This window comes from Mercurialis annua, linkage group LG3 (genome assembly GCF_937616625.2).
Source record: "Mercurialis annua linkage group LG3, ddMerAnnu1.2, whole genome shotgun sequence".
In the NCBI taxonomy this organism is placed as follows: domain Eukaryota; kingdom Viridiplantae; phylum Streptophyta; class Magnoliopsida; order Malpighiales; family Euphorbiaceae; genus Mercurialis; species Mercurialis annua.
In genome coordinates, this window is record NC_065572.1 from 59,484,565 (window position 1) to 59,556,653 (window position 72,089).

General features: G+C 32.5%; 7 protein-coding genes across 7 annotated transcripts; 6 read left to right on the forward strand and 1 right to left on the reverse strand.

Moving 5' to 3' along the window:
• Positions 1–12,244: 12,244 nt before the first annotated feature.
• On the forward strand, positions 12,245–20,528 carry LOC126674486 (beta-glucosidase 24-like). Its single transcript, XM_050368937.2, has 13 exons — positions 12,245–12,365; positions 13,328–13,391; positions 14,162–14,220; positions 14,313–14,391; positions 17,298–17,375; positions 17,692–17,779; positions 17,902–18,151; positions 18,258–18,370; positions 18,572–18,795; positions 18,886–18,920; positions 19,180–19,282; positions 19,779–19,881; positions 20,186–20,528. The coding sequence occupies exons 1-13, from the start codon at positions 12,255–12,257 to the stop codon at positions 20,394–20,396; spliced, it is 1,518 nt and encodes a 505-aa protein (XP_050224894.1). The 5' UTR covers positions 12,245–12,254; the 3' UTR covers positions 20,397–20,528.
• A 2,937-nt stretch (positions 20,529–23,465) lies between these two features.
• LOC126672763 (uncharacterized) lies at positions 23,466–23,948 on the forward strand. The gene has a single exon (XM_050366715.1). The coding sequence runs from the start codon at positions 23,466–23,468 to the stop codon at positions 23,946–23,948; it is 483 nt and encodes a 160-aa protein (XP_050222672.1).
• A 9,467-nt stretch (positions 23,949–33,415) lies between these two features.
• On the forward strand, positions 33,416–42,700 carry LOC130014673 (beta-glucosidase 24-like). Its single transcript, XM_056105061.1, has 14 exons — positions 33,416–33,536; positions 34,499–34,562; positions 35,333–35,391; positions 35,484–35,562; positions 38,466–38,543; positions 38,860–38,947; positions 39,070–39,319; positions 39,426–39,538; positions 39,740–39,963; positions 40,055–40,089; positions 40,349–40,451; positions 40,948–41,050; positions 41,349–41,549; positions 42,475–42,700. The coding sequence occupies exons 1-14, from the start codon at positions 33,426–33,428 to the stop codon at positions 42,698–42,700; spliced, it is 1,734 nt and encodes a 577-aa protein (XP_055961036.1). The 5' UTR covers positions 33,416–33,425.
• A 4,579-nt stretch (positions 42,701–47,279) lies between these two features.
• LOC130015276 (uncharacterized) lies at positions 47,280–47,762 on the forward strand. The gene has a single exon (XM_056105062.1). It carries the CDS (start codon positions 47,280–47,282, stop codon positions 47,760–47,762), a length of 483 nt encoding a protein of 160 aa, XP_055961037.1.
• Positions 47,763–50,408: 2,646 nt separating this feature from the next.
• LOC130015277 (uncharacterized) lies at positions 50,409–50,756 on the reverse strand. Its single transcript, XM_056105063.1, has one exon. It carries the CDS (start codon positions 50,754–50,756, stop codon positions 50,409–50,411), a length of 348 nt encoding a protein of 115 aa, XP_055961038.1.
• A 2,781-nt stretch (positions 50,757–53,537) lies between these two features.
• Positions 53,538–61,804, forward strand: LOC126674482 (beta-glucosidase 24-like). Its single transcript, XM_050368928.2, has 13 exons — positions 53,538–53,658; positions 54,611–54,674; positions 55,445–55,503; positions 55,596–55,674; positions 58,581–58,658; positions 58,975–59,062; positions 59,185–59,434; positions 59,541–59,653; positions 59,855–60,078; positions 60,170–60,204; positions 60,464–60,566; positions 61,064–61,166; positions 61,462–61,804. The coding sequence occupies exons 1-13, from the start codon at positions 53,548–53,550 to the stop codon at positions 61,688–61,690; spliced, it is 1,536 nt and encodes a 511-aa protein (XP_050224885.1). The 5' UTR covers positions 53,538–53,547; the 3' UTR covers positions 61,691–61,804.
• A 2,758-nt stretch (positions 61,805–64,562) lies between these two features.
• On the forward strand, positions 64,563–65,045 carry LOC126672764 (uncharacterized). Its single transcript, XM_050366716.1, has one exon. The coding sequence runs from the start codon at positions 64,563–64,565 to the stop codon at positions 65,043–65,045; it is 483 nt and encodes a 160-aa protein (XP_050222673.1).
• The last annotated feature ends 7,044 nt before the right edge of the window (positions 65,046–72,089 follow it).

Genomic DNA, 72,089 nt, shown 5'->3' on the forward strand with positions numbered 1-72,089 from the left:
CGGGGCTTTTTGACAGCAGTTTTCCGGATTTTGTTTCACTTCGTTCTAACTCGTTTCAAGTCCGTTTCGCATGAAAAAGTAGTCAAAACCGCATAAAATCGAACAAGGAATATAAAAATAGCAATTTAAGAGTATTTAAAGCTCATTTAAACAAAAATTTACTTCGGGGGCAGCAACTATTTTAAAGGGTTTTTCAAGGCAAAAAAGTCAAAATCACCTAAAACATGTATTCTAAGGGCTTTAAATCGATTAGTTTTCTGGATTTGAGTATAAATACAATTAATTTCAGCTAATTAATATGTCTATCATCGAATTTCATGGAAAATTTGGCAATCAAAATATTAAGTCTAGCATGACAATTTTTATGGCAAAAATTAACAAACAGGCTAAACATACATCCTAATCGAATCATGGCACATGAAAATCAAAGGAACAAATATAGAGGGTCCTTAAAATTACCGGTCTGAATCCTTGGCTCGTTTACAGGCGAAGTGGATGCGGAATCCAGCTTTGAATATGTGTAGGGCTTCCGTTCTTGGAGAATCAAAACATTCTTAGGTGTTTTTTTTTTTTTTTGATAAATGATTAGAAGATTAGCACACCCACAAAGACGTGGGAGGCAAAAGAGAGACAATTACAAAAAGGCGCTAAGAGCCATAACAGAAATAGGAAACACAACGAAAAACATCATTGCCAGAATATGAAAACCCATGATGCCGCGCTCTATAGAACTCTACTGCATTGCAAATGCTAGTAAAAACCAAAGAATGAATATCCATCTCAACGGCCTCAAAAACTCGTCTATTTCGTGCCTTCCATAGATGCCAAACTCCAAAATACCAGAAAAGTTTCCAAAGGTTGCGATGTATGCCGTTTGATAAAGAAACCCACTGAATAAAGAAATCCTCAAGAGAGAATGGAGTACTCCAACTGATTCCGCAATTACATAAAATAATCGTCCAAAAAGACCAAGCAAACCGGCAATGAAGGACAATATGAATGCTAGTTTCTTCCTCTGAACACAAAACACAAGACGAAAGATTATCGGTCAAAATACCTCTTTTTATCAAGGCCACGTTCGAAGAGATACGGTCCCGAACCAATAGCCAGACATAAAACTGAATACGAGGCGGTAAATATTCCTTCCAAATATGCGGCAATAAAAAAGAGATAGGAGGTCTTGAAATAAGCAAAGATTGGTTTAGTATCTCCCTCATTGAAGCAGCCGAGTACTGCTTAGATATTCTCCAAGCCGGCCTATCTGATGGCAAAATTCTAGAGTTTGAAAGATGCAGCTGCCGAAGTCTTGGAATAGAATCTTGAAGCTGCTGAAGTAAAACCAGAAAACGCTGCTGTTCTCCCAATCGAAGACGACGAGACCAATTAAATCTGCAAAATTCTTCCCGCTGCCTGTCATAAACTGAAGCCACCATTGCGTCTTTGTTCCTCGAAATATTGAATAAATCTGGAAATGAAAGAAATAAAGGGGAAGATAGCCAACAGTCCTTCCAAAACCTTATGTGAGATCCATCCCCTAAAATCATTGTAACTGAACTAACAAAACAGCTCCAAATATCCTTGTTATTCACACAAGAACTGAATATTCCTTTCCAAAGATGAGATAAATGCTGCACATTTGTAGATTCAAGATCAAACCAATAAGCAATGGATGAACTATCAGATATTACAGCAAACCAAAAGGAACTCCTATCCCCAATCATCAATTTCCAAATCCATTTCATTAAAAGACAATGATTTTTAGTACGCAAAGGCATAATGTTAAGACCTCCAGCCGAAAAAGGAACACAAACGTCAGCCCAAGAAACTTTACTAAAACCTCTTTTGCTAGAATCGCCACTCCAAAGAAATCGTTTCATAAATCGCTCAAGAGAGATAGCTACTGTTTGAGGAATACGAAAAGAACAAAGAAAATAGACCGGCAAACTACTTAAAACTGACTTTATAAGGACAAGTCTACCTGCAGGTGATAGCAAATTCCCTCTCCATGAAGCTAGCTGAGAAGAAAAATTCGAGATTACAGGATCCCACTGCTTAATACCAACCGCGCGATCAGAGAGCGGAAGGCCAAGATAGGTGATAGGAAGTTCCTCAATTTTACAGCGTAAAATAGCCGAAGCTCTAGCAAGAGCAAAGTCATCCACATTTAAACCAATAATAGAAGACTTTTGATAGTTAATCTTGAGTCCAGAAATCAATTCGAAGCATCTCAAAATACGAAGAAGGTTCTCAATCATAGACAAATCATTCGGAACAAATAAAAGAATATCGTCAGCAAACTGCAGGATAGAAATATCTTCCTCTAACCCATCCACATGAATACCGGAAAGTAAGCCCAGGCTGACAGATTTAGAAAAAATAGCTCGAAGACTCTCTACGGCCAAAACAAATAGCATAGGAGAAATAGGATCTCCCTGTCGAACTCCTTTACCCATGAAAAAATTGTCTGTTGGACATCCATTAAGAAGAACTGAAAGTTGAGCCGAGTCAAAAAAAGAAGAAATCCAACTCCTCCACTTGCTATCAAAATTAATCCTCTGAAGCATTTGCAAAATAAATTTCCAAGAAATACTGTCAAATGCTTTCATAAAATCAAGTTTTATCATAAAAACTTGCTCCTTTCGGCGTTTAACAAGATGAATAATTTCAGTTGCAATCATGTGACAATCATGAATGCTTCTTCCTTTGATGAAGCCAAATTGATTCTCTGCGATAATCGTCGGAAGAACAGGAGAGAGTCTATTGGCAAGGACTTTCGAGAGCAATTTAAACACTCCATTGATCAAACTAATTGGCCGGAAGTCTGTAATGTTAGAAGCTCCTTGAAATTTCGGGATTAATACTAAGAAAGCAGTATTAAGACCAATCGGAAAAGAAGCTGAATCAAAAAACTCATGAAAAAGCTTGATAAAGTCGATCCTGAAAATCTTCCAAGACTTTTTATAAAAGAAGTAATTGAATCCATCTGGACCCGGTGCCTTGTTATCCTCACAACTCATCAATGTGGTGAAAATTTCATCCTCCGTAAAAGGGACAGATAAGTCGGCAGCCTGCATCTCCGACAATGATTTAATGGGTAACGCCTCTAGAGAGAAATCAATGTGAGGAAGCTGCTGAAACAATGCTTTATAAAAAGCATGTGTTCTCTGCTTTATGTCCAGAGGAGATTTAAAGCAAATCCCATCAATAAGAAGGTCCGAAATGAAATTACCTTTTGCGTGCAAAGAAGCCACTGTATGGAAATATTTTGAGTTTCTATCACCATGAAGATTCCAATTAAGCCTTGATTTCTGATGCCAAAGAGATTCAATATGCTTTGAAGTCTCCTCAAAATCGCCATGAAGAGAAGTAAGCCGAGCACTGTCAACATCACTAAGGGACTGAAAATCCGAATTAGCCTCCAAAACAGCAATTTCAGCTTGGACAGCAGCAAGCTTGTTGTTTAAATTACCAAAAATATCACGGTTCCAAATTCTGATAACATTACGCAGCTCACGAAGCTTTAACACCAAATTAGCATTTGGAAGCCTCTTAGCTATCTCCGACCAAGAAAGCTCAATAAAAGAATAAAAATCCTTATGACTCCACCACGCGTTAATTGACTTGAAAGGTTTCGGACCCCAATCTGAAGCCACTTCTGAACAAAAAAGAATAGGAACATGGTCTGAATATGAACGAGGTAAAGCTTTCAACACATTATTCGGCCAAATAGAAAAAGCTGCAGTAGACAAGAAGCACCTATCAATCTTCGATTTCGCAATACTGTTTTCCCAAGTAAAGAACCTTCCATGAAGAGTAGATTCAACTAAAGATGATGCAGAAACAAAGGACGAAAACTCAAGCATAGAAGCTGAAAAACTGCTGCAATTAAGACGCTCTGAAGGGTCTAAAATCTCATTAAAGTCGCCCACCAAAATACATAGCATATCTGTATTAAGTTCTGGAAGGATCTCACACCAGAGAGAAGCACGCTCGCTAGAGCAATTACTAGCATAAACCAACACAAATCGAACATGGGTATCAGACCAAACAAAATCCAAACTAATCCATCTATGTCTTTTAACAATCCTAGAAGGCACAATAAGATTCGGATTCCAAATACAAAGAAGACCACCCGAAGCACCAACTGAGGGAACAAAACTATAATCAAAGTCCAAATTAGGCCATAACAAACGAATACTAAAATCATCAAACGACTCCTTTTTAGTTTCAATAAGACCCAAAAGAGAAATCTTGTTGGTAGAAATCAAAGAACGAATAAAACGACTCTTACGAGCAAAACAAAGACCCCCTCGACAATTCCAAGAAATGAAATTAAAGTTGTAAGTCATTGGAAAAAGGATAAACCTGGCGAGAAAGTCAGTATCAAACTGACTTCGAGAAATCCTGCGCAATTCTATTCGTGAGCAGTTCCAGAATTTTAACTTCATTATCTGCTGAAAAAAGACCAAGTTGTAGACCTATATTGCAAGTCTTCCGAGCTTCTGATTCTTTATCGGCAGTGGTAAAATTATTCTTACTCCGTTGCCGAATAAGAGCATTAGAAAAAGAAGAATTAGAGCTTCCTGGGCGCGTAGTAGCCGAGCAGACATTCCCATGCAAATCAATTGTGCCTTCTAGGGTTTCTAAGCTGGGGATCAAATTTTTGGTATATGGTTTTTATCTTTCTAGTCTGACCTCTAACTGACAGTAGTATTTATAGGGGAATGATATGACCTAGGGTTTTCTTGAATCCAGTCCTAAGTGCGATTTGTGTGTGGTGTGTGTTTCAAAAATTCGGCCTAGGGTTTCTAAGCTGGGGATCAAATTTTTGGTATATGGTTTTTATCTTTCTAGTCTGACCTCTAACTGACAGTAGTATTTATAGGGGAATGATATGACCTAGGGTTTTCTAGAATCTTCTAGAATATTCTAGAATGTTCTAGGGTGAAAGTGTGTGAAGTGATAGGTCTTAAGGAATTAGGATTAGCTAGAAACACTATTTTTTAATTAAATTCAGATTTGGACTTGTTAGCTAGGTAAAAAGAGTGTTAAAAATGCATTTTAGGGCCCGCAACCGCAAGTGTAAAAAAGGTTCCTTTGGCCCTATAGATTTGGTTTTGGTCAATTTCTGTCACGATCCATTTTCATATATCGCGACCGGCGCTAGAGTATGGGTAATTTAGTACCAAATCCCGTAGCTAGCCTTTCAGTTTACATACAAACACATAAACCTGCAGAAAACCAATGCTCGGGGGCAACCGAGACTTCAGCCTAAATCTAGCAGTTATAATATTCAACAATTAAAATGACATACTTTCCAATGATAGTATTAATTCGGCTTAACATAAATAATTCTGAATAATAATATAACATGCCAAAGCAATAATAATTCAGTCGGACCAATCCGACAACAATTAAAATAAAATAAAGACGTCTAGTCAACTACTGCGGTCTAAGAATGAAATAGTTGATAGTTCTACTAAAATAAATGGAACCTCCGAAGAAAAGTAAATGGGGAGATCACCAGACTCTCTCAGATCATAACCCTGGGAAAAATTGGGAAAACAACGGGGTCAGATATACTGAGATGAGTTTATACCACTATCTACATTTATTAAGTGGAAAACCTTTAAAGCCGTTTAAAACATTTAATAACGATATTACGAATAATAGTTGGAACCCTAAACGATAATTCTAAATATTTCCGTAATCCAATAGGTCTGCTCCCGAGAGCTAAGCTACACCGAGTTACCACTGACCACACTTATACCAGAGTCCCGAGAGCCGAGCTACACCGAGTTACTCTACCTGGTCCCGAGAGCTATGCTCACATCGAGTTACCACATTTCCATATATACCTTACTCAGATCAATACCGGTGCGCACGCAGTTCTAATGATGCCCATTAGGTAGCATGTTCCAACTAAGAGCCATAATATAAAAACAGTTCACAATATACGTACAATATATATATATATATATATATATATATATATATATATATATATATAATATTAAAATAACAATTTACTTAATAAAGCGGTAAATAGTAAGTACAAACTCACTGCTTACTAATCCACGTGATAACCGGCACGCAACTAATCCTGGTTCGCCTTTGAAGCACGAACAGTAGACGGGTCTAGACAAATAAAATAATTATTAAAAACAGACCCTAACTCTAGAGAGTACTAGACACCACATAGGACTAGCACATATAACACGTCGGAAATAAACAATCCAAAGCAACACATAAATACCCAATAGGTAATAAAGCCCAATTAACACAAGTCTATTGAGTTCTCGCTTTAAAATCCAATTTATAAATATTATTTAATAATCTTTAAATAATAAATAAATTTCCAAATAGTGGGTTAGCCGAGTTACCAATAACTACCAAGCTAACCTCACTTGTCGGGTGACCCAAGTCTAACCCGACTCAAAACGTTTATCAAATATAAACCCGAGTTTATATTTATAAAATAATTCGATAAAATAATAATCCATTTTAAAAGCAGAACTCAGTAACTTCAATTTCAAGTAACCCAAGTTACAACCCCAAAAATCCCACCATTTTAAGTTTATAAAAGTTTAGGGACTAAATTGTACTTTAACCAATTAGGGACTAAACTGTACTTTAGCCAATTAGATATCCGAAATCAATTTAATTATTCGATCTCAATTTACTAATTCAAAATTTAATCAAAAATCCAAAAGTTATCCAATAGATAAAATTTAACTTAAACAAGTCTTTTAGAAACTTTAGGGGCTAAACCGCAATTTAGCTAAATTGACAATACAATTAAAATTACATATAATTACCCGAGTATTTATATTAATTTAAGTTATAAAAATTTAACGTATACCAATTGTCTATTTAAAATCAAAGTTATTATCGAAACAAAATGGAAATAAGTTAAAGGACCTAATTAACTCAAACAAAACAATGTAATGATCAAGGTGACTAATAAGCCATCATCTTCCCCATTTCAAAAGAATTATCCCCGCCACCATTTCTATCAACCTAACTCCATATACCCTTAATGATTCAACACTAAAACTTAACCAAATGCTACCTAATGCCAATGACATCCATGAATCAATATCAAAAGCTTGAACACATAACAGTAACGAAATAAAGAGGAACGGCGCAAACCATTCATTGACGATGACGGAACCAAACAAAATTTCAAACAAGCCAATTAACTTACTTACGATTTCTAACATCCTTGGAGGTCTAAGATCATGAATAACAATGAATTTAACACCAATGAAAGGAAGTAAACATCGGCAGTAAACAGCAATATCAAAACAGATTAAGCAATTCCAAAAACGGAAACTGTACGGCGAATGGAACGAGATTGATAGCGTACCGTTCAACGAAAACGAGATGGGGAATCGAAGGTACACGAGTCTAGAACGTCTGGAAACAAACGGTTTCAATTTTGATCTAGAAACGAGAGAGAACGATCAAAAATACGGAACGCCGCTCATAAACCAAAACTAAGATTTGAGGAATAAGAAAGCTTACCGAAACAGCAACCTTTGGAGGACGATAACTGTTTCGTTTCTCAGCGAACAAGCAAGAGGATGACGGCTAGGGTTAAAGGGAAGTGTGGTGTAGATTTTCTGTTTAGAAAGCGTCTTTAAATATCGAATGGATTTAAGTTAAAATGGTGATGGAAGAGGCCCGGTCGCTAAGCTCATTAAGAGCTGATACATTCTCGAACGAGACTCAGCCATTTAAGGCTGAGTCCCGTTCGGGAATCCTGGTCTCGTACGAGACCAGGCTTGAAAAACATAGGTCTCGTACGAGACCTTGTAGTTCTGTACGAGACTCATGGTTAGTTTATTTTTTTTCCTTTTTGAATTAAAAAATTTAAATGGTTGAACCACAAAATCAACCCATCACGAACCAACATGAACCAGACCGTTAACTTTGTTTTTTCTTAAAAACGATCGGAAAATTTGTCGAAAAAACGCTGAAAATTTACGGGGTATTACAATTTCAGTCTGTCAAACTTGCATATTGTCCCATAAACTTCTAAGATATGGCAATTAGTCCAATTTCTAGACTTAGATTATAATTTCTTTGGATTTTTATGGGCTCTTTACGCCTAATCACGTTTTGATCCTCCAAGTTTGCAATTGCGCACAGACTACGCCTGTTTAGATTCCAGCAAGCAAATCAAAAGCTTGTCACTCGGATAGATTTCTCTGGAAATCATCATGGGACTCTTCAGTTCCTTATCACTTTTTACCTGTCCGAAAAATAGGTGTCTACATCGTCATTTTCATACACCAACTACCAATTTCTCAAATTCATACACCGTTTAAAAATCCGGCAAATATTGCTGACGTGTCACTGTCTGATTCGTTATGACATATCATTATCTGGTTGCCAATTCAGCAAGTTTCACCGGATGCTTTAACAGCGTATGAATTTGAGAAAAATTGGTAGTTTGTGTATGAAAATGACGATTTTTAAATGGCGTGATTAAAATGAGAAAACGTGTAAAGTTGGTGAATTTTTATGACATTAACCCTAAAATTTAATATTTTAATGAAAAAACTTAATTTTTTTTATTAATTGGTGAGGATCCACAACCTAACAGTTTGTTGTGCAGCACTTATACCGTTTGAGGTATAGCTTATTGATAATTATTTTCAAAATTTCCATATATTAATTTGTGATTTTATAGATTGAATTGATTGTTTTTTGTTTTTAATTGTTGAATAAATTAAAAGTTTTTAATAGTTATTTCATAACCCTTTTCAAATATCACACTAATAAAATATATAAAATAGCAGATAAACCTTAATAGAAACAAAATTATATAAGCCACTCGATTCGTTTAATAACAATTTCCGAAAAGCTAACTTCCTGAGAATTATAGTTCTTCGAAAGATAACTTCCCAAAAAGTTTGTAAATGTTACTTGTTTCGATTTTTACTTCTCAGAAAGTGCGAAATTGGTTTTAATATAATATACTATAATTTTAATTAAAAGATAAAAACGTCCTTTGACAATTTAAGAGAGCTTTTAAATATTAATATTAAAAAATTAAAATTTTATATTTTAATTTTAAATAATATACAAATTATCGATAATAATATTAAATAAAAATATTTAATTTTATTATAACTAATAATCATAACATAAAATAGGTATACTTTTTGAAGTAAATAAAAATATTTTTTATATGAGTTTTAGGAAAAAATAAAAAGAAATAGTTAAGGATAAATTAGAAAAATACCATAAAAATGTTAGGAAAGTTCTACTTACCTAGGTTTTGCTAGGAAAGTTACTTTTCTAGTTAAAGGGAAGTCAAACATTTAACTTCTCGAAACGTAACGTGTATAAATTGAACCAAGTAAAAAAAATTTCTACTTCTGAAGAAATAAAATTTTCCTAATCTATTTACCCCGAAACAAGTGTGGCCTCATCAGTCAATCAACTATAGTCTTATCATTATATCACAATATGTTTAAAACAAAATGATAAAGTTATCAGTCAATTAGCAATTGAGATTTGAATATTTGATCACAATTAATAAAAAAAATTGAATTTTAAAAATAAAATTTAAAATTTTGATCATAATTACATAAAACATTTTCATATTTAATATTATTATAAAATTTAAAGATTTGATTGTAATTAGTAGACCTAATTACTTAAAAAAAACCTCCACCTTGTAATATTTTTTTCGTTTATACCTGACCTAGGACAAACTTCATTTGTACCCTATTTTTAATTTTTTGTTTTCGTCTCTACCCCGAAAAAGGGTACAATTGACTATTTAAATAATATAAGGATAAAAACATTAAAAACAACTAAATAGAAGGGTTACACCATATTTTTTCTTATTTAAAAAAATACAAATAAGTCCCCCAATTTCAAAAATGTTCAAAAAAATCTTATAATCCATTGTTTTTAGATATTTTATTAAAACAACTAAATTAATTAAAAAAACATTTTCGACCTACCACCGTACTCCTCCGATTATTTGAACCCGCCAAATTAGTTTTTCTAAAAATATTTTTTTTTCGTTTGTTGCTTCTCCTTCCACGGAAGGAGGAGCTCTCCTTCTTATATGGAAGGAGGACATGGAAGGAGGAGCGATTCCTACTTCCGTGGAAGGAAGGAGTAAATCAGAAGAAGGAACTTTTGTACAATTAATAATATTAATGTCTAATTAAAATATTAGTTAAATATGACGGATTATTTTAGCCTTTTTGTACATGAAAAGAGATCAATTTAGTACTTCGGGGTAGAGACGAAAATGAAAAATCAAAAATAGGGTACAAATAAACTTTTTACTAGATCAAGATATAAATCAAAAAATGTTATAAGGTGATTTTTTTAAAGTAATTAGACCTAATTAATAAAATTCATAAAGATTTGCTATTTATAAAATAGTTAAGCCTAATATTAATCACAAGATCTTTTTAAAACAAAATTGTAAAGTCACCATTCAATTAACATAGTTTTATTTGCGTTTTAAAAATCGGACGGAATCGCCCAGTTCGACCGACAACCAGAGTCCGGTCCAGTATTGACCCCTAAAACCAAATTTGCGATTTAGCTCGGAAATGCCGGAAAAAACTGTAAAGAACAGGCAAATCGGAGAACCGGTTATTTTTCAAAACCGGCAAGTTTTCTCTAAATTAAATCTGTCTTCTATAGTCTTTCCGTAGTTATATCAATATTTTCTATATAGTAAATATGGTATTGTGTTGGTTTAGTTAAGAAAATGGAAGATGTGAGCTTACAAGGAAACTACAGGGAAAGAAGGTGGAAATTTGAAAGTAGAAATTTAAAACTAACAGCTGGTGAGAATAAGAGAGTAGAAGGAAAAGGAAATTAGGTTTAAAGAAAATTAATGGCTAGCATTACTAAGTAGTTCTGATCTAATGGCTGCAAGTTATCTCTAAATCTAAAAAAAATAAAAAGTTAATTTTTAAATTTACATAAAAGTCCATCTGACTTCAAATCTTTAACAAAAACTTACTTTTCGACATATCATTATTGTTTTGATGGGAGTTAAAAGCAATAACCCATTCACCTGTACTCTTTAACTTTTAATCATTCTATTTATCCGGTTGAACCAGTTGAACTGAAAACCAGTGGCCTCACCAGTTTGGCCACCGATTCGGTTTTTCAAACAAAGATTTTATCATTGAAAATCATAAGCTTCACTATCGGACAGTGGAGGATATAGTCAAGCAATCCAAGGGCTGAGAAAACATGAGTTAGTTGGTTCTATATTATATATCTTTTCATGATCTGAACCTTCTTTAAACTTTACTATTTTGTTAGCGTGTGTATGTTGCCTTTCATATCTAAAAGACAAAAGACTTGTATTTACTTTAATTTTTGTGATTATGTTGCCTTTCATATCTAAAATGACAAAAGACTTGTACATACTTTAAATTTTTATTTGTATGGTCTTTTTCTACTCAAAGCTTTTTTATTCAATTTTTTTTTTCGATAAATGAGCAATTTTATCAGCACATCTACAAGACTAGATGGCAAATAATTTAAAAAAAAATTGGAATTCTTCAAGTTCATTTTGAACTTAAAGGGGGTCATAATCATAATCTAAACCGTTCATTATAAGATAAACGGTGCAGGTCAATTTGCTACAATTTTAATCAAATTAATCTACACCTTATAATGAACCGTATAAATCGTGAATATTACCCCCTTAAATTCAAATTAACTTGAGAGAATTCCAATCCTTTACAGCGAATAAGAATAATTATGAAAAAATTTAAACTTCTAAAAATAATAAAAAAAACCCTAATTATAGGACTTATAATACTCCACCGCTCTGCAAATGCAATTATACACGAGGAACTTAACGTCTGTATTCAATAGACTCTTCTACTTATAAATTTCTATTTATCTAGTCTCTTTCTAAATTTGATGATGCGGTCTATTTTGCCAAAATATCATGTTAGTTGGACATTTCAATTCAGTTTCACGTGTATTCCACAGAGTAGTATACTGCACGCTATTCCATTTAAAAGAAACTTAAAAGAATCTAAAATAAATTAAATATAAGAATTAGATCAAAAATAAATTTTGAAAAAGAAAATTAAATAAATGAAATTTTGAAGAAACAGGGACGTAAATATGGTCTTGGCCCTATTTCATTGACGTGAACAAGTAGACCCTTGTCCTTGAGAAATTGCTATATAAATGGAGAATTGCCATGAGAAATGTACACCAAAGTTTAAAAGAAACAAAGCATTATGGAGACAGTCATTACTTCCCAAGATACTTCTCCTGAGGATCTTCCGATATTTGATTGTTCTTCTTTTCCAGATGGTTTTATTTGGGGAACGGCCTTGTCTGCTTATCAGGTATCAATTTGAGGATAAAAATGATAGATTGAAATTTTAAATTCAAATTCAAAATTTTATTCTCATAATTTGAGAGTACTAACTGGACCTCAATATATTGGGTAATAAATCATGTTGATATTTAAACTATTATTTCATTATATTTTGGTGACCAAACTTTAATTTGTTTAATTCTTTTATTAGACTTTAATTTCGTGCTAATATGAATTTTTCGCCCGGAAATTCTAACGCGGCGGCCGCATTTTATTTCATTTTTTATTTGTATTATTTTTTTTTTGAAAATTCGTCATTCATACATAATTTTAATTAAGCATTGAATTTTTAAACTAGTTATACATATATGTAGAAGTTTTGAGCAAAACAAAATAAAATTTGGCAGCCGTGTATTCAATTCATGTTGAAAATCTCCCGTCGAAACAAAATCAGAGTTTAATAACTAAATTTAATAACTAAAATTGGAACGAACCAAAATCTGGCCACTAAAAAGTTATACAGTAGTTTAAATTTTGTGAGGATCAATGCGGTCCAAGCTTATTGGTTTGTCTATATTAGTGGAGGAATGTTTATTCCACACAACGGATGTGCCACGTCATTTTTACAACAAGCTAATAATCATTTGCGATAGGGAATCTTTTGTTATTGCTTATTTTTTTTATCATTAAACATTTTCACATGGCTAACGCCTCATTGGTTTATTGCACGAATGACGTGGCGCAACCGTTGCGTTGTATGATTATTCTTAGTGGACACATCGAAAACATGAGAAATTTCTGCTTAAAAACTCCTAAGAGTAATTTTGTAGCAAATAATTTAGTAAAGAAAAGCTTAATACCGTAATATTTTATTGTTGTTATGATGAGAAAGGTTAAAAAAATTTAATTTCTATTAAAGTATGTACCTACATATTGAAATTTGAGTTTAACAAAATGATTAGTTATATAGCTTTTGTGAAATATTTTCAGACTGAAGGTGCAGCTGAGAAAAGAGGAGTTCACACATGGGATACATTTACTCATGTTTATCCAGGTTATTTTTTAGGTTAAATATGTTTATAGTTAGTGAAGTATATATTCTTTTTATAAAGTGGTTATCGAATTATGAAAAATTATGAAGCAGTTATAAAACTATTATATATTTATAAAACAGTAACCGAACTATAAAAAATTATATAAAATTTATCTGACTATAGTCTTTTTAATAATATAATTACCGAACTATGATTAGTTTACAAAATAATTGATGGATTGTTGCATGATTGTACAATCTTTTCTTATTCGCATTTATAGTTTGGTAACTGTTTTATAAAAAATTATAGTTCGGTAATTTTTTTTATAATTTTTTTGATAACTATTTTGTAAAATTTAATAGTCTGGTAACGGTTTTATAAATTTTTATAATTCAATAACTATTTTATAAAAAAACTATAATTCGATAAACACATAAATATTCACTACAAGAAATACTAGAATTAGCAGCAAACATTTTTGTTGCTAATAGTACTAAAATTGTTACTATTAACATATAGCAATAAAAAAAAATTTGTGGCATGTTGCTGCTAATAAAATGTTGCCTTAAATAATTGGTAACAAAATTTGCTGTAAAATGTTGCTATAACTTGATTAATGGCAGCAACTTTTTAAATTAATGCTGCAAAATGTTTTTTAGCAGCACAAAAAAATTAGCTGCAAAACATTTTGTTGCCATATACAGAATTTTTTATAGTGATTTAATTTTTTTTCTTTTTTCTCTGCTCCCTCTTAGTGGTATACAATTAAACATGTTTGTAATTGTTTCAGAAAGGATAACCGATGGCAGCAATGGAGATATTGCAACTGAATTTTATTATAATTTTCAAGTAAGAGATTTTTGATCAAATTTTTTATACTATGAATATACTATAATTTTTTATACTATGAATATGATCAATAGTGAATATTGTTCCTGCAGAAAGATATTGAAATAATGAATAAACGGATGGGTATGAATGCTTTTAGATTTTCCGTTGCATGGTCAAGAATAATACCTAGTAAGTACTATAATATTCGATAAATATATTATCTCTTTCTTCCGTTCCAATTTATATTAATTTTCTTTGACGATTAGGTATTATATATTTATATAGTTGCTCCATCCTTTTCCATAATTCTTACCAATATTTATATGGCTTAACCTAAGGCCATGTACTTTTAATTTTTTAATTTTTTTATCTCTTTTAAATTTGTTATTCGACATGTTTGTACTATTTGATTTTTATTTTATAGATCTTTTTAAGATTAATTGCAAATTCATACACGAACTTTACCCTAATTTGTAATTACAACATAAACTTTGAAACTTGGCAATGTTAGTAACCAACTTTACACTTTTGGCAAATCGATACACCAAATACGAAAAACACTAACGTAGACATTGTAATATACTGCCGTGTGTCATTACGTGATTGGTCGGTGTACCAATTTGTCAAAAATGAAAGTTGGTTACTGACATTCTCAAGTTTCGAAGTTTATATTGTAATTGCAAATTAGGGTAAAGTTCGTGTATGCATTTGCAATTACCCATCTTTTTATGGACGAAATTATTGCTCATTTTTTGTTAAGCAACTAACAATTTTTACATAAAAATGATAAAAAGGCCTAATATTTTTAATTTTTAGTTTATTTGATCCTCTTTTAAGTATTTTCATCTAACAAGTCTATATATTTAAAAAAAAATTATTTATCTTGATTCATCTTCCAAATTTGATGATGTGTCATATTTTATCTAAAACTCGAGTAGGCCAATATTTAAAATAGAATAAAAATTTGCTTCTGCCTAGGCAGCAGGTCATTCGTGCAACCTGTGTGCTGGCAGCCTCTCAGGCTGCCAGCACACAATGTTATAATTGTTTTCTGAACTGGTTAATGAGTCAGTTCAATATTGATTAGTTTACCATTTCAGTCCTCAAATTTTAACATACACCATTATTTGATCTAAAACTTTTTTTATAAATCATTTGAACAAAATTACGAAAGCTAAAACTGAATTTTGTTAAATTCACATAGTTAATGCAAGCGATTCCAAGTGGGTTCGTTCTTAATTAAATTTAATTAGCAGATGCATGTATGAAGATATTAATTATTGCTGCAAATGATGGTACCCAAAGTGTAATGATTAATTCATTTTTATTTAAGATTTGTTTGTTTTGATTTCAGATTTCAATAAGATTTGAGATAATAGGAAACTGGTTATTATATTTTGATCATAAGAGATATTAATTACTAATTATATATAAAATATTTGATTAAACAGAAAGTGATAATGAAAATACTAATTATATATGAAGTATTTACGAGTTTGTTCTGGCCATTAGCGCCAAAACCTTAAGTTCTGCAAATTTAATAGTACATACCTGGTTTTTGGACATTCAAGTTGGATTTGGTATAAATATGAGCTTTAACCATAATATGGTGGCCATTTGTAATGAAATTAATCAGAATTAATTTCACTCTCGTAATTCAGTTAAAATAATGGTTGCTTTAAAAATATAGGGACTATAGTGGTTAATTAATAGCTACCGGAATGATTAATTAACCATTTCATTAAAAATTTACTAACACGCCTTGAAGACTGCCAACACATAGGTTGAAGGAACTTCCTACTGCCTAGACAGCAGGAAAATTTTGTTCTTTGAAATTGGCCTCACACTTTTCACAGTGAGTGTAATGCACACTCCTCATCCAAAAGAGAACCTACAAATTTCAAATAAAATAAATATAAAAACTAGAAAAACTTAATATTTTAAAAAAATCACATAAATAAAATATGTAAAATAAATTTATTTTAAGATGGATTCCGCATATCAATATTTTTATAAGCCTACATGCAAACTTGTAAGATATCAACCTACTTCTACTGAACTACTACTATTATGATATAATATAATCTCACAAAAAAAATCAACCTTTTATCCTTCTCAATTGCACCCTTAAAATCGCCAATTATACCTAAATATACACGTTTGGATTTCAATTGTATCCAATTTTGTAAATTAGACTCTTTTTCATTCGAAAAAAATTAAAAAAAAAAATGATAAATGAATTATTTGAACTCTTTTTCATTTGAACAATTCAAAATGAATGACTTGTTGGAACCATTTTTAATGAGAAAGAGGTCAATTTAGTACTTATGGATACAATTGAAAGTGAAAAGTGTGAATTTTGATACAATTGTTGATTTTACAGCGTCAGGGTGATATTGAAACAGGGGATAAAAAGTCGAGATTTTTGGAGATATTATGCCTAAAGTATATAATATTTGTATTACTAAAAAAATAAATATATTTCCAAATTCAACAAAATCTCTAACTAATTTAATATTAATTATGCATAAAACACTATATTATAATTATAATATATTTAATCCAACTCATAAAATTATCTTTATCTAACAAAACTCTAACTAATTTATCATTTATTATAATGTTAAAATATATTAGTATAATTATAACAAATTTAATTAGTATAATTAATATAATAAATAATTTTAATCCGACTCACATATATTTTCTAATTCAACAAAAATTCTAACTAATTTAAGATTAAGTGTAAATAAAACACAATATCATTTAAAACAAACTTAATACAACTCACAATATATTTTCCAATCCAACAAACTCTAACTAATTTAATTTTGATAATATATAATACATTGATAATGGTATAATTATAATAAATGTAATAAATTATATATAAATATTATTGAAGTCAATTAATTTTAAAATTAATAAATTAAAATATTTTTTTCTAACGAAAACTCTAATTAATATAATATTGATTACAAATAAAATATATTTGCATAGTTATTAATGAGTTTGATTAGTATATAAATTTACGAGTCACATTACGATCCACCTACGTAACACGTAATATGAAGCTATTCTTTTATAAAATGCAGGTGGGAAAATAAGTGAAGGAATAAGCGAGGAAGGAATCGACTTTTACAATAAAGTTATCGATGAAACTATACACAATGGTACAACTTTTTAAATTTTCTATGAGTTCCATTTTAATTTTAGAATGTCTCATTTTAAAAGGTTTAATTTTATTATTGCTATTTTATAAATTCACTATAGTTTTGGAGATGTAAATTCATTTTCCCATTTTCAAATAATAAAATAATAATTAATATTCAGCATAATAATTGTATACAAATACTTTATCACAAACGATGTGGCGCCATTTTACTTACTATCGGTCCTTTTCAAAGGTGTATTATTTAAATTAAAAATAAAATCTATTGATTATATATATTTGTAATTAAATCCTCTATTGTGAAATGTGATATGCAGGAATGGTGCCTTTTGTAACCATATTTCATTGGGATGTTCCTCAAGGTATTGAAGATAGCTATGGTGGATTTAGAAGCCATAACATAGTGTAAGCATGAAATTCATCACTTTGCTTCTACCTTAAGTTTAGAGATCAAATTTCTATTCTTCTTTTATAGGTTGATGGCTTGATTTTATAATGTTTTTTCTAATTTTGTGAACTTATAATAGATCCGATTACAACGATTATGCGGAACTTTGCTTTAAAAGATTCGGGGATAGAGTGAAGAATTGGATCACTTTCAACGAACCCCATATTTTCATTTGGCAAGGCTATGATTTGGGTGTTTTGGCTCCAGGCCGAGGTTCAGCTTGGGTTAATCCAGCATGCGTTGCAGGAGACTCAGGAACTGAACCTTACATAGTGGCTCATAATTTACTCCTTGCTCATGCAGCAGCTGTTGCAACATATAAGAAACATGTACTTAAGTAAAAATGTTACGTAAAATGTTTATTACCATTACAAATATTTCAATTAATGCTAGATAAAAACATAATAAATTATCTTCTTGTTCTTACAATTGTAGGGTTTTGATGGCAAGATTGGTATAACACTTGATATAACATGGGCAAAACCTTACTCCGCCAGTGCAGACGATCTTCAATCTGTCTACCGATACCTTGATTTTGAGTTTGGTTGGTTAGTATTACTTGCCACATAAGCTATATACATTTTTTTCTTATAATTAGAAAGGGAAAAACGCTTGTGGGAGGAATTGAACTACGACCTTAACAGTTTGTTGTCCAGCGCTTATATCATTTGAGCTACAGCTCATTGGTATATCCATTTATTCGATTAACGATATGATCTGATGACATAAATTTTTTATTATGTTCGCAGGTTTATGAAACCCATAACGCACGGTGACTATCCAAGTATAATGCGAGAGTTAGTTGGAGATCGATTGCCAGTTTTTAATGAAACTGAATCCAACTCTTTAAAAGGATCTTATGATTTTATTGGTATAAACTACTATACTTCAACTTATGCCTCTGCCAATGTCATAGTTGATCCTGATCCGACTCATATTCGATATACAACCGATATGTCTGTTAGTTTGACGAGTAAGTAGTTTTATCAATATCGGTTAATTATATAATTTTTTTTTAATGAACGTTATAATTTATCTTCAAATATCCATCTTTTTGTTATAGAGTGTGATATAAATGGACAAAGCATTGGTTTCCAGGTTAGTGTTTACTTTTTTTCCTGTTTGCATTAGACATTGAATCTCTTATTAAAAAACTTTAATATTTGTGTATCAATTGTTATGATTGATGTGGTAATTTGATACATTTTCTTATTTATACAATATGTTTGTGGGAAGGGATCATAAATTAGCACATTAACATCAAACTAATCTAATCGAAAACAAATGATTGTATATAATTGATAGATAAAAGTATTTTTTAAAATAATTTAAAAAACTTATTTACATACATTTGCAGGCTTCTCCATCTTGGTTGTATGTTGCTCCTGAAGGATTTGAAACCGCTCTAATATATGTCAAAAATGAATATGGGAATCCAATCATTTATATAACTGAAAATGGTAAGTCCTTTTTGAAGAAAATAAAAATTATTAATTAATTTAACTCTATTAAAAATTTATGGTCTAAAATATTGATATGGCATATCATATATTTGAGTTCATGTATTTATTTTGGTTTTAGCATTAGATCTTCTATATTTTTATTTGTCAATATCGAGCTTTTATACTTTTAATTTTATAAATATTGGATGCCTCCATCATAGTATGTGTTACTATTTGTCAATACATATGAAAAAGAAATCTAAATTAGGTACTTAATATAAAACAAAACTGAAAGTGCAAGGACTAACTTTTAAATAGAGTTAAAATATAAAAAAATATAGAAAATTTATAACAGTTACACTAAAATCAGGTGAAGTGCACATACGTATTTTATTTCCGTAATGGAGGGACCTAATGTATATAAAATTTAAAGTGTAGGAATTCAATATTAATAAACAAAAATATAGAAATTCAAATATCTATTTTACATATTTGAAATTGTAAATATGTTCAGGAATTGGTGATCCGGTAGGTCTTTCTCCATCAGATGCTCTTAAAGATATATGGAGAATATCATATCATACTCTGCATTTGTGGAAACTGCTTAGAGCAATTTGGTGAGTTCAAGTATTATTTCAAATTTTAAATTTGTTGTAAATGGGTAAAATTTCTTATTATTATTATGATATAAAACATTTAACTAATTTTTATTGTTTTGACACATTAGTAACTGAAAATGACTTAAAAGCTCTTGTTTAATATCTCTTTGAAATGTTAAAAGTTAAGTAAAAATAAAAATTAGAAAATAAATAGTGGATCCATAAAAGTTCACATACCAATAGTATACTTTTTTCTATTATTATTATTATTATTATTATTATTATTATTATTATTATTATTATTATTAATTTTGTTTTGCAGTGATCACAAAGTCAGAGTAAAGGGGTATTTTGCTTGGTCATTCATAGATAATTTTGAATGGACAAATGGGTATACCGTAAGAATGGGGTTCTATGCTACAGATACGAAGCTGATAAGAACTCCAAAATGGTCTGTTAATTGGTTTGAGAGATTCTTGAAACACAATAATGCCATTGGTGGTACCAAATACAGTTTTCCACTGTATTTATAGGATAAACAAAAAAATTAAGATACATATATATTTATTCTTATTTAGGGGATAAACAAAAAACTTAAGATATATATGCTCTGTTTTGAAGGAATGTTTGTAATAATAGAAAGAACGGATAATCTTTCAAAATGTTATCTATCTTGTTTCCTTTCAAATAAATCCTTACAAAAATAGTCCAATTATAAAGATGGGGACATCTAAGGTGAGAGAATTTTTTAGGTAGGTGATCCATATATTTGGATTTCTACATTGTAAAACCTTTTTGCATTGAAACCTTTCATTTTTATTTATCAATTTTTAATTATTATATTTTTAATTCTGAAGATATTCGGTTAAGTTTTTTGTCATAGAAATAAAGTATGTGTACCACGCGTTGTTTGCGAGATTGAGATAAAAAAATTTACTTGTTTTTTAGTATTAATCTTTTTACAAAATAAATTTATCTACCCACGACCTTAGTATTTTTAGCAAATGTTTTCTGATAATGTTGAAAATTCCAATTGATGTGCCATATTTTCTATCTATTGTTGAGTGATGTTTAATTTGGCATTAGTTTTAATAATGGTTGGAATGTCTATTGTACAAAGTGTTGTTTGTCAGCATAAATCGATAAGATTAGGGTGAACCGACAATTAAGCAAGCCGTTCAAATTGATACATGTTGAAAGTTTGATGTGATTCATTGATTTTTTGTCCTAAATTTTAAAATTTGTTATTTGTCACATTTTGGCATGATTGACAATTTCTTGTATGGTTGGGAAAACATGGTAGTTCACTACAGATTTTGAGAGTTTTGAACTTAAAAATTATAATTTTTTGTGTTGTGTGAATTGATTACGCGCTTAATTTCTAGAATATGAATTGTATCCGTTTAAAATTAGATGAGTTTATAGCGTGAAAAAATAATGGCATATAGGATTACATCTTTTTGGGATATAAGCAAAGTTGATATTATTAAAGCTACTCAGGAGGCCTTCACTTCTGGTAAGATTCTGAGACAAACTAATGCTACTTCTATTATTGTTGTGCCTAAAAATGCTGATGCTGATAGTCTCATTGATTTTAGGCCTACAACTTGTTGTAATGTCATTTACAAAATTGTTACTAAGGTCAATTTTGCTGAACTAAGTCCTTTTTTTTAACCCTTAGTAGATTACAAGAGAAGCTACTAAGTAATAATTTGAATGGAAGCACTATCAAGGCAAAATCTCTGTTTTGCCGATTGAACCAGCCGATGAGCGTCCTTGTTAGCGTCTCGTTTTATCCATTTGAAGTGGCAATGATCAAAGGAGGTTGAAGTTAGCCATATATCTTGACAGATTCCCCATGCTATAGCTAATTGGCAATCCTTTCCATTAATCGAATTGGAGACCTGAATGGCATCTCCCTTGAAAATCACTTTTCGCCACCCCATATGCTTTGCCCATATCATTGCTTCCCGTAGCGCAAGAAACTCTAGTGTCCCTGGATCCCAGATACCTCGGAAGGACCTTGCAAAATTACCTATCACCTCTCCCCTCATGTTCTTTGCAATGCCAGCAACTGAGCCCGCTTTAAGCTCCTGCATGGTACCCCCATCATATTCAATCCTTATGGCGTCTTGTCGTTCGTCATCTAGAATTCTACTGATATTAGACGCCCTTCTTGAGGTGTCGTTTCCACAATTCCCAGCCCCTTCACCCCTATTTTTGTCAACTATTTGAGCATCCTCATATTCTTGTCTGTACTGAACTACATGAGCTTTAGATTCTTCCACAGTCCAATCCTTATTTGTGAATATTTTGGCATTTCTAGCCTTCCAAATGGCATTTCTGAACTAAGTCCTTCACTTATGCATCTTATCTCCCAAAATCAGTATGCTTTTGTCCTTAAAAGATCAATTGCTCATAATATTATGTTAGCTCATGAGTTGGTTAAAAACTACCACAAGAAAGGTCCTCCTAAGTGTTTTCTAAAAATTGATCTAAAAAAAGCTTATGATTCCATCTCTTGAAATTTTATTAAAGAAATGCTCATTGGCCTAAACTTTCCTAGAAAACTCATTTCCCTTATCATGTATTGCGTTAGGACTACTAGATTCTCTATCCAGTGGAATGGCACTGTTGGGAATAAATTTTTCTCTAGAAAAGGGTTTAGACAGTAGGGCCCTATGTCCCCCCTCTTGTTTGTTCTTTGTATGGATTATATGTCTATGAATATTTCTAAAACTGATTCTGAGTTTCAATTCCACTATGAGTGTAAAAACCTTAAAGTTAATCATTTGATTTTTACTGATGATGTCTTACTTTTCTGCTATAGGAATCTGAAGTCTGTCTCCTTCCTCATGGAAAAGCTTAATAGCTTTAAAAATATGTCTGGCCTCCAGGTCAACTTGAACAAAAGTCATATTTGTTGTTGTAACATTGATTTCCCTGAGACAACTGCCACTCTTAATATGTTGGGGTTCAATGAGGGTTCTCTTCCTCTTAGATACTTATGTATTCCCTTAATATCTTCTAGGTTGACTAAACAGGATTTCGAAGGCATTATAAATAAAATTACTAGCAGGATTCATAGTTGGGCCAGTAGATTTTTATCTTATGCTGGTAGAATTCAATTGATTAACTATGTGTTAATGAGTATGCATGTGTTTTGGGCATCTATTTTAATTCTTCCTAAGAGCATTATTAGAGAGATTCAAAGGATCTGCTCTAGATTCTTATGGACTGGTAAGGAAGAGGGTAGGTACACTGCAATGGTAGCTTAGAGTGAAATTCCTAAGCGTAAAAAAGAAAGGTGGCTTTGTGTGAAAGATATCCATTCGTGGAATAAAGCAGCCATCAAAAAGCATATATGGCACATCTACAACAATTCAGATTCTCTATGGGTTAAGTGGGTTAAAGCCAACAAGATGAAAAATAGCAGTTTCTGGGGTATCAACAGTAATGAGAAAGCTAGTTGGATTTGGAGGGGCATTCTTAACATTAGGAATGAAGCTAAAAAAGTCCTGGAGTTCAAGTTGGAAGATAGTAAAAATACAGATTTTTAAAAAGATCCTTGGTTACATGGGTCTTCTCTTCTTATGATTAAAATGAGAGACTCAGACATCCCTAAAAACACTACTATAGCCAGCTTATGGAGGAACGATAGTTGGGTTCTCCCTGATCCTAAAGATGAGGCTATTGAGGAAGCCTGGGATTATGTGAAGAACAATTTTACTGTTAGAAGGGAGTATGAGGATATGATGAAGTGGAAAGTTATTTATCAGAATAAATTCTCCATAGGCAGAACTCGGAAAATGATTAGGGAGCAAAATATGAATCAATCTTGGTTCAGAGTGGTGTGGGGATACAATTCCATACCCAGAAACAATTTTATTATGTGGTTAGCCATTAAAAGGAGATTGAAGACCAAGAATAAGCTTAAGAAATGGGGAGTGATCCCTGATGATATTTGTGTCATGTGCAACAAGGAGGTGGAAACTATAGACCATTGTCTTTATGAGTGTGACTTTGCAAAAGCAGTTTGGAACAGATTGAAGCCTATATGCAGAATTCATCAAATTAACTCATAGAGAAGAGTTGTCAGCTGGTTTTGTAGGAAAGTTAATGGGAAAAGAAAAATAGCCAACTTCAGAAGGGTTACTTTGGCTGCTATCACCTATTTTTTATGGAATGCGAGGAATAGGAAGATCTTCCTAAAATAAAATAAAAAGGCCTGAGAGTATAGTCAAGAAGGTCAAAGATATTTTACTTGATAAGTTTAAAATTTATAACACTAATAGCACTTTAGACATCATGATTAATGAGACTCGGCGGTTTGTTATTTAAGTTGGTTGTTGTTGGAATTGTGGAGGTTTCTCTGGTTTGGCTTGTCAAGGATGGGATTTGCTATGGCTTGAGGCTTTTGTAACAGGTCTTAGTGTCATGACCCAATCTCAGGGCCGAGACCGGCGCTAGGGAATGGGAGTGGTTGCTCCGAAACCCGTAGCAAGCCTCAAAACATAAAATAATTTTTTGCAATTCATAAACGTCATGCATGACAGACATAAACACGTGTCATGCTGGAAACATATGCCAGGCATACATATCCTCTGGCAGTCTCAGATATCAAACGCAGCAAGCATAAAACATTTAAAACTTTAAAACATTAAAGTTATATTTACAGAAAACCATATATCACAAACTGGCTTACAAAACACCTATCTAATGCAGCTCTAAGAGTAAGGTATTGTTTTTTTACATACTTTCAAAAATACAGACTTCTGGAAGTAGGATAGAAGTCCGTTATGTCAAAAGGAAATCTGTGAGGGGTGTATATGGGGATATACTGAGTGAGTTCATACATTTACTAATAAGTATTCAAATAAAACATAAAACTGTAATCAATCATATGCAGCCAAGTACAGGATCCGATTGAAACCCTAATCCTCGAACATGTTAATTGTATGTACTCAAAGGAAACTTATCCAATAGTTCGGCCCGGGAGTATTCACACTCTACCACGTCAGTCGCGAAAAATCTCTTAAGTCCAATGGTGGGTCCAACCCACTAGATACGGGGCTCAGGTTACACTGTAACCGAGTTCACTCTCGTATCACATTCGTACATCTGACTTCAAAATTCGTGTTCTTAATCTTATTACAGTTGTATCAAATCAAAACTGGTGATCACACAGTCCTATTGCCGCTCAATAGGTAGCACGTTTCATCGGATCAATACTGGTTTCAAATCAAGCGTATATGCAATTCATATAAAGATTTCGCACTATAAACATGCAAATCAAACGCAAAGCAATATAAAGTAATTGCTTAAATAAATACTTTAAAAGCAAATCGTATAAACTCACAGAAAACGCTTATCCAAAATACTTCAGTGCTCAGAAACGTCAAGCTTCTCGAGCTCCTGGTCCAGCTGGTTCTTGCCTCGCCTAATCTAAGACGATTTAAAAACAATTGACTTACATCAGAATCCTATTCTAGGATTGATTCTAGACTCAAGACACGACATAACTCGTTGAATTCTAATCACGTCTTACTCGATTCACTTTCATTTAACTTAGCAAATCTTCGACTTAGCTTCAATACAGCTTTAGGTTTATCATTAAACCTAACCTCTTAATCATTAATTGAACATTACAATCTCACGTTTGTTTCTTTGTTAAATCATCGTCCGAAAGCTTTAAATCAGTTCAAGAAACGTCTAATCCAAGTTCCAGGCATCGGGAGAGGTCGAAAACGACTGAAGGGACCCAAAAATGACCTTGGCACGACGTGCCAAGGGGTGTCGTGTCGCCACAGCACTTGTCGCGTCGCGACATCACCCGTCGCGTCGCGATAATGCCCGTCGCGTCGCGACAATGCCCGTCGCGTCGCGACAATGCCCGTCGCGTCGCGACAATGCCCGTCGCGTCGCGACAGCGAGGGCAACAACCCCTATTCCGCACCAAACAGCACCAAAACTCATCCTGACGTGCTTAACGACTTTCCCAACGTATCTAACACCAAAATAACATCTAAATCCATCCAAAAACACAATAAAAACGTTTAAATCGAATCGAATATGTAATCGCGATACAGTTTCGCCGTAACCTATCGTTTCGAATCGTTTTTCCATCAAATAAACTCAAACAAATGGAGAAACTACTTGCTTACCGTGATTGGCCTTCGAAATACGATCGATTCGAGTTAAGAAACGTCGAAAACGAACGAGAAACGGAGATCGTGCGACGGAACGTATTCGGTCATCGAAGGAAACGAAGAAATGATCTTATGAAGGATTTTAAGGTTCTGAACCTTTCCTTCATTTGAAGGAAATCATATATAAAATGGTCAGTTTGCAACTTGGTCCTTGAAACTTTTCAAAAGTTGCAATTTAATCCAAAACCTATTCGCGTCCAAATTTTAAACAGTCTCCGATTGACTCGAAACTTTTACCATAAATACTATAAATTATTTCGCGGACTTTGACGAAATAATTATCGTTACGGGATTTATAATTTATTTTATATTAATTTTCAAAGTTAAATCCTTAAATCCCGCTAAATCGCTTAATAAAATTATTCCAAATTCCCGATATAATTAAATTAAATTCTTCTTAATTTAATTTATCGAAAATCTCGACAGGTGGCACGACTTAATTATCTTAAAATATTTTGGGGCATTACATTCACCCCCCCTTAAAATAAATTCGTCCTCGAATTTAAAACTTTAGCCACGTACCTTGAGTAAATAAGTATGGATATTTCTGTCTCATATCCTCCTATATCTCCCACGTGCACTCTTCTATGAATTGACTCCTCCATAGAACTTTCACCATCGGAATTCTCTTCGTCCGCAGTTGTCGTATCTGCGTGTCGACAATCTGCACTGGCCGTTCTTCGTAAGTCAATTCTTTGCTCACATCCACCACTTGCGGTTGAATTACTCGAGAAGGGTCTGCTACATATTTCCGAAACATGGAAATATGAAAGACAGGATGAACTTGCGACATCTCCGATGGCAAGTCTAACTTATAGGCGACTGAGCCTATACGTTCTACAATCTGATATGGTCCGACATGTCTCGGAGCCAACTTGCCTTTCATTCCAAAACGAATAACTCCCTTCATCAGTGATACTTTGAGAAACACGTAATCTCCGATTTGAAATTCGATATCTTTTCTCTTGGGATCCGCGTAACTTTTCTGTCGACTGGAAGCAGTAGTTAACCGTTGCTTTATCAATGGTACTTTCTCTGACGTAATATGGACGATCTCTGCTCCCGTGAGCTTCCGTTCGCCAACTTCATCCTAAAAGATAGGGGATCGACATTTACGCCCGTATAATGCTTCGTATGGAGCCATCTTGATGCTCGAATGGTAGCTGTTGTTATAGGGAACTCGACCAAAGGTAGGTACGTATCCCAACTACCTCCGAAGTCTAATACGCATAGTCAAAGCATGTCTTATAACGTTTGAATCGTCCGTTTTGACTGGCCGTCCGTCTGAGGATGAAAAGCAGTGCTGAAATTCAATCGCGTCCCTAATGCTTCTTGCAAGCTTTTCCAAAAATGAGAGGTAAACACAGAACCTCTATCTGACACGATTGACACGGGGACTCCGTGTAGACTCACGATCTTATCGATGTAAATCTCCGCCAACTTCGCTGCAGAATAAGTCGTCTTGATCGGAATGAAGTGCGCTGATTTTGTCAAGCGATCCACAATTACCCAGATGGAGTCAAAACCTTTCTGCGTCTTGGGTAGTCCGACTGTTAGTGATATGCACTAGGTCAATCATGTTTGACCATGTTTTTGACTTTATCATTTTGTTATTTATAGATTGGCAGTTTTTATCATTTTATATTAATGATTAAAATACTTGAATGGTTAATTCTTTCTAAGGTCATCAAGTATGTGACTTGATAGTAGAACCCTTATGTTTATTAAAAGAATTATATACCATCTATCCCTAGTCTTAATAGAACATTGAGACTAGTATGATGTTGACTGATGATTATGTTTTACTAATCATGTATATGAGATATTAAGTCAAATCATAGGTGCTATTTGAGAAATAAGGCACTCGATGACCCACTGTGAGAATACTACATAGATCACTGTCATAAGTATTTCTCATTACAGTATTATTAGTATAATCCTTTGACCTTGAAATCATCATGGATTTCTACATAGCTATTTCATATTTTGATACTGTCTTACATTATCTTTAACACGATAATGGAATAGATTGTCATTGGATATGAAAGTAACTATGTGAGAAATATGAGTGACTGAGAAGGAATTTGTCCCTCATTTATTTGAGTAAGATATCTATGGGCCCCTTGAAGAAGATAGACCGAAGGAAATGCATGGCCATGCTAAATGAATTGATAAAGAGTTATCATTTTCAGTCTACTTAGAGTCAAGAAACAAATGATTGAATATTATAAGGATGACATGACTATGCCTTATATTCAATCTGGATATCGAGAGACAAAGGGATTAAAATATTATTGTAAATGGTTAAATCGGATTATCGATATTCGTACTTGATGACCTTAGAAAGAATAACAATGAATTTAACACCAATGAAAGGAAGTAAACATCGGCAGTAAACAGCAATATCAAAACAGATTAAGCAATTCCAAAAACGGAAACCGTACGGCGAATGGAACGAGATTGATAGCGTACCGTTCAACGAAAACGAGGTGGGGAATCGAAGGTACACGAGTCTAGAACGTCTGGAAACAAACGGTTTCAATTTTGATCTAGAAACGAGAGAGAACGATCAAAAATACGGAACGCCGCTCATAAACCAAAACTGAGATTTGAGGAATAAGAAAGCTTACCGGAACAGCAACCTTTGGAGGAAGATAACTGTTTCATTTCTCAGCGAACAAGCAAGAGGATGACGGCTAGGGTTAAAGGGAAGTGTGGTGTAGATTTTCTGTTTAGAAAGCGTCTTTAAATATCGAATGGATTTAAGTTAAAATGGTGATGGAAGAGGCCCGGTCGCTAAGCTCATTAAGAGCTGCTATATTCTCGAACGAGACTCAGCCATTTAAGGCTGAGTCCCGTTCGGGAATCCTGGTCTCGTACGAGACCAGGCTTGAAAAACATGGGTCTCGTACGAGACCTTGTAGTTCCGTACGAGACTCGTGGTTAGTTTATTTTTTTTCCTTTTTGAATTAAAAAATTTAAATGGTTGAACCACAAAATCAACCCATCACGAACCAACATGAACCAGACCGTTAACTTTGTTTTTTCTTAAAAACGATCGGAAAATTTGTCGAAAAAACGCTGAAAATTTACGGGGTGTTACAATTTCAGTCTGTCAAACTTGCATATTGGCCTATAAACTTCTAAGATATGGCAATTAGTCCAATTTCTAGACTTAGATTATAATTTCTTTGGATTTTATGGGCTCTTTACGCCTAATCACGTTTTGATCCTCCAAGTTTGCAATTGCGCACAGACTACGCCTGTTTAGATTCCAGCAAGCAAATCAAAAGCTCGTCACTCGGATAGATTTCTCTGGAAATCATCATGGGACTCTTCAGTTCCTTATCACTTTTTACCTGTCCGAAAAATAGGTGTCTACATCGTCATTTTCATACACCAACTACCAATTTCTCAAATTCATACACCGTTAAAAAATCCGGCAAATATTGCTGACGTGTCACTGTCTGATTCGTTATGACATATCATTATCTGGTTGCCAATTCAGCAAGTTTCACCGGATGCTTTAACAGCGTATGAATTTGAGAAAAATTGGTAGTTTGTGTATGAAAATGACGATTTTTAAATGGCGTGATTAAAATGAGAAAACGTGTAAAGTTGGTGAATTTTTATGACATTAACCCTAAAATTTAATATTTTAATGAAAAAACTTAATTTTTTTATATTAATTGGTGAGGATCCACAACCTAACAGTTTGTTGTGCAGCACTTATACCGTTTGAGGTATAGCTTATTGATAATTATTTTCAAAATTTCCATATATTAATTTGTGATTTTATAGATTGAATTGATTGTTTTTTTTAATTGTTGAATAAATTAAAAGTTTTTAATAGTTATTTCATAACCCTTTTCAAATATCACACTAATAAAATATATAAAATAGCAGATAAACCTTAATAGAAACAAAATTATATAAGCCACTCGATTCGTTTAATAACAATTTCCGAAAAGCTAACTTCCTGAGAATTATAGTTCTTCGAAAGATAACTTCCCAAAAAGTTTGTAAATGTTACTTGTTTCGATTTTTACTTCTCAGAAAGTGCGAAATTGGTTTTAATATAATATACTATAATTTTAATTAAAAGATAAAAACGTCCTTTGACAATTTAAGAGAGCTTTTAAATATTAATATTAAAAAATTAAAATTTTATATTTTAATTTTAAATAATATACAAATTATCGATAATAATATTAAATAAAAATATTTAATTTTATTATAACTAATAATCATAACATAAAATAGGTATACTTTTTGAAGTAAATAAAAATATTTTTTATATGAGTTTTAGGAAAAAATAAAAAGAAATAGTTAAGGATAAATTAGAAAAATACCATAAAAATGTTAGGAAAGTTCTACTTACCTAGGTTTTGCTAGGAAAGTTACTTTTCTAGTTAAAGGGAAGTCAAACATTTAACTTCTCGAAACGTAACGTGTATAAATTGAACCAAGTAAAAAAAATTTCTACTTCTGAAGAAATAAAATTTTCCTAATCTATTTACCCCGAAACAAGTGTGGCCTCATCAGTCAATCAACTATAGTCTTATCATTATATCACAATATGTTTAAAACAAAATGATAAAGTTATCAGTCAATTAGCAATTGAGATTTGAATATTTGATCACAATTAATAAAAAAAATTGAATTTTAAAAATAAAATTTAAAATTTTGATCATAATTACATAAAACATTTTCATATTTAATATTATTATAAAATTTAAAGATTTGATTGTAATTAGTAGACCTAATTACTTAAAAAAAACCTCCACCTTGTAATATTTTTTTCGTTTATACCTGACCTAGGACAAACTTCATTTGTACCCTATTTTTAATTTTTTGTTTTCGTCTCTACCCCGAAAAAGGGTACAATTGACTATTTAAATAATATAAGGATAAAAACATTAAAAACAACTAAATAGAAGGGTTACACCATATTTTTTCTTATTTAAAAAAATACAAATAAGTCCCCCAATTTCAAAAATGTTCAAAAAAATCTTATAATCCATTGTTTTTAGATATTTTATTAAAACAACTAAATTAATTAAAAAAACATTTTCGACCTACCACCGTACTCCTCCGATTATTTGAACCCGCCAAATTAGTTTTTCTAAAAATATTTTTTTTTCGTTTGTTGCTTCTCCTTCCACGGAAGGAGGAGCTCTCCTTCTTATATGGAAGGAGGACATGGAAGGAGGAGCGATTCCTACTTCCGTGGAAGGAAGGAGTAAATCAGAAGAAGGAACTTTTGTACAATTAATAATATTAATGTCTAATTAAAATATTAGTTAAATATGACGGATTATTTTAGCCTTTTTGTACATGAAAAGAGATCAATTTAGTACTTCGGGGTAGAGACGAAAATGAAAAATCAAAAATAGGGTACAAATAAACTTTTTACTAGATCAAGATATAAATCAAAAAATGTTATAAGGTGATTTTTTTAAAGTAATTAGACCTAATTAATAAAATTCATAAAGATTTGCTATTTATAAAATAGTTAAGCCTAATATTAATCACAAGATCTTTTTAAAACAAAATTGTAAAGTCACCATTCAATTAACATAGTTTTATTTGCGTTTTAAAAATCGGACGGAATCGCCCAGTTCGACCGACAACCAGAGTCCGGTCCAGTATTGACCCCTAAAACCAAATTTGCGATTTAGCTCGGAAATGCCGGAAAAAACTGTAAAGAACAGGCAAATCGGAGAACCGGTTATTTTTCAAAACCGGCAAGTTTTCTCTAAATTAAATCTGTCTTCTATAGTCTTTCCGTAGTTATATCAATATTTTCTATATAGTAAATATGGTATTGTGTTGGTTTAGTTAAGAAAATGGAAGATGTGAGCTTACAAGGAAACTACAGGGAAAGAAGGTGGAAATTTGAAAGTAGAAATTTAAAACTAACAGCTGGTGAGAATAAGAGAGTAGAAGGAAAAGGAAATTAGGTTTAAAGAAAATTAATGGCTAGCATTACTAAGTAGTTCTGATCTAATGGCTGCAAGTTATCTCTAAATCTAAAAAAAATAAAAAGTTAATTTTTAAATTTACATAAAAGTCCATCTGACTTCAAATCTTTAACAAAAACTTACTTTTCGACATATCATTATTGTTTTGATGGGAGTTAAAAGCAATAACCCATTCACCTGTACTCTTTAACTTTTAATCATTCTATTTATCCGGTTGAACCAGTTGAACTGAAAACCAGTGGCCTCACCAGTTTGGCCACCGATTCGGTTTTTCAAACAAAGATTTTATCATTGAAAATCATAAGCTTCACTATCGGACAGTGGAGGATATAGTCAAGCAATCCAAGGGCTGAGAAAACATGAGTTAGTTGGTTCTATATTATATATCTTTTCATGATCTGAACCTTCTTTAAACTTTACTATTTTGTTAGCGTGTGTATGTTGCCTTTCATATCTAAAAGACAAAAGACTTGTATTTACTTTAATTTTTGTGATTATGTTGCCTTTCATATCTAAAATGACAAAAGACTTGTACATACTTTAAATTTTTATTTGTATGGTCTTTTTCTACTCAAAGCTTTTTTATTCAATTTTTTTTTTCGATAAATGAGCAATTTTATCAGCACATCTACAAGACTAGATGGCAAATAATTTAAAAAAAAATTGGAATTCTTCAAGTTCATTTTGAACTTAAAGGGGGTCATAATCATAATCTAAACCGTTCATTATAAGATAAACGGTGCAGGTCAATTTGCTACAATTTTAATCAAATTAATCTACACCTTATAATGAACCGTATAAATCGTGAATATTACCCCCTTAAATTCAAATTAACTTGAGAGAATTCCAATCCTTTACAGCGAATAAGAATAATTATGAAAAAATTTAAACTTCTAAAAATAATAAAAAAAACCCTAATTATAGGACTTATAATACTCCACCGCTCTGCAAATGCAATTATACACGAGGAACTTAACGTCTGTATTCAATAGACTCTTCTACTTATAAATTTCTATTTATCTAGTCTCTTTCTAAATTTGATGATGCGGTCTATTTTGCCAAAATATCATGTTAGTTGGACATTTCAATTCAGTTTCACGTGTATTCCACAGAGTAGTATACTGCACGCTATTCCATTTAAAAGAAACTTAAAAGAATCTAAAATAAATTAAATATAAGAATTAGATCAAAAATAAATTTTGAAAAAGAAAATTAAATAAATGAAATTTTGAAGAAACAGGGACGTAAATATGGTCTTGGCCCTATTTCATTGACGTGAACAAGTAGACCCTTGTCCTTGAGAAATTGCTATATAAATGGAGAATTGCCATGAGAAATGTACACCAAAGTTTAAAAGAAACAAAGCATTATGGAGACAGTCATTACTTCCCAAGATACTTCTCCTGAGGATCTTCCGATATTTGATTGTTCTTCTTTTCCAGATGGTTTTATTTGGGGAACGGCCTTGTCTGCTTATCAGGTATCAATTTGAGGATAAAAATGATAGATTGAAATTTTAAATTCAAATTCAAAATTTTATTCTCATAATTTGAGAGTACTAACTGGACCTCAATATATTGGGTAATAAATCATGTTGATATTTAAACTATTATTTCATTATATTTTGGTGACCAAACTTTAATTTGTTTAATTCTTTTATTAGACTTTAATTTCGTGCTAATATGAATTTTTCGCCCGGAAATTCTAACGCGGCGGCCGCATTTTATTTCATTTTTTATTTGTATTATTTTTTTTTTGAAAATTCGTCATTCATACATAATTTTAATTAAGCATTGAATTTTTAAACTAGTTATACATATATGTAGAAGTTTTGAGCAAAACAAAATAAAATTTGGCAGCCGTGTATTCAATTCATGTTGAAAATCTCCCGTCGAAACAAAATCAGAGTTTAATAACTAAATTTAATAACTAAAATTGGAACGAACCAAAATCTGGCCACTAAAAAGTTATACAGTAGTTTAAATTTTGTGAGGATCAATGCGGTCCAAGCTTATTGGTTTGTCTATATTAGTGGAGGAATGTTTATTCCACACAACGGATGTGCCACGTCATTTTTACAACAAGCTAATAATCATTTGCGATAGGGAATCTTTTGTTATTGCTTATTTTTTTTATCATTAAACATTTTCACATGGCTAACGCCTCATTGGTTTATTGCACGAATGACGTGGCGCAACCGTTGCGTTGTATGATTATTCTTAGTGGACACATCGAAAACATGAGAAATTTCTGCTTAAAAACTCCTAAGAGTAATTTTGTAGCAAATAATTTAGTAAAGAAAAGCTTAATACCGTAATATTTTATTGTTGTTATGATGAGAAAGGTTAAAAAAATTTAATTTCTATTAAAGTATGTACCTACATATTGAAATTTGAGTTTAACAAAATGATTAGTTATATAGCTTTTGTGAAATATTTTCAGACTGAAGGTGCAGCTGAGAAAAGAGGAGTTCACACATGGGATACATTTACTCATGTTTATCCAGGTTATTTTTTAGGTTAAATATGTTTATAGTTAGTGAAGTATATATTCTTTTTATAAAGTGGTTATCGAATTATGAAAAATTATGAAGCAGTTATAAAACTATTATATATTTATAAAACAGTAACCGAACTATAAAAAATTATATAAAATTTATCTGACTATAGTCTTTTTAATAATATAATTACCGAACTATGATTAGTTTACAAAATAATTGATGGATTGTTGCATGATTGTACAATCTTTTCTTATTCGCATTTATAGTTTGGTAACTGTTTTATAAAAAATTATAGTTCGGTAATTTTTTTTATAATTTTTTTGATAACTATTTTGTAAAATTTAATAGTCTGGTAACGGTTTTATAAATTTTTATAATTCAATAACTATTTTATAAAAAAACTATAATTCGATAAACACATAAATATTCACTACAAGAAATACTAGAATTAGCAGCAAACATTTTTGTTGCTAATAGTACTAAAATTGTTACTATTAACATATAGCAATAAAAAAAAATTTGTGGCATGTTGCTGCTAATAAAATGTTGCCTTAAATAATTGGTAACAAAATTTGCTGTAAAATGTTGCTATAACTTGATTAATGGCAGCAACTTTTTAAATTAATGCTGCAAAATGTTTTTTAGCAGCACAAAAAAATTAGCTGCAAAACATTTTGTTGCCATATACAGAATTTTTTATAGTGATTTAATTTTTTTTCTTTTTTCTCTGCTCCCTCTTAGTGGTATACAATTAAACATGTTTGTAATTGTTTCAGAAAGGATAACCGATGGCAGCAATGGAGATATTGCAACTGAATTTTATTATAATTTTCAAGTAAGAGATTTTTGATCAAATTTTTTATACTATGAATATACTATAATTTTTTATACTATGAATATGATCAATAGTGAATATTGTTCCTGCAGAAAGATATTGAAATAATGAATAAACGGATGGGTATGAATGCTTTTAGATTTTCCGTTGCATGGTCAAGAATAATACCTAGTAAGTACTATAATATTCGATAAATATATTATCTCTTTCTTCCGTTCCAATTTATATTAATTTTCTTTGACGATTAGGTATTATATATTTATATAGTTGCTCCATCCTTTTCCATAATTCTTACCAATATTTATATGGCTTAACCTAAGGCCATGTACTTTTAATTTTTTAATTTTTTTATCTCTTTTAAATTTGTTATTCGACATGTTTGTACTATTTGATTTTTATTTTATAGATCTTTTTAAGATTAATTGCAAATTCATACACGAACTTTACCCTAATTTGTAATTACAACATAAACTTTGAAACTTGGCAATGTTAGTAACCAACTTTACACTTTTGGCAAATCGATACACCAAATACGAAAAACACTAACGTAGACATTGTAATATACTGCCGTGTGTCATTACGTGATTGGTCGGTGTACCAATTTGTCAAAAATGAAAGTTGGTTACTGACATTCTCAAGTTTCGAAGTTTATATTGTAATTGCAAATTAGGGTAAAGTTCGTGTATGCATTTGCAATTACCCATCTTTTTATGGACGAAATTATTGCTCATTTTTTGTTAAGCAACTAACAATTTTTACATAAAAATGATAAAAAGGCCTAATATTTTTAATTTTTAGTTTATTTGATCCTCTTTTAAGTATTTTCATCTAACAAGTCTATATATTTAAAAAAAAATTATTTATCTTGATTCATCTTCCAAATTTGATGATGTGTCATATTTTATCTAAAAATCGAGTAGGCCAATATTTAAAATAGAATAAAAATTTGCTTCTGCCTAGGCAGCAGGTCATTCGTGCAACCTGTGTGCTGGCAGCCTCTCAGGCTGCCAGCACACAATGTTATAATTGTTTTCTGAACTGGTTAATGAGTCAGTTCAATATTGATTAGTTTACCATTTCAGTCCTCAAATTTTAACATACACCATTATTTGATCTAAAACTTTTTTTATAAATCATTTGAACAAAATTACGAAAGCTAAAACTGAATTTTGTTAAATTCACATGGTTAATGCAAGCGATTCCAAGTGGGTTCGTTCTTAATTAAATTTAATTAGCAGATGCATGTATGAAGATATTAATTATTGCTGCAAATGATGGTACCCAAAGTGTAATGATTAATTCATTTTTATTTAAGATTTGTTTGTTTTGATTTCAGATTTCAATAAGATTTGAGATAATAGGAAACTGGTTATTATATTTTGATCATAAGAGATATTAATTACAAATTATATATAAAATATTTGATTAAACAGAAAGTGATAATGAAAATACTAATTGTATATGAAGTATTTACGAGTTTGTTCTGGCCATTAGCGCCAAAACCTTAAGTTCTGCAAATTTAATAGTACATACCTGGTTTTTGGACATTCAAGTTGGATTTGGTATAAATATGAGCTTTAACCATAATATGGTGGCCATTTGTAATGAAATTAATCAGAATTAATTTCACTCTCGTAATTCAGTTAAAATAATGGTTGCTTTAAAAATATAGGGACTAAAGTGGTTAATTAATAGCTACCGGAATGATTAATTAACCATTTCATTAAAAATTTACTAACACGCCTTGAAGACTGCCAACACATAGGTTGAAGGAACTTCCTACTGCCTAGACAGCAGGAAAATTTTGTTCTTTGAAATTGGCCTCACACTTTTCACAGTGAGTGTAATGCACACTCCTCATCCAAAAGAGAACCTACAAATTTCAAATAAAATAAATATAAAAACTAGAAAAACTTAATATTTTAAAAAAATCACATAAATAAAATATGTAAAATAAATTTATTTTAAGATGGATTCCGCATATCAATATTTTTATAAGCCTACATGCAAACTTGTAAGATATCAACCTACTTCTACTGAACTACTACTATTATGATATAATATAATCTCACAAAAAAAATCAACCTTTTATCCTTCTCAATTGCACCCTTAAAATCGCCAATTATACCTAAATATACACGTTTGGATTTCAATTGTATCCAATTTTGTAAATTAGACTCTTTTTCATTCGAAAAAAATTAAAAAAAATGATAAATGAATTATTTGAACTCTTTTTCATTTGAACAATTCAAAATGAATGACTTGTTGGAACCATTTTTAATGAGAAAGAGGTCAATTTAGTACTTATGGATACAATTGAAAGTGAAAAGTGTGAATTTTGATACAATTGTTGATTTTACAGCGTCAGGGTGATATTGAAACAGGGGATAAAAAGTCGAGATTTTTGGAGATATTATGCCTAAAGTATATAATATTTGTATTACTAAAAAAATAAATATATTTCCAAATTCAACAAAATCTCTAACTAATTTAATATTAATTATGCATAAAACACTATATTATAATTATAATATATTTAATCCAACTCATAAAATTATCTTTATCTAACAAAACTCTAACTAATTTAACATTTATTATAATGTTAAAATATATTAGTATAATTATAACAAATTTAATTAGTATAATTAATATAATAAATAATTTTAATCCGACTCACATATATTTTCTAATTCAACAAAAATTCTAACTAATTTAAGATTAAGTGTAAATAAAACACAATATCATTTAAAACAAACTTAATACAACTCACAATATATTTTCCAATCCAACAAACTCTAACTAATTTAATTTTGATAATATATAATACATTGATAATGGTATAATTATAATAAATGTAATAAATTATATATAAATATTATTGAAGTCAATTAATTTTAAAATTAATAAATTAAAATATTTTTTTCTAACGAAAACTCTAATTAATATAATATTGATTACAAATAAAATATATTTGCATAGTTATTAATGAGTTTGATTAGTATATAAATTTACGAGTCACATTACGATCCACCTACGTAACACGTAATATGAAGCTATTCTTTTATAAAATGCAGGTGGGAAAATAAGTGAAGGAATAAGCGAGGAAGGAATCGACTTTTACAATAAAGTTATCGATGAAACTATACACAATGGTACAACTTTTTAAATTTTCTATGAGTTCCATTTTAATTTTAGAATGTCTCATTTTAAAATGTTTAATTTTATTATTGCTATTTTATAAATTCACTATAGTTTTGGAGATGTAAATTCATTTTCCCATTTTCAAATAATAAAATAATAATTAATATTCAGCATAATAATTGTATACAAATACTTTATCACAAACGATGTGGCGCCATTTTACTTACTATCGGTCCTTTTCAAAGGTGTATTATTTAAATTAAAAATAAAATCTATTGATTATATATATTTGTAATTAAATCCTCTATTGTGAAATGTGATATGCAGGAATGGTGCCTTTTGTAACCATATTTCATTGGGATGTTCCTCAAGATATTGAAGATAGCTATGGTGGATTTAGAAGCCATAACATAGTGTAAGCATGAAATTCATCACTTTGCTTCTACCTTAAGTTTAGAGATCAAATTTCTATTCTTCTTTTATAGGTTGATGGCTTGATTTTATAATGTTTTTTCTAATTTTGTGAACTTATAATAGATCCGATTACAACGATTATGCGGAACTTTGCTTTAAAAGATTCGGGGATAGAGTGAAGAATTGGATCACTTTCAACGAACCCCATATTTTCATTTGGCAAGGCTATGATTTGGGTGTTTTGGCTCCAGGCCGAGGTTCAGCTTGGGTTAATCCAGCATGCGTTGCAGGAGACTCAGGAACTGAACCTTACATAGTGGCTCATAATTTACTCCTTGCTCATGCAGCAGCTGTTGCAACATATAAGAAACATGTACTTAAGTAAAAATGTTACGTAAAATGTTTATTACCATTACAAATATTTCAATTAATGCTAGATAAAAACATAATAAATTATCTTCTTGTTCTTACAATTGTAGGGTTTTGATGGCAAGATTGGTATAACACTTGATATAACATGGGCAAAACCTTACTCCGCCAGTGCAGACGATCTTCAATCTGTCTACCGATACCTTGATTTTGAGTTTGGTTGGTTAGTATTACTTGCCACATAAGCTATATACATTTTTTTCTTATAATTAGAAAGGGAAAAACGCTTGTGGGAGGAATTGAACTACGACCTTAACAGTTTGTTGTCCAGCGCTTATATCATTTGAGCTACAGCTCATTGGTATATCCATTTATTCGATTAACGATATGATCTGATGACATAAATTTTTTATTATGTTCGCAGGTTTATGAAACCCATAACGCACGGTGACTATCCAAGTATAATGCGAGAGTTAGTTGGAGATCGATTGCCAGTTTTTAATGAAACTGAATCCAACTCTTTAAAAGGATCTTATGATTTTATTGGTATAAACTACTATACTTCAACTTATGCCTCTGCCAATGTCATAGTTGATCCTGATCCGACTCATATTCGATATACAACCGATATGTCTGTTAGTTTGACGAGTAAGTAGTTTTATCAATATCGGTTAATTATATAATTTTTTTTTTAATGAACGTTATAATTTATCTTCAAATATCCATCTTTTTGTTATAGAGTGTGATATAAATGGACAAAGCATTGGTTTCCAGGTTAGTGTTTACTTTTTTTCCTGTTTGCATTAGACATTGAATCTCTTATTAAAAAACTTTAATATTTGTGTATCAATTGTTATGATTGATGTGGTAATTTGATACATTTTCTTATTTATACAATATGTTTGTGGGAAGGGATCATAAATTAGCACATTAACATCAAACTAATCTAATCGAAAACAAATGATTGTATATAATTGATAGATAAAAGTATTTTTTAAAATAATTTAAAAAACTTATTTACGTACATTTGCAGGCTTCTCCATCTTGGTTGTATGTTGCTCCTGAAGGATTTGAAACCGCTCTAATATATGTCAAAAATGAATATGGGAATCCAATCATTTATATAACTGAAAATGGTAAGTCCTTTTTGAAGAAAATAAAAATTATTAATTAATTTAACTCTATTAAAAATTTATGGTCTAAAATATTGATATGGCATATCATATATTTGAGTTCATGTATTTATTTTGGTTTTAGCATTAGATCTTCTATATTTTTATTTGTCAATATTGAGCTTTTATACTTTTAATTTTATAAATATTGGATGCCTCCATCATAGTATGTGTTACTATTTGTCAATACATATGAAAAAGAAATCTAAATTAGGTACTTAATATAAAACAAAACTGAAAGTGCAAGGACTAACTTTTAAATAGAGTTAAAATATAAAAAAATATAGAAAATTTATAACAGTTACACTAAAATCAGGTGAAGTGCACATACGTATTTTATTTCCGTAATGGAGGGACCTAATGTATATAAAATTTAAAGTGTAGGAATTCAATATTAATAAACAAAAATATAGAAATTCAAATATCTATTTTACATATTTGAAATTGTAAATATGTTCAGGAATTGGTGATCCGGTAGGTCTTTCTCCATCAGATGCTCTTAAAGATATATGGAGAATATCATATCATACTCTGCATTTGTGGAAACTGCTTAGAGCAATTTGGTGAGTTCAAGTATTATTTCAAATTTTAAATTTGTTGTAAATGGGTAAAATTTCTTATTATTATTATGATATAAAACATTTAACTAATTTTTATTGTTTTGACACATTAGTAACTGAAAATGACTTAAAAGCTCTTGTTTAATATCTCTTTGAAATGTTAAAAGTTAAGTAAAAATAAAAATTAGAAAATAAATAGTGGATCTATAAAAGTTCACATACCAATAGTATACTTTTTTCTATTATTATTATTATTATTATTATTATTAATATTATTATTATTATTAATTTTGTTTTGCAGTGATCACAAAGTCAGAGTAAAGGGGTATTTTGCTTGGTCATTCATAGATAATTTTGAATGGACAAATGGGTATACCGTAAGAATGGGGTTCTATGCTACAGATACGAAGCTGATAAGAACTCCAAAATGGTCTGTTAATTGGTTTGAGAGATTCTTGAAACACAATAATGCCATTGGTGGTACCAAATACAGTTTTCCACTGTATTTAAATGATAAACAAAAAAATTAAGATACATATATATTTATTCTTATTTAGGGGATAAACAAAAAACTTAAGATATATATGCTCTGTTTTGAAGGAATGTTTGTAATAATAGAAAGAACGGATAATCTTTCAAAATGTTATCTATCTTGTTTCCTTTCAAATAAATCCTTACAAAAATAGTCCAATTATAAAGATGGGGACATCTAAGGTGAGAGAATTTTTTAGGTAGGTGATCCATATATTTGGATTTCTGCATTGTAAAACCTTTTTGCATTGAAACCTTTCATTTTTATTTATCAATTTTTAATTATTATATTTTTAATTTTGAAGATATTCGGTTAAGTTTTTTGTCATAGAAATAAAGTATGTGTACCACGCGTTGTTTGCGAGATTGAGATAAAAAAATTTACTTGTTTTTTAGTATTAATCTTTTTACAAAATAAATTTATCTACCCACGACCTTAGTATTTTTAGCAAATGTTTTCTGATAATGTTGAAAATTCCAATTGATGTGCCATATTTTCTATCTATTGTTGAGTGATGTTTAATTTGGCATTAGTTTTAATAATGGTTGGAATGTCTATTGTACAAAGTGTTGTTTGTCAGCATAAATCGATAAGATTAGGGTGAACCGACAATTAAGCAAGCCGTTCAAATTGATACATGTTGAAAGTTTGATGTGATTCATTGATTTTTTGTCCTAAATTTTAAAATTTGTTATTTGTCACATTTTGGCATGATTGACAATTTCTTGTATGGTTGGGAAAACATGGTAGTTCACTACAGATTTTGAGAGTTTTGAACTTAAAAATTATAATTTTTTGTGTTGTGTGAATTGATTACGCGCTTAATTTCTAGAATATGAATTGTATCCGTTTAAAATTAGATGAGTTTATAGCGTGAAAAAATAATGGCATATAGGATTACATCTTTTTGGGATATAATCAAAGTTGATATTATTAAAGCTACTCAGGAGGCCTTCACTTCTGGTAAGATTCTGAGACAAACTAATGCTACTTCTATTATTGTTGTGCCTAAAAATGCTGATGCTGATAGTCTCATTGATTTTAGGCCTACAACTTGTTGTAATGTCATTTACAAAATTGTTACTAAGGTCAATTTTGCTGAACTAAGTCCTTTTTTTTAACCCTTAGTAGATTACAAGAGAAGCTACTAAGTAATAATTTGAATGGAAGCACTATCAAGGCAAAATCTCTGTTTTGCCGATTGAACCAGCCGATGAGCGTCCTTGTTAGCGTCTCGTTTTATCCATTTGAAGTGGCAATGATCAAAGGAGGTTGAAGTTAGCCATATATCTTGACAGATTCCCCATGCTATAGCTAATTGGCAATCCTTTCCATTAATCGAATTGGAGACCTGAATGGCATCTCCCTTGAAAATCACTTTTCGCCACCCCATATGCTTTGCCCATATCATTGCTTCCCGTAGCGCAAGAAACTCTAGTGTCCCTGGATCCCAGATACCTCGGAAGGACCTTGCAAAATTACCTATCACCTCTCCCCTCATGTTCTTTGCAATGCCAGCAACTGAGCCCGCTTTAAGCTCCTGCATGGTACCCCCATCATATTCAATCCTTATGGCGTCTTGTCGTTCGTCATCTAGAATTCTACTGATATTAGACGCCCTTCTTGAGGTGTCGTTTCCACAATTCCCAGCCCCTTCACCCCTATTTTTGTCAACTATTTGAGCATCCTCATATTCTTGTCTGTACTGAACTACATGAGCTTTAGATTCTTCCACAGTCCAATCCTTATTTGTGAATATTTTGGCATTTCTAGCCTTCCAAATGGCATTTCTGAACTAAGTCCTTCACTTATGCATCTTATCTCCCAAAATCAGTATGCTTTTGTCCTTAAAAGATCAATTGCTCATAATATTATGTTAGCTCATGAGTTGGTTAAAAACTACCACAAGAAAGGTCCTCCTAAGTGTTTTCTAAAAATTGATCTAAAAAAAGCTTATGATTCCATCTCTTGAAATTTTATTAAAGAAATGCTCATTGGCCTAAACTTTCCTAGAAAACTCATTTCCCTTATCATGTATTGCGTTAGGACTACTAGATTCTCTATCCAGTGGAATGGCACTGTTGGGAATAAATTTTTCTCTAGAAAAGGGTTTAGACAGTAGGGCCCTATGTCCCCCCTCTTGTTTGTTCTTTGTATGGATTATATGTCTATGAATATTTCTAAAACTGATTCTGAGTTTCAATTCCACTATGAGTGTAAAAACCTTAAAGTTAATCATTTGATTTTTACTGATGATGTCTTACTTTTCTGCTATAGGAATCTGAAGTCTGTCTCCTTCCTCATGGAAAAGCTTAATAGCTTTAAAAATATGTCTGGCCTCCAGGTCAACTTGAACAAAAGTCATATTTGTTGTTGTAACATTGATTTCCCTGAGACAACTGCCACTCTTAATATGTTGGGGTTCAATGAGGGTTCTCTTCCTCTTAGATACTTATGTATTCCCTTAATATCTTCTAGGTTGACTAAACAGGATTTCGAAGGCATTATAAATAAAATTACTAGCAGGATTCATAGTTGGGCCAGTAGATTTTTATCTTATGCTGGTAGAATTCAATTGATTAATGTAATATCCCGTATTTTTCTTTGGCTTTTTCCGTCGATCTTTTGATAATATTTAAGTCGTTTCTTGTTTCGGTCGTGGTTCGATTCGTGTGCGGGTTATGTTGGGTCTGTTGACCCATGACTTATGTAATTTCGTCGGTTGGGCTCATGTGGCCCAAGATTTATTTTTTCTCTCTTGCATGTGCCTTGTTGGCGTGGCCATGTATATACAATTAGAACAGTGTCTCAATTGACACACTATTATTGTATCATCTGATAAATAATAATAATAATAATAATAATAATAATAGTAGTAATAATAATATTAATGGTAACAAAACAATGGGTATAATTGGAATTTCAAATTTTTCTATTGAAAACCCTAAACCTAATAATGTATATTTATAGGAGACTTAACTTTTTTTTTTAGGAAAACCAAGACAGTTAAAGTGATGCGGCTCATATGCTGCACATAATAATTTTATTATAATCAATATTTGATAATACTTGAAGGGAAATAATTTCATTTTGGGAGAAACCTAATTACTTGGGTAAACATTAATCTCAGCCGTCTTTTCGAAGTTGATTATCAAAAGGTATTTCACTTGTTCTATAGGGTTATTATTATGAACTCAGAATTATTATTTGATAATATTACCTTTCATTCTATGCATAATTGTTTTTGTTTTGCCATATCTTGGCACAGTTTTCAATAATCATATTGTTTAATTACATTTATTTGGGACGATAATATAATAATTTAATTGGCCTTTCTTATCCTCTATTTTTTTTTATCAAATGTATAACCTGTACTTGTCATTGCATAGGAGACAAAGTTTTGTTCTAATTTTATTGATTTTGGTATAATTTATTTTTAGTCTTTAAAAAAAAGTGATAAGTACCCCAAACAAATTTAACGGTTTTGAAATCTTAAGTTAATTAAATAGTATATATTCGTATCTTCATTTTTCTCTTTGGTTTCATTTAAGTTCATTATGTTATTTTTTTAAAATAATTCTAAATATATTAGTTTAGACTTTTAATAAACATAATTATTACTTAGTAATAGAAAATTTTAATAAAACTTGTTATTTTAGTATTTTATTTTTCTTATTTATTAGACATAAAATAATTTATGGATTTTATGTCCCATAAATATTTAAGAGACACAAATAGAGTAGATTGTCGGTAGCGTCATCCAATAATTAGATTGTTGAACGATTGAGATAAATATAATTAATTATATTTATGTATCTTTATTGATTGCTAGATGTGAATTATTTTATTATGTGATTGTCATTTAGTTCCGTTTTATATGTGAATTTCATTTTATCAAAATTAGTATTTTTGATATTATAATCTGTGGTGTATATTTTTGATATAAATGGTTGGGTCGGGTTAGACATTAGTCACCCGACATGTGAGAAGAAACAGAGCGACGTGATTGACTCAGTTGACTCACTACGTTGGAATTATTAAATTGAATATAATATTTTTATTTGGGTTACCCTTCCGGGTTATATTTTAAAGCGGGAACTCAATAGACTTGTATTAATTGGGCTTTATTACCTATTGGGTATTTTTGTGTTAATTTGGTTTGTTTTATTCCGACGTGTTATCTGTGCTAGTCCTATGTGGTGTCTAGTACTCTCTAGAGTTAGGGTCTGTTTTTAATAATTATTTTATTTGTCTAGACCCGTCTACTGTTCGTGCTCCAGAGGCGAACCAGGATTAGTTGCTTGCCGGTATTCACGTGGATTAGCAAGCAGTGAGTTTGTACTTACTATTTACCGCTTTATTAAGTAAATTGTTTTTATATAAAATATTTACTGTACGTATATTTTTCGAAATGTTTTTATATTATGGCTACTAGTTGGAACATGCTATCTAATGGGCATCATTAGGACTGCGTGCGCACCGGTAATGATCTGGGAAAGGTAATTATGGTAATGTGGTAACTCGGTGTGAGCATAGCTCTCGGGACCAAGTAGAGTAACTCGGTGTAGCCCAGCTCTCGGGACTCTGGTATAAGTGTGGTCAGTGGTAACTCGGTGTAGCTCAGCTCTCGGGACCAGACCTATTGGATTATGATTATTATTTAGAATTGTGGATTAGGGTTCCAACTATTATCTGTAATATCGTTATTAAATGTTTTAAACGTTTTAAAGGTTTTCCACTTAATAAATGTAAATAGTGGTATGAACTCATCTCAGTATATCTGACCCCGTTGTTTTCCCAATTTTCCCAGGGTTATGATCTGAGAGAGTCTGGTGATCTCCGCATTTACTTTTCCTCGGAGGTTCCATTTATTTTGATAAACTGTCAAACTATTTTATTCTTAGACCGCAGTAGTTGACTAGACGTCTTTATTATTGTTATTACAGTTGTTTGTCGGATTTGTCTGACTGGTTATATTGCTCTGGCATGTTATGTATTTATTTCGGATTATTTATGTTATGCCTTTTAGACCCAAAATTGAATAAGCATGTTATATTAACTGTTGATTATTATAATTGCTAGTTTAGGCTGAAGTCTCGGTTGCCCCCGAGCATTGGTTTTCTGCAGGTTTATGTGTTTATGAATTAAATGAAAGGCTAGCTACGGGTTTCGGTACTATATTACCCATACCCTAGCGCCGGTCGCGATTCATGAAAATGGGTCGTGACAATTAACTATGTGTTAATGAGTATGCATGTGTTTTGGGCATCTATTTTAATTCTTCCTAAGAGCATTATTAGAGAGATTCAAAGGATCTGCTCTAGATTCTTATGGACTGGTAAGGAAGAGGGTAGGTACACTGCAATGGTAGCTTAGAGTGAAATTCCTAAGCGTAAAAAAGAAAGGTGGCTTTGTGTGAAAGATATCCATTCGTGGAATAAAGCAGCCATCAAAAAGCATATATGGCACATCTACAACAATTCAGATTCTCTATGGGTTAAGTGGGTTAAAGCCAACAAGATGAAAAATAGCAGTTTCTGGGGTATCAACAGTAATGAGAAAGCTAGTTGGATTTGGAGGGGCATTCTTAACATTAGGAATGAAGCTAAAAAAGTCCTGGAGTTCAAGTTGGAAGATAGTAAAAACACAGATTTTTAAAAAGATCCTTGGTTACATGGGTCTTCTCTTCTTATGATTAAAATGAGAGACTCAGACATCCCTAAAAACACTACTATAGCCAGCTTATGGAGGAACGATAGTTGGGTTCTCCCTGATCCTAAAGATGAGGCTATTGAGGAAGCCTGGGATTATGTGAAGAACAATTTTACTGTTAGAAGGGAGTATGAGGATATGATGAAGTGGAAAGTTATTTATCAGAATAAATTCTCCATAGGCAGAACTCGGAAAATGATTAGGGAGCAAAATATGAATCAATCTTGGTTCAGAGTGGTGTGGGGATACAATTCCATACCCAGAAACAATTTTATTATGTGGTTAGCCATTAAAAGGAGATTGAAGACCAAGAATAAGCTTAAGAAATGGGGAGTGATCCCTGATGATATTTGTGTCATGTGCAACAAGGAGGTGGAAACTATAGACCATTATCTTTATGAGTGTGACTTTGCAAAAGCAGTTTGGAACAGATTGAAGCCTATATGCAGAATTCATCAAATTAACTCATAGAGAAGAGTTGTCAGCTGGTTTTGTAGGAAAGTTAATGGGAAAAGAAAAATAGCCAACTTCAGAAGGGTTACTTTGGCTGCTATCACCTATTTTTTATGGAATGTGAGGAATAGGAAGATCTTCCTAAAATAAAATAAAAAGGCCTGAGAGTATAGTCAAGAAGGTCAAAGATATTTTACTTGATAAGTTTAAAATTTATAACACTAATAGCACTTTAGACATCATGATTAATGAGACTCGGCGGTTTGTTATTTAAGTTGGTTGTTGTTGGAATTGTGGAGGTTTCTCTGGTTTGGCTTGTCAAGGATGGGATTTGCTATGGCTTGAGGCTTTTGTAACAGGTCTTAGTGTCACGACCCAATCTCAGGGCCGAGACCGGCGCTAGGGAATGGGAGTGGTTGCTCCGAAACCCGTAGCAAGCCTCAAAACATAAAATAATTTTTTGCAATTCATAAACGTCATGCATGACAGACATAAACACGTGTCATGCTGGAAACATATGCCAGGCATACATATCCTCTGGCAGTCTCAGATATCAAACGCAGCAAGCATAAAACATTTAAAACTTTAAAACATTAAAGTTATATTTACAGAAAACCATATATCACAAACTGGCTTACAAAACACCTATCTAATGCAGCTCTAAGAGTAAGGTATTGTTTTTTTACATACTTTCAAAAATACAGACTTCTGGAAGTAGGATAGAAGTCCGTTATGTCAAAAGGAAATCTGTGAGGGGTGTATATGGGGATATATTGAGTGAGTTCATACATTTACTAATAAGTATTCAAATAAAACATAAAACTGTAATCAATCATATGCAGCCAAGTACAGGATCCGATTGAAACCCTAATCCTCGAACATGCTAATTGTATGTACTCAAAGGAAACTTATCCAATAGTTCGGCCCGGGAGTATTCACACTCTACCACGTCAGTCGCGAAAAATCTCTTAAGTCCAATGGTGGGTCCAACCCACTAGATACGGGGCTCAGGTTACACTGTAACCGAGTTCACTCTCGTATCACATTCGTACATCTGACTTCAAAATTCGTGTTCTTAATCTTATTACAGTTGTATCAAATCAAAACTGGTGATCACACAGTCCTATTGCCGCTCAATAGGTAGCACGTTTCATCGGATCAATACTGGTTTCAAATCAAGCGTATATGCAATTCATATAAAGATTTCGCACTATAAACATGCAAATCAAACGCAAAGCAATATAAAGTAATTGCTTAAATAAATACTTTAAAAGCAAATCGTATAAACTCACAGAAAACGCTTATCGAAAATACTTCAGTGCTCAGAAACGTCAAGCTTCTCGAGCTCCTGGTCCAGCTGGTTCTTGCCTCGCCTAATCTAAGACGATTTAAAAACAATTGACTTACATCAGAATCCTATTCTAGGATTGATTCTAGACTCAAGACACGACATAACTCGTTGAATTCTAATCACGTCTTACTCGATTCACTTTCATTTAACTTAGCAAATCTTCGACTTAGCTTCAATACAGCTTTAGGTTTATCATTAAACCTAACCTCTTAATCATTAATTGAACATTACAATCTCACGTTTGTTTCTTTGTTAAATCATCGTCCGAAAGCTTTAAATCAGTTCAAGAAACGTCTAATCCAAGTTCCAGGCATCGGGAGAGGTCGAAAACGACTGAAGGGACCCAAAAATGACCTTGGCACGACGTGCCAAGGGGTGTCGCGTCGCCACAACACTTGTCGCGTCGCGACATCACCCGTCGCGTCGCGACAATGCCCGTCGCGTCGCGACAATGCCCGTCGCGTCGCGACAGCGAAGGCAACAGCCCCTATTCCGCACCAAACAGCACCAAAACTCATCCTGACGTGCTTAACGACTTTCCCAACGTATCTAACACCAAAATAACATCTAAATCCATCCAAAAACACAATAAAAACGTTTAAATCGAATCGAATATGTAATCGCGATACAGTTTCGCCGTAACCTATCGTTTCGAATCGTTTTTCCATCAAATAAACTCAAACAAATGGAGAAACTACTTGCTTACCGTGATTGGCCTTCGAAATACGATCGATTCGAGTTAAGAAACGTCGAAAACGAACGAGAAACGGAGATCGTGCGACGGAACGTATTCGATCATCGAAGGAAACGAAGAAATGATCTGATGAAGGATTTTAAGGTTCTGAACCTTTCCTTCATTTGAAGGAAATCATATATAAAATGGTCAGTTTGCAACTTGGTCCTTGAAACTTTTCAAAAGTTGCAATTTAATCCAAAACCTATTCGCGTCCAAATTTTAAACAGTCTCCGATTGACTCGAAACTTTTACCATAAATACTATAAATTATTTCGCGGACTTTGACGAAATAATTATCGTTACGGGATTTATAATTTATTTTATATTAATTTTCAAAGTTAAATCCTTAAATCCCGCTAAATCGCTTAATAAAATTATTCCAAATTCCCGATATAATTAAATTAAATTCTTCTTAATTTAATTTATCGAAAATCTCGACAGGTGGCACGACTTAATTATCTTAAAATATTTTGGGGCATTACATTCACCCCCCCTTAAAATAAATTCGTCCTCGAATTTAAAACTTTAGCCACGTACCTTGAGTAAATAAGTATGGATATTTCTGTCTCATATCCTCCTATATCTCCCACGTGCACTCTTCTATGAATTGACTCCTCCATAGAACTTTCACCATCGGAATTCTCTTCGTCCGCAGTTGTCGTATCTGCGTGTCGACAATCTGCACTGGCCGTTCTTCGTAAGTCAATTCTTTGCTCACATCCACCACTTGCGGTTGAATTACTCGAGAAGGGTCTGCTACATATTTCCGAAACATGGAAATATGAAAGACAGGATGAACTTGCGACATCTCCGATGGCAAGTCTAACTTATAGGCGACTGAGCCTATACGTTCTACAATCTGATATGGTCCGACATGTCTCGGAGCCAACTTGCCTTTCATTCCAAAACGAATAACTCCCTTCATCAGTGATACTTTGAGAAACACGTAATCTCCGATTTGAAATTCGATATCTTTTCTCTTGGGATCCGCGTAACTGAGATTTGAATATTTGATCACAATTAATAAAAAAAATTGAATTTTAAAAATAAAATTTAAAATTTTGATCATAATTACATAAAACATTTTCATATTTAATATTATTATAAAATTTAAAGATTTGATTGTAATTAGTAGACCTAATTACTTAAAAAAAACCTCCACCTTGTAATATTTTTTTCGTTTATACCTGACCTAGGACAAACTTCATTTGTACCCTATTTTTAATTTTTTGTTTTCGTCTCTACCCCGAAAAAGGGTACAATTGACTATTTAAATAATATAAGGATAAAAACATTAAAAACAACTAAATAGAAGGGTTACACCATATTTTTTCTTATTTAAAAAAATACAAATAAGTCCCCCAATTTCAAAAATGTTCAAAAAAATCTTATAATCCATTGTTTTTAGATATTTTATTAAAACAACTAAATTAATTAAAAAAACATTTTCGACCTACCACCGTACTCCTCCGATTATTTGAACCCGCCAAATTAGTTTTTCTAAAAATATTTTTTTTTTCGTTTGTTGCTTCTCCTTCCACGGAAGGAGGAGCTCTCCTTCTTATATGGAAGGAGGACATGGAAGGAGGAGCGATTCCTACTTCCGTGGAAGGAAGGAGTAAATCAGAAGAAGGAACTTTTGTACAATTAATAATATTAATGTCTAATTAAAATATTAGTTAAATATGACGGATTATTTTAGCCTTTTTGTACATGAAAAGAGATCAATTTAGTACTTCGGGGTAGAGACGAAAATGAAAAATCAAAAATAGGGTACAAATAAACTTTTTACTAGATCAAGATATAAATCAAAAAATGTTATAAGGTGATTTTTTTAAAGTAATTAGACCTAATTAATAAAATTCATAAAGATTTGCTATTTATAAAATAGTTAAGCCTAATATTAATCACAAGATCTTTTTGAAACAAAATTGTAAAGTCATCATTCAATTAACATAGTTTTATTTGCGTTTTAAAAATCGGACGGAACCGCCCAGTTCGACCGACAACCAGAGTCCGGTCCAGTATTGACCCCTAAAACCAAATTTGCGATTTAGCTCGGAAATGCCGGAAAAAACTGTAAAGAACAGGCAAATCGGAGAACCGGTTATTTTTCAAAACCGGCAAGTTTTCTCTAAATTAAATCTGTCTTCTATAGTCTTTCCGTAGTTATATCAATATTTTCTATATAGTAAATATGGTATTGTGTTGGTTTAGTTAAGAAAATGGAAGATGTGAGCTTACAAGGAAACTACAGGGAAAGAAGGTGGAAATTTGAAAGTAGAAATTTAAAACTAACAGCTGGTGAGAATAAGAGAGTAGAAGGAAAAGGAAATTAGGTTTAAAGAAAATTAATGGCTAGCATTACTAAGTAGTTCTGATCTAATGGCTGCAAGTTATCTCTAAATCTAAAAAAAATAAAAAGTTAATTTTTAAATTTACATAAAAGTCCATCTGGCTTCAAATCTTTAACAAAAACTTACTTTTCGACATATCATTATTGTTTTGATGGGAGTTAAAAGCAATAACCCATTCACCTGTACTCTTTAACTTTTAATCATTCTATTTATCCGGTTGAACCAGTTGAACTGAAAACCAGTGGCCTCACCAGTTTGGCCACCGATTCGGTTTTTCAAACAAAGATTTTATCATTGAAAATCATAAGCTTCACTATCGGACAGTGGAGGATATAGTCAAGCAATCCAAGGGCTGAGAAAACATGAGTTAGTTGGTTCTATATTATATATCTTTTCATGATCTGAACCTTCTTTAAACTTTACTATTTTGTTAGCGTGTGTATGTTGCCTTTCATATCTAAAAGACAAAAGACTTGTATTTACTTTAATTTTTGTGATTATGTTGCCTTTCATATCTAAAATGACAAAAGACTTAAATTTTTATTTGTATGGTCTTTTTCTACTCAAAGCTTTTTTATTCAATTTTTTTTTCGATAAATGAGCAATTTTATCAGCACATCTACAAGACTAGATGGCAAATAATTTAAAAAAAAATTGGAATTCTTCAAGTTCATTTTGAACTTAAAGGGGGTCATAATCATAATCTAAACCGTTCATTATAAGATAAACGGTGCAGGTCAATTTGCTACAATTTTAATCAAATTAATCTACACCTTATAATGAACCGTATAAATCGTGAATATTACCCCCTTAAATTCAAATTAACTTGAGAGAATTCCAATCCTTTACAGCGAATAAGAATAATTATGAAAAAATTTAAACTTCTAAAAATAATAAAAAAACCCTAATTATAGGACTTATAATACTCCACCGCTCTGCAAATGCAATTATACACGAGGAACTTAACGTCTGTATTCAATAGACTCTTCTACTTATAAATTTCTATTTATCTAGTCTCTTTCTAAATTTGATGATGCGGTCTATTTTGCCAAAATATCATGTTAGTTGGACATTTCAATTCAGTTTCACGTGTATTCCACAGAGTAGTATACTGCACGCTATTCCATTTAAAAGAAACTTAAAAGAATCTAAAATAAATTAAATATAAGAATTAGATCAAAAATAAATTTTGAAAAAGAAAATTAAATAAATGAAATTTTGAAGAAACAGGGACGTAAATATGGTCTTGGCCCTATTTCATTGACGTGAACAAGTAGACCCTTGTCCTTGAGAAATTGCTATATAAATGGAGAATTGCCATGAGAAATGTACACCAAAGTTTAAAAGAAACAAAGCATTATGGAGACAGTCATTACTTCCCAAGATACTTCTCCTGAGGATCTTCCGATATTTGATTGTTCTTCTTTTCCAGATGGTTTTATTTGGGGAACGGCCTTGTCTGCTTATCAGGTATCAATTTGAGGATAAAAATGATAGATTGAAATTTTAAATTCAAATTCAAAATTTTATTCTCATAATTTGAGAGTACTAACTGGACCTCAATATATTGGGTAATAAATCATGTTGATATTTAAACTATTATTTCATTATATTTTGGTGACCAAACTTTAATTTGTTTAATTCTTTTATTAGACTTTAATTTCGTGCTAATATGAATTTTTCGCCCGGAAATTCTAACGCGGCGGCCGCATTTTATTTCATTTTTTATTTGTATTATTTTTTTTTTTGAAAATTCGTCATTCATACATAATTTTAATTAAGCATTGAATTTTTAAACTAGTTATACATATATGTAGAAGTTTTGAGCAAAACAAAATAAAATTTGGCAGCCGTGTATTCAATTCATGTTGAAAATCTCCCGTCGAAACAAAATCAGAGTTTAATAACTAAATTTAATAACTAAAATTGGAACGAACCAAAATCTGGCCACTAAAAAGTTATACAGTAGTTTAAATTTTGTGAGGATCAATGCGGTCCAAGCTTATTGGTTTGTCTATATTAGTGGAGGAATATTTATTCCACACAACGGATGTGCCACGTCATTTTTACAACAAGCTAATAATCATTTGCGATAGGGAATCTTTTGTTATTGCTTATTTTTTTTATCATTAAACATTAACGCCTCATTGGTTTATTGCACGAATGACGTGGCGCAACCGTTGCGTTGTATGATTATTCTTAGTGGACACATCGAAAACATGAGAAATTTCTGCTTAAAAACTCCTAAGAGTAATTTTGTAGCAAATAATTTAGTAAAGAAAAGCTTAATACCGTAATATTTTATTGTTGTTATGATGAGAAAGGTTAAAAAAATTTAATTTCTATTAAAGTATGTACCTACATATTGAAATTTGAGTTTAACAAAATGATTAGTTATATAGCTTTTGTGAAATATTTTCAGACTGAAGGTGCAGCTGAGAAAAGAGGAGTTCACACATGGGATACATTTACTCATGATTATCCAGGTTATTTTTTAGGTTAAATATGTTTATAGTTAGTGAAGTATATATTCTTTTTATAAAGTGGTTATCGAATTATGAAAAATTATGAAGCAGTTATAAAACTATTATATATTTATAAAACAGTAACCGAACTATAAAAAATTATATAAAATTTATCTGACTATAGTCTTTTTAATAATATAATTACCGAACTATGATTAGTTTACAAAATAATTGATGGATTGTTGCATGATTGTACAATCTTTTCTTATTCGCATTTATAGTTTGGTAACTGTTTTATAAAAAATTATAGTTCGGTAATTTTTTTTATAATTTTTTTGATAACTATTTTGTAAAATTTAATAGTCTGGTAACGGTTTTATAAATTTTTATAATTCAATAACTATTTTATAAAAAAACTATAATTCGATAAACACATAAATATTCACTACAAGAAATACTAGAATTAGCAGCAAACATTTTTGCTGCTAATAGTACTAAAATTGTTACTATTAACATATAGCAATAAAAAAAAAATTGTGGCATGTTGCTGCTAATAAAACGTTGCCTTAAATAATTGGTAACAAAATTTGCTGTATAATGTTGCTATAACTTGATTAATGGCAGCAACTTTTTAAATTAATGCTGCAAAATGTTTTTTAGCAGCAAAAAAAAATTAGCTGCAAAACATTTTGTTGCCATATACAGAATTTTTTATAGTGATTTAATTTTTTTTCTTTTTTCTCTGCTCCCTCTTAGTGGTATACAATTAAACATGTTTGTAATTGTTTCAGAAAGGATAACCGATGGCAGCAATGGAGATATTGCAACTGAATTTTATTATAATTTTCAAGTAAGAGATTTTTGATCAAATTTTTTATACTATGAATATACTATAATTTTTTATACTATGAATATGATCAATAGTGAATATTGTTCCTGCAGAAAGATATTGAAATAATGAATAAACGGATGGGTATGAATGCTTTTAGATTTTCCGTTGCATGGTCAAGAATAATACCTAGTAAGTACTATAATATTCGATAAATATATTATCTCTTTCTTCCGTTCCAATTTATATTAATTTTCTTTGACGATTAGGTATTATATATTTATATAGTTGCTCCATCCTTTTCCATAATTCTTACCAATATTTATATGGCTTAACCTAAGGCCATGTACTTTTAATTTTTTAATTATTTTATCTCTTTTAAATTTGTTATTCGACATGTTTGTACTATTTGATTTTTATTTTATAGATCTTTTTAAGATTAATTGCAAATTCATACACGAACTTTACCCTAATTTGTAATTACAACATAAACTTTGAAACTTGGCAATGTTAGTAACCAACTTTACACTTTTGGCAAATCGATACACCAAATACGAAAAACACTAACGTAGACATTGTAATATACTGCCGTGTGTCATTACGTGATTGGTCGGTATACCAATTTGTCAAAAATGAAAGTTGGTTACTGACATTCCCAAGTTTCGAAGTTTATATTGTAATTGCAAATTAGGGTAAAGTTCGTGTATGCATTTGCAATTACCCATCTTTTTATGGACGAAATTATTGCTCATTTTTTGTTAAGCAACTAACAATTTTTACATAAAAATGATAAAAAGGCCTAATATTTTTAATTTTTAGTTTATTTGATCCTCTTTTAAGTATTTTCATCTAACAAGTCTATATATTTAAAAAAAAAAATTATTTATCTTGATTCATCTTCCAAATTTGATGATGTGTCATATTTTATCTAAAAATCGAGTAGGCCAATATTTAAAATAGAATAAAAATTTGCTTCTGCCTAGGCAGCAGGTCATTCGTGCAACCTGTGTGCTGGCAGCCTCTCAGGCTGCCAGCACACAATGTTATAATTGTTTTCTGAACTGGTTAATGAGTCAGTTCAATATTGATTAGTTTATCATTTCAGTCCTCAAATTTTAACATACACCATTATTTGATCTAAAACTTTTTTTATAAATCATTTGAACAAAATTACGAAAGCTAAAACTGAATTTTGTTAAATTCACATAGTTAATGCAAGCGATTCCAAGTGGGTCCGTTCTTAATTAAATTTAATTAGCAGATGCATGTATGAAGATATTAATTATTGCTGCAAATGATGGTACCCAAAGTGTAATGATTAATTCATTTTTATTTAAGATTTGTTTGTTTTGATTTCAGATTTCAATAAGATTTGAGATAATAGGAAACTGGTTATTATATTTTGATCATAAGAGATATTAATTACTAATTATATATAAAATATTTGATTAAACAGAAAGTGATAATGAAAATACTAATTATATATGAAGTATTTACGAGTTTGTTCTGGCCATTAGCGCCAAAACCTTAAGTTCTGCAAATTTAATAGTACATACCTGGTTTTTGGACATTCAAGTTGGATTTGGTATAAATATGAGCTTTAACCATAATATGGTGGCCATTTGTAATGAAATTAATCAGAATTAATTTCACTCTCGTAATTCAGTTAAAATAATGGTTGCTTTAAAAATATAGGGACTAAAGTGGTTAATTAATAGCTACCGGAATGATTAATTAACCATTTCATTAAAAATTTACTAACACGCCTTGAAGACTGCCAACACATAGGTTGAAGGAACTTCCTACTGCCTAGACAGCAGGAAAATTTTGTTCTTTGAAATTGGCCTCACACTTTTCACAGTGAGTGTAATGCACACTCCTCATCCAAAAGAGAACCTACAAATTTCAAATAAAATAAATATAAAAACTAGAAAAACTTAATATTTTAAAAAAATCACATAAATAAAATATGTAAAATAAATTTATTTTAAGATGGATTCCGCATATCAATATTTTTATAAGCCTACATGCAAACTTGTAAGATATCAACCTACTTCTACTGAACTACTACTATTATGATATAATATAATCTCACAAAAAAAATCAACCTTTTATCCTTCTCAATTGCACCCTTAAAATCGCCAATTATACCTAAATATACACGTTTGGATTTCAATTGTATCCAATTTTGTAAATTAGACTCTTTTTCATTCGAAAAAAATTAAAAAAAAATGATAAATGAATTATTTGAACTCTTTTTCATTTGAACAATTCAAAATGAATGACTTGTTGGAACCATTTTTAATGAGAAAGAGGTCAATTTAGTACTTATGGATACAATTGAAAGTGAAAAGTGTGAATTTTGATACAATTGTTGATTTTACAGCGTCAGGGTGATATTGAAACAGGGGATAAAAAGTCGAGATTTTTGGAGATATTATGCCTAAAGTATATAATATTTGTATTACTAAAAAAATAAATATATTTCCAAATTCAACAAAATCTCTAACTAATTTAATATTAATTATGCATAAAACACTATATTATAATTATAATATATTTAATCCAACTCATAAAATTATCTTTATCTAACAAAACTCTAACTAATTTAACATTTATTATAATGTTAAAATATATTAGTATAATTATAACAAATTTAATTAGTATAATTAATATAATAAATAATTTTAATCCGACTCACATATATTTTCTAATTCAACAAAAATTCTAACTAATTTAAGATTAAGTGTAAATAAAACACAATATCATTTAAAACAAACTTAATACAACTCACAATATATTTTCCAATCCAACAAACTCTAACTAATTTAATTTTGATAATATATAATACATTGATAATGGTATAATTATAATAAATGTAATAAATTATATATAAATATTATTGAAGTCAATTAATTTTAAAATTAATAAATTAAAATATTTTTTTCTAACGAAAACTCTAATTAATATAATATTGATTACAAATAAAATATATTTGCATAGTTATTAATGAGTTTGATTAGTATATAAATTTACGAGTCACATTACGATCCACCTACGTAACACGTAATATGAAGCTATTCTTTTATAAAATGCAGGTGGGAAAATAAGTGAAGGAATAAGCGAGGAAGGAATCGACTTTTACAATAAAGTTATCGATGAAACTATACACAATGGTACAACTTTTTAAATTTTCTATGAGTTCCATTTTAATTTTAGAATGTCTCATTTTAAAATGTTTAATTTTATTATTGCTATTTTATAAATTCACTATAGTTTTGGAGATGTAAATTCATTTTCCCATTTTCAAATAATAAAATAATAATTAATATTCAGCATAATAATTGTATACAAATACTTTATCACAAACGATGTGGCGCCATTTTACTTACTATCGGTCCTTTTCAAAGGTGTATTATTTAAATTAAAAATAAAATCTATTGATTATATATATTTGTAATTAAATCCTCTATTGTGAAATGTGATATGCAGGAATGGTGCCTTTTGTAACCATATTTCATTGGGATGTTCCTCAAGATATTGAAGATAGCTATGGTGGATTTAGAAGCCATAACATAGTGTAAGCATGAAATTCATCACTTTGCTTCTACCTTAAGTTTAGAGATCAAATTTCTATTCTTCTTTTATAGGTTGATGGCTTGATTTTATAATGTTTTTTCTAATTTTGTGAACTTATAATAGATCCGATTACAACGATTATGCGGAACTTTGCTTTAAAAGATTCGGGGATAGAGTGAAGAATTGGATCACTTTCAACGAACCCCATATTTTCATTTGGCAAGGCTATGATTTGGGTGTTTTGGCTCCAGGCCGAGGTTCAGCTTGGGTTAATCCAGCATGCGTTGCAGGAGACTCAGGAACTGAACCTTACATAGTGGCTCATAATTTACTCCTTGCTCATGCAGCAGCTGTTGCAACATATAAGAAACATGTACTTAAGTAAAAATGTTACGTAAAATGTTTATTACCATTACAAATATTTCAATTAATGCTAGATAAAAACATAATAAATTATCTTCTTGTTCTTACAATTGTAGGGTTTTGATGGCAAGATTGGTATAACACTTGATATAACATGGGCAAAACCTTACTCCGCCAGTGCAGACGATCTTCAATCTGTCTACCGATACCTTGATTTTGAGTTTGGTTGGTTAGTATTACTTGCCACATAAGCTATATACATTTTTTTCTTATAATTAGAAAGGGAAAAACGCTTGTGGGAGGAATTGAACTACGACCTTAACAGTTTGTTGTCCAGCGCTTATATCATTTGAGCTACAGCTCATTGGTATATCCATTTATTCGATTAACGATATGATCTGATGACATAAATTTTTTATTATGTTCGCAGGTTTATGAAACCCATAACGCACGGTGACTATCCAAGTATAATGCGAGAGTTAGTTGGAGATCGATTGCCAGTTTTTAATGAAACTGAATCCAACTCTTTAAAAGGATCTTATGATTTTATTGGTATAAACTACTATACTTCAACTTATGCCTCTGCCAATGTCATAGTTGATCCTGATCCGACTCATATTCGATATACAACCGATATGTCTGTTAGTTTGACGAGTAAGTAGTTTTATCAATATCGGTTAATTATATAATTTTTTTTTTAATGAACGTTATAATTTATCTTCAAATATCCATCTTTTTGTTATAGAGTGTGATATAAATGGACAAAGCATTGGTTTCCAGGTTAGTGTTTACTTTTTTTCCTGTTTGCATTAGACATTGAATCTCTTATTAAAAAACTTTAATATTTGTGTATCAATTGTTATGATTGATGTGGTAATTTGATACATTTTCTTATTTATACAATATGTTTGTGGGAAGGGATCATAAATTAGCACATTAACATCAAACTAATCTAATCGAAAACAAATGATTGTATATAATTGATAGATAAAAGTATTTTTTAAAATAATTTAAAAAACTTATTTACGTACATTTGCAGGCTTCTCCATCTTGGTTGTATGTTGCTCCTGAAGGATTTGAAACCGCTCTAATATATGTCAAAAATGAATATGGGAATCCAATCATTTATATAACTGAAAATGGTAAAGTCCTTTTTGAAGAAAATAAAAATTATTAATTAATTTAACTCTATTAAAAATTTATGGTCTAAAATATTGATATGGCATATCATATATTTGAGTTCATGTATTTATTTTGGTTTTAGCATTAGATCTTCTATATTTTTATTTGTCAATATTGAGCTTTTATACTTTTAATTTTATAAATATTGGATGCCTCCATCATAGTATGTGTTACTATTTGTCAATACATATGAAAAAGAAATCTAAATTAGGTACTTAATATAAAACAAAACTGAAAGTGCAAGGACTAACTTTTAAATAGAGTTAAAATATAAAAAAATATAGAAAATTTATAACAGTTACACTAAAATCAGGTGAAGTGCACATACGTATTTTATTTCCGTAATGGAGGGACCTAATGTATATAAAATTTAAAGTGTAGGAATTCAATATTAATAAACAAAAATATAGAAATTCAAATATCTATTTTACATATTTGAAATTGTAAATATGTTCAGGAATTGGTGATCCGGTAGGTCTTTCTCCATCAGATGCTCTTAAAGATATATGGAGAATATCATATCATACTCTGCATTTGTGGAAACTGCTTAGAGCAATTTGGTGAGTTCAAGTATTATTTCAAATTTTAAATTTGTTGTAAATGGGTAAAATTTCTTATTATTATTATGATATAAAACATTTAACTAATTTTTATTGTTTTGACACATTAGTAACTGAAAATGACTTAAAAGCTCTTGTTTAATATCTCTTTGAAATGTTAAAAGTTAAGTAAAAATAAAAATTAGAAAATAAATAGTGGATCCATAAAAGTTCACATACCAATAGTATACTTTTTTCTATTATTATTATTATTATTATTAATATTATTATTATTATTATTAATTTTGTTTTGCAGTGATCACAAAGTCAGAGTAAAGGGGTATTTTGCTTGGTCATTCATAGATAATTTTGAATGGACAAATGGGTATACCGTAAGAATGGGGTTCTATGCTACAGATACGAAGCTGATAAGAACTCCAAAATGGTCTGTTAATTGGTTTGAGAGATTCTTGAAACACAATAATGCCATTGGTGGTACCAAATACAGTTTTCCACTGTATTTAAAGGATAAACAAAAAAATTAAGATACATATATATTTATTCTTATTTAGGGGATAAACAAAAAACTTAAGATATATATGCTCTGTTTTGAAGGAATGTTTGTAATAATAGAAAGAACGGATAATCTTTCAAAATGTTATCTATCTTGTTTCCTTTCAAATAAATCCTTACAAAAATAGTCCAATTATAAAGATGGGGACATCTAAGGTGAGAGAATTTTTTAGGTAGGTGATCCATATATTTGGATTTCTGCATTGTAAAACCTTTTTGCATTGAAACCTTTCATTTTTATTTATCAATTTTTAATTATTATATTTTTAATTTTGAAGATATTCGGTTAAGTTTTTTGTCATAGAAATAAAGTATGTGTACCACGCGTTGTTTGCGAGATTGAGATAAAAAAATTTACTTGTTTTTTAGTATTAATCTTTTTACAAAATAAATTTATCTACCCACGACCTTAGTATTTTTAGCAAATGTTTTCTGATAATGTTGAAAATTCCAATTGATGTGCCATATTTTCTATCTATTGTTGAGTGATGTTTAATTTGGCATTAGTTTTAATAATGGTTGGAATGTCTATTGTACAAAGTGTTGTTTGTCAGCATAAATCGATAAGATTAGGGTGAACCGACAATTAAGCAAGCCGTTCAAATTGATACATGTTGAAAGTTTGATGTGATTCATTGATTTTTTGTCCTAAATTTTAAAATTTGTTATTTGTCACATTTTGGCATGATTGACAATTTCTTGTATGGTTGGGAAAACATGGTAGTTCACTACAGATTTTGAGAGTTTTGAACTTAAAAATTATAATTTTTTGTGTTGTGTGAATTGATTACGCGCTTAATTTCTAGAATATGAATTGTATCCGTTTAAAATTAGATGAGTTTATAGCGTGAAAAAATAATGGCATATAGGATTACATCTTTTTGGGATATAATCAAAGTTGATATTATTAAAGCTACTCAGGAGGCCTTCACTTCTGGTAAGATTCTGAGACAAACTAATGCTACTTCTATTATTGTTGTGCCTAAAAATGCTGATGCTGATAGTCTCATTGATTTTAGGCCTACAACTTGTTGTAATGTCATTTACAAAATTGTTACTAAGGTCAATTTTGCTGAACTAAGTCCTTCTTCTTTTTTTAACCCTTAGTAGATTACAAGAGAAGCTACTAAGTAATAATTTGAATGGAAGCACTATCAAGGCGAAATCTCTGTTTTGCCGATTGAACCACCCGATGAGCGTCCTTGTTAGCGTCTCGTTTTATCTATTTGAAGTGGCAATGATCAAAGAAGGTTGAAGTTAGCCATATATCTTGACAGATTCCCCATGCTATAGCTAATTGGCATTCCTTTCCATTAATCGAATTGGAGACCTGAATGGCATCTCCCTTGAAAATCACTTTTCGCCACCCCATATGCTTTGCCCATATCATTGCTTCCCGTAGCGCAAGAAACTCTAGTGTCCCTGGATCCCAGATACCTCGGAAGGACCTTGCAAAATTACCTATCACCTCTCCCCTCCTGTTCTTTGCAATGGCAGCAACTGAGCCCGCTTTAAGCTCCTGCATGGTACCCCCATCATATTCAATCCTTATGGCGTCTTGTCGTTCGTCATCTAGAATCCTACTGACATTAGACGCCCTTCTTGAGGTGTCGTTTCCACAATTCCCAGCCCCTTCACCCCTATTTTTGTCAACTATTTGAGCATCCTCATATTCCTGTCTGTACTGAACTGCATGAGCTTTAGTTTCTTCCACAGTCCAATCCTTATTTGTGAATATTTTGGCATTTCTGAACTAAGTCCTTCACTTATGCATCTTATCTCCCAAAAAATCAGTATGCTTTTGTCCTTAAAAGATCAATTGCTCATAATATTATGTTAGCTCATGAGTTGGTTAAAAACTACCACAAGAAAGGTCCTCCTAAGTGTCTTCTAAAAATTGATCTTAAAAAAACTTATGATTCCATCTCTTGAAATTTTATTAAAGAAATGCTCATTGGCCTAAACTTTCCTAGAAAACTCATTTCCCTTATCATGTATTGCGTTAGGACTACTAGATTCTCTATCCAGTGGAATGGCACTGTTGGGAATAAATTTTTCTCTAGAAAAGGGTTTAGACAGTAGGGCCCTATGTCCCCCCCTCTTGTTTGTTCTTTGTATGGATTATATGTCTATGAATATTTCTAAAACTGATTCTGAGTTTCAATTCCACTATGAGTGTAAAAACCTTAAAGTTAATCATTTGATTTTTACTGATGATGTCTTACTTTTCTGCTATAGGAATCTGAAGTCTGTCTCCTTCCTCATGGAAAACTTTAAAGCTAAACAGGATTCGAAGGCATTATAAATAAAATTACTAGCAGGATCCATAGTTGGGCCAGTAGATTTTTATCTTATGCTGGTAGAATTCAATTGATTAACTATGTGTTAATGAGTATGCATGTGTTTTGGGCATCTATTTTAATTCTTCCTAAGAGCATCATTAGAGAGATTCAAAGGATCTGCTCTAGATTCTTATGGACTGGTAAGGAAGAGGGTAGGTACACTGCAATGGTAGCTTAGAGTGAAATTCCTAAGCGTAAAAAAGAAAGGTGGCTTTGTGTGAAAGATATCCATTCGTGGAATAAAGCAGCCATCAAAAAGCATATATGGCACATCTACAACAATTCAGATTCTCTATGGGTTAAGTGGGTTAAAGCCAACAAGATGAAAAATAGCAGTTTCTGGGGTATCAACAGTAATGAGAAAGCTAGTTGGATTTTGAGGGGCATTCTTAACATTAGGAATGAAGCTAAAAAAGTCCTGGAGTTCAAGTTGGAAGATGGTAAAAACACATATTTTTAGAAAGATCCTTGGTTACATGGGTCTTCTCTTCTTATGATTAAAATGAGAGACTCAGACATCCCTAAAAACACTACTATAGCCAGCTTATGGAGGAACGATAGTTGGGTTCTCCCTGATCCTAAAGATGAGGCTATTGAGGAAGCCTGGGATTATGTGAAGAACAATTTTACTGTTAGAAGGGGGTATGAGGATATGATGAAGTGGAAAGTTATTTATCAGAATAAATTCTCCATAGACAGAACTCGGAAAATGATTAGGGAGCAAAATATGAATCAATCTTGGTTCAGAGTGGTGTGGGGATACAATTCCATACCCAGAAACAATTTTATTATGTGGTTAGCCATTAAAAGGAGATTGAAGACCAAGAATAAGCTTAAGAAATGGGGAGTGATCCCTGATGATATTTGTGTCATGTGCAACAAGGAGGTGGAAACTATAGACCATTGTCTTTATGAGTGTGACTTTGCAAAAGCAGTTTGGAACAGATTGAAGCCTATATGCAGAATTCATCAAATTAACTCATAGAGAAGAGTTGTCAGCTGGTTCTATAGGAAAGTTAATGGGAAAAGCAAAATAGCCAACTTCAGAAGGGTTACTTTGGCTGCTATCACCTATTTTTTATGGAATGCGAGGAATAGGAAGATCTTCCTAAAATAAAATAAAAAGGCCTGAGAGTATAGTCAAGAAGGTCAAAGATATTTTACTTGATAAGTTTAAAATTTATAACACTAATAGCACTTTAGACATCATGATTAATGAGACTCGGCGGTTTGTTATTTAAGTTGGTTGTTGTTGGAATTGTGGAGGTTTCTCTGGTTTGGCTTGTCAAGGATGGGATTTGCTATGGCTTGAGGCTTTTGTAACAGGTCTTAGTGTCACGACCCAATCTCAGGGCCGAGACCGGCGCTAGGGAATGGGAGTGGTTGCTCCGAAACCCGTAGCAAGCCTCAAAACGTAAAATAATTTTTTGCAATTCATAAACGTCATGCATGACAGACATAAACACGTGTCATGCTGGAAAAATATGCCAGGCATACATATCCTCTGGCAGTCTCAGATATCAAACGCAGCAAGCATAAAACATTTAAAACTTTAAAACATTAAAGTTATATTTACAGAAAACCATATATCACAAACTGGCTTACAAAACACCTATCTAATGCAGCTCTAAGAGTAAGGTATTGTTTTTTTACATACTTTCAAAAATACAGACTTCTGGAAGTAGGATAGAAGTCCGTTATGTCAAAAGCGTCTTTAACCTGAAAGGAAATCTGTGAGGGGTCAGTATATGGGGATATACTGAGTGAGTTCATACATTTACTAATAAGTATTCAAATAAAACATAAAACCGTACTCAATCATATGCAGCCAAGTACAGGATCCGATTGAAACCCTAATCCTCGAACATGCTAATTGTATGTACTCAAAGGAAACTTATCCAATAGTCCGACCCGGGAGTATTCACACTCTACCACGTCAGTCGCGAAAAATCTCTTAATTCCAATGGTGGGTCCAACCCACTAGATACGGGGGGCTCAGGTTACACTGTAACCGAGTTCACTCTCGTATCACATTCGTACATCTGACTTCAAAATTCGTGTTCTTAATCTTATTACAGCTGTATCAAATCAAAACTGGTGATCACACAGTCCTATTGCCGCTCAATAGGTAGCACGTTTCATCGGATCAATACTGGTTTCAAATCAAGCGTATATGCAACTCATATAAAGATTTCGCACTATAAACATGCAAATCAAACGCAAAGCAATATAAAGTAATTGCTTAAATAAATACTTTAAAAGCAAATCGTATAAACTCACAAAAAATGCTTATCCAAAATACTTCAGTGCTCAGAAACGTCAAGCTTCTCGAGCTCCTGGTCCAGCTGGTTCTTGCCTCGCCTAATCTAAGACGATTTAAAAACAATTGACTTACATCAGAATCCTATTCTAGGATTGATTCTAGACTCAAGACACGACATAACTCGTTGAATTCTAATCACGTCTTACTCGATTCACTTTCATTTAACTTAGTAAATCTTCGACTTAGCTTCAATACAGCTTTAGGTTTATCATTAAACCTAACCTCTTAATCATTAATTGAACATTACAATCTCACGTTTGTTTCTTTGTTAAATCATCGTCCGAAAGCTTTAAATCAGTTCAAGAAATGTCTAATCCAAGTTCCAGGCATCGGGAGAGGTCGAAAACGACTGAAGGGACCCAAAAATGACCTTGGCACGACGTGCCAAGGGGTGTCGCGTCGCCACAGCACTTGTCGCGTCGCCACAGCACTTGTCGCGTCGCGACATCACCTGTCGCGTCGCGACAATGCCCGTCGCGTCGTGACAGCGAGGGCAACAGCCCCTATTCCGCACCAAACGGCACCAAAACTCATCCCGACGTGCTTAACGACTTTCCCAACGTATCTAACACCAAAATAACATCTAAATCCATCCAAAAACACAATAAAAACGTTTAAATCGAATCGAATACGTAATCGCGATACGTTTTCGCCGTAACCTATCGTTTCGAATCGTTTTTCCATCAAATAAACTAAACAAATGGAGAAACGACTTGCTTACCATGATTGGCCTTCGAAATACGATCGATTCGAGTTAAGAAACGTCGAAAACGGACGAGAAACGGAGATCGTGCGACGGAACGTATTCGATCATCGAAGGAAACGAAGAAATGATCTGATGAAGGATTTTAAGGTTCTGAACTGATACAGGTCGAGTCACAGAGATCGCCTGTTTGTTCTTCCTGCACAAGTAACAAATATAAGCTCAAAGGACCTCAGGCTTGCTCAGCCTGAAAGCCACTCCGATGCTTAAGTCAGAGAGGGTTTTTTGGTAGGTAAATGAGTGTAAGAGTATTTAAGTCTGACTTGTGCTTACCCTTCTCAGCATTCGGTGGCTTCCTTTTATAATGAGTTTAAGGCGGTTGTTATCTGGTAAATCGTGGGTTTGTCCCACGATCATTGATAATGGTGAAGGCACGTTCCCGATTATCCCGGGTAGTGGGTGTCAGGGAACGGAGTGGATGAGGTCGTCTAGATGGCAGACCTGGATGAGTCCGCCCGAGACAGACATGGGCGATACTCGTACTGTCGCTGGGCGATGGGAGGTTTGGAGACCCGTTGGGCGAGCATAGCATTTGTTAGGCGATGCTTGGAGTTCTGATATTATTAGGGCGGTATCAGATGTCCCCCCCCTATAATCTTGCTAAGTCAAAGACTTGAAGCGCCAATTTTCAAAATTCGAATTTCCGAAATTTTCGAAATGATTCGAATTCCAAACGCTTCCTTACGGTTACGAATTTGAAGCGTTTTTTGACTATAAAAGAACGCGACTTTTGGTTTTTCATTGATTATTTCGAGGAGTTTCCTGCTGTCAGGCATTCGAGTGTCTAACTTGGCGTATAAAAGAGGTACTTATTCTTTAATTTAAAATCTTTTACTCTTGATTTTTCTTTCTGATTCTCTACTTCTGTTGATTTATTTCTCCAGCCAGGCTTTCTTCGAGTTACATAGCACCAGACTTTCTCTTTTAATCAGTAAGTGGCTTAGCTATTTTTGTTTGTCTTCTTGTTTCCTTCTTCTTGTTTGCTTTCAGATAGTATATTTTTAGGATGTCTACATTAAAGGTTTCAGTGTCTTCCCCTTCTTCTTCCTCTTCTTCTGAGAGTTCTGCCAGTGACCCTACTTACCCTATTCCTCTTGCTACCCTCGTTGAGTTGTCATCTGACGAGGAAGGGTTGTCTCAGAAGGTGATCCCTGATAGTGAGGAGGGTGTTGATGACAAAGAGCCAGAGGGCGAGGCTCCCCTTGAGGATGCTGGTGAAGATGAGGCCGGAGATGGTGGACTGGATGATGACGAAGGAGATGAGGAGGATTTTGTTTTTAAGAGACGTAAAGTCTCCTCTGGGACATCTTCTAGTAAGAAAAAACCCTTGTCTGAGTGGACCATCAGTCTGGGTCAAGAAGCCCTTGTATGGATTAGGGCGAGGTACGAAATTCCCCCTTTCATTGGCCTTCAGATTCCATCTGAGGGTTCGGCTGTTAACCAGGTCTTAAAGGATGATGAACAATTGCTTTTTGTTGAAGATCTTGAGGCGGGTTTAAGGCTACCACTCGACGGCTTCACCCAAGAAGTGTTCGATAATTTTAAGATCCCCTTAGGTCAACTCCATCCTAACGCCCATCGTCATTTGATAGGAGTTTTTATTTGTGGACTCCAATTGAAGATACAGGTGGGTTACGAGATTGTTAGGGCGATCTATTCTTTGGGGAGGAAGAAAAGCGATGAGTTCTTCTACTTGCAACCCGGAAGATCTCCCTTCACTGGCCTTCCAAATTCTTTGAAGCGGTGGAAAGGTTCCTTTGTCATTGCCAAGAAGGAAGGAGGTTGGGGTTCCATTCCGAATGTTTTTGTGGAAGGGCCCCTAAAGTTGGAAAAGGCGAACCTGAGCGAGGTTGATAAAGAGACGTTGCGTCTGCTTCGAGGTGGCGCTAAGGTGCACGTAGTGAATCTGATAGATTCCTACTTTGGCTGGGACCAAAGTGTTGCCTCCAAGAGAAATAAGAGATTGCAGGGTGGAAAAAGGGGGAAGAGGAAGAAGAGTGAGGATAAGAGGGAGACATCGCCTGATAATGGAGACGAGTTCCCTGACATGGGCGAACCACTTCTTTCTTCCCCTCTTAATATTTCTTCTATGCCTCTTAGTCCTTCTGGTACCTTGTTTGTACCATGAAGCTTTTATTTTCTTTAATTTTTGTGAAGCGTTTTCTGAATTTTGTTTACTTTGACTTTTCAGTGCCGAACTTCAAGGAACTTCAGCAGAAGGTCATGGAGGATAGGAAAGCTCGCCGAGAGGCTCGAGAGAGGGAGGCCCTTCCCCAAGCTATTCCCAAGCCGATTTCTGAGGCTAAGAAGGCGCCTGCCAAGAAAGGAGGCGATGTTCCTTCCACGGCTAGAGGCAAACCACCTTCTTCTCAGAGGGGTGATGAATCTGCTCCCACTCCTAGGGTGGTGTTGCCAGGCTTCCAGATAAAGGAACCTGTCACAAGCCCTCCTCCTCCTGCTGTTCCCTCTTACACCGGTAAGGGGAAGGATAAGATGGAGGTTCCTGCGAAGGAGAAGCATCCCAGATCCCTTCCTCTGGCTCCCCAAACTGCCCCGGCTGCTTCGACCGGCAGTAAAAGGCGAGCTCCTTCTTCAGGGGGCGAAGATGCTGAGGGGGAAGGACCCTCTATGAAAAGGCCCAAGAGGGATGTAATGGTGACTCAGGTCGACCTGCTCCTTCAGAAGTATGGGGCCGATGCTACTGTGCGTTGTCCTGCCGTTGCCCACGACATCTTCCGGGGTTCCTGCTGCCCTTCGGATGTTGACTACTATTTGAAGAGGCCGGACAACGTACTGATGGACGATTGTTTCTCTAACCTTGCAAAGGTGATTATTTTCTAACCTTATCCTTTTGCCTTTTCCCTCCTGCTATGGTTATTTTTTAACTCAGCTTTATTTTATGTTTAGGTTGCCTATGCCATCCGTCAATATCGCTCCAACCGTCTAAATGACGCTGAGATGCAGGTGAAGATAAAGACGGAGTACAAGTTGCTGAAGGGAAAGTATGACTCCCTTCGCAGCGAACATGGCGGGTGCACTCAGAAGCTGGACTCTCTTCGTGCTGATGTGGATAGGTTATCCAGAGAGAGGGAGAGTGCTGTGAAGCAACAGCGTGTGCTATCTGAGGAGGTCGCCCGCCTTAAGAAGGAAAATAAGAATCTGGCGGCAGAGGTGGTGTTGAAAGGTACTGACTATGACGATCTCAAGAAGGAGTTCGACACCACCGTCACGGCCCTTAATGAAAAAGTCTCTGTTGCTGAGAAGAGGCTTTATTTGAAGCGGGGCAGGCTGATTCGTGAGAAGGAGAGGCGTCGCCGAAACACCGCCCAGCTAGCCAATGATCTGACTGACTTCACTGAAGCCATCGTGGGTACTTATTTGGAGCGTCATCCTGATGGGGACGTTGAATTCTTATATGGCTTTCCCGAGGGGGTTAACAGTGAGAGTGAGCCAGATTCTCCCAAGACTTGTTTGTCTCTATCAAGCCTGAGAAGGGTGAGAATGCTGCTGAGGTTGCCGAGCAGTCTGTCCCAGCGGCCAGTGATTCTGTCAAGGTTGGCGAGGGGCCACATGTACCTGGTTTGGGGGGTAGTCCTGAGGAGAAGGACTTCGGCTTGCTTATATCTTCGGAGCGGCCTTTTGCTGCTCTGGACTTATTGGATCGGCCTTCTGATCTGGAGTCTATCCTTCCAGGGTCCGATCCTCTTAGTCTTGCCGATGTCCCTTCTCCCACCCGTTCTGGCAACATTCATGTTGATGCTTCTTCTTCAGCCAGGCGGGGTTCGCAGGAGGGGCTATCTGTCCCAAATATTTTGGAGGGGAACAAGGAGGCTGCCCCGGAGAAGGTTGAGCCAGAGATCAAGCTTTAGATTCCTCCTTCTCCCTTTAGTTTTTGTATAGGAAGAATTTTCCTTTCTCATTTTTTTTTTTTATATATTTTGTCCTTGTAACTTTTTCGGAGGGCGTATTTTACCCTCTTTTTAATATATAAATATTTCTTTATTCTGCTCTTTTTACATTTTTATTGGGCGATGTTTGTTTAGATCGCATGTATTTATTGTTTCCTTTGTGGGGTTGAACTCGTCAGTTCTCCCTTTTTTGGAAATATTTTGGTTAAACAATAATTCTTAGTGATAAGATAGTATCTGTGAAATTTCCTTGTCCAAGCAAGGGTAAATTAATATATACTTTGTAGAACTGTGAATACAATACTGTGATCGAAACAATCACTTGAAGGAATTAAAATGTATAACTGTGATGAAATATCACTTGGAGGAATTTGAAATACAATGCTGTGATGGAATATCACTTGGAGGAATTTAAATGCATACATACTAAATGACTAATCATGCTGAGAGGTGAACCACTGTTGCTAAATTTTCCTTAAGTTGTTGGCGTTCCATGCTCTGGGTATGGTTATTCCCATGGAGTTGGTGAGTTTGAATGTTCCTTCTTTAATGACCTTGCTGATGGTGTAAGGTCCTTCCCAATTTGGTTGCAGCTTTCCGGTCCCTGCTGCTCCTTTTTTAACTTCGGTCTTTCTCATGACGAGGTCGCCTAATTCGAACTTTCTTTTTTTCACATGGCTGTTGAAATGTCTTGCCATTTTCTGTCTGTAGGCTTCCATCCTAATGTCTGATCTGTTGATCTTTTCGTCCAAGAGGTCCAGATTGTTCCTGAGCTCTGCTTCATTTTCTTCTAAGTTCAGTTGGTTGTCTTCTGTCCTTGGCGTGGGTGCGCCGATCTCTACAGGAATTACAGCCTCCGTTCCATAGGCTAGGGCGAATGGAGTTTCGCCTGTTGATTCTTTAGGGGTGGTACGGTAGTTCCATAGGACGCTGTAGAGTTCTTCTACCCATCTTCCTTTGCACTCGTCTAGTCTTCTTTTTAGTCCGGCCAGTAGGATTCTGTTAGCCACTTCGGTTTGCCCATTTGATTGTGGA

What these genes read in the sequence shown, in the direction of transcription:
- LOC126674486 (XM_050368937.2), top strand. Translation starts at nt 12,255, where the DNA reads ATGGAGACAGTCATTACTTCCCAAGATACTTCTCCTGAGGATCTTCCG. An exon ending in TATGTCTGTTAGTTTGACGA is followed by an intron (nt 18,796 to 18,885) that starts GTAAGTAGTTTT and finishes TTTTTGTTATAG; the next exon opens with AGTGTGATATAAATGGACAA. An exon ending in AAACTGCTTAGAGCAATTTG is followed by an intron (nt 19,882 to 20,185) that starts GTGAGTTCAAGT and finishes TTTGTTTTGCAG; the next exon opens with TGATCACAAAGTCAGAGTAA.
- LOC126672763 (XM_050366715.1), top strand. Translation starts at nt 23,466, where the DNA reads ATGAGAGACTCAGACATCCCTAAAAACACTACTATAGCCAGCTTATGG.
- LOC130014673 (XM_056105061.1), top strand. Translation starts at nt 33,426, where the DNA reads ATGGAGACAGTCATTACTTCCCAAGATACTTCTCCTGAGGATCTTCCG. An exon ending in CGGCCTTGTCTGCTTATCAG is followed by an intron (nt 33,537 to 34,498) that starts GTATCAATTTGA and finishes AAATATTTTCAG; the next exon opens with ACTGAAGGTGCAGCTGAGAA. An exon ending in TTTAGAAGCCATAACATAGT is followed by an intron (nt 38,948 to 39,069) that starts GTAAGCATGAAA and finishes AACTTATAATAG; the next exon opens with ATCCGATTACAACGATTATG.
- LOC130015276 (XM_056105062.1), top strand. Translation starts at nt 47,280, where the DNA reads ATGAGAGACTCAGACATCCCTAAAAACACTACTATAGCCAGCTTATGG.
- LOC130015277 (XM_056105063.1), bottom strand. Translation starts at nt 50,756, where the DNA reads ATGAAGGGAGTTATTCGTTTTGGAATGAAAGGCAAGTTGGCTCCGAGA.
- LOC126674482 (XM_050368928.2), top strand. Translation starts at nt 53,548, where the DNA reads ATGGAGACAGTCATTACTTCCCAAGATACTTCTCCTGAGGATCTTCCG. An exon ending in ATTTACTCATGATTATCCAG is followed by an intron (nt 54,675 to 55,444) that starts GTTATTTTTTAG and finishes TAATTGTTTCAG; the next exon opens with AAAGGATAACCGATGGCAGC. An exon ending in GACAAAGCATTGGTTTCCAG is followed by an intron (nt 60,205 to 60,463) that starts GTTAGTGTTTAC and finishes GTACATTTGCAG; the next exon opens with GCTTCTCCATCTTGGTTGTA.
- LOC126672764 (XM_050366716.1), top strand. Translation starts at nt 64,563, where the DNA reads ATGAGAGACTCAGACATCCCTAAAAACACTACTATAGCCAGCTTATGG.